The 72,089-nt window shown below is 40.2% G+C and overlaps 1 protein-coding gene across 1 annotated transcript; it reads right to left on the bottom strand.

The window, feature by feature from the left end:
* Window positions 1-22,423: 22,423 nt before the first annotated feature.
* Window positions 22,424-28,241, bottom strand: LOC148022659 (putative pentatricopeptide repeat-containing protein At1g68930). The gene is made up of 2 exons (XM_087695244.1): window positions 27,971-28,241; window positions 22,424-22,797 (listed from the first exon to the last, which is right to left on the bottom strand). The coding sequence occupies exons 1-2, from the start codon at window positions 28,239-28,241 to the stop codon at window positions 22,424-22,426; spliced, it is 645 nt and encodes a 214-aa protein (XP_087551370.1).
* Between the last annotated feature and the right edge of the window lie 43,848 nt (window positions 28,242-72,089).

The following is a 72,089-nucleotide window of genomic DNA, read 5'->3' as shown; positions in this document are numbered from 1 at the left end:
TTATACAAAGGCAGAAGGGCTTAGATTTCTTATGAACAAGCTATAGCCACCTGATCATTTGGCAAAGTGGTTAATCACTTTGTAGGAGTTCGATTATGATATCAAGAGTAAGCCACCGAGGTTGCAGGGTATTGTGGAATGCCTTGTGGATTTCGGGGAGCCGAAAGAGATTTTGGTTGAAGGAAGTGATATTGAGGAAATGTTTAAAATTGATACAGCTTCTATCCCATCTTGGTATGCTGCTATTACACACTATCTATCAATAGGAGAGATGGGAGCTAGTTTGTCAAAGTTTGAAAAGAGGAAAATCAAACAACAGGCATTGAAGTTTTCCTTGATCGTAGCGACACTATATCGGCAAGGTGTTGATGATATCTATCGCCGATGTGTGATTCCTGATGAGGTTTCTTTTATCTTAGAAGAGTGCCATGACTCTGCATGTGGGGGGCAGTTTGCGGGATGGTTGATAGCACAAAAAGCTTTACGAGCTAGATATTGGTGGCCGTCCATCTTCCAAGATTCCTTTGAGTATGTTAAGAGATGTGACATCTTTCAAAGACATGACAGTAGAGAGAATAGGAAACGCCCACTTACGCCTATCATGGCTATCCTTCCATTTGAGAAGTTGGGCATTGACTTTGTGGGTCCTATCACCCCGTCGTCTACTACTCAAAAGAGGTATATTATAGTAGAAACTGATTATTTTACCAAATGGTCAGAAGCGCGGGTGACGAGGCAGGACAATGCAAAAGAGACTGCTAGTTTCTTGTTAGAGTAGATTATCTGCCATTTCGGTCCACAGAAGGAACTACCCACCTCCTAAGTGTTGACACTAAGATTAACTACCGATGGCACTACAGGCTTTTGGGTGGCTGTGGTGCCCTTGCTAGTAGGCTTGTTTTCTGAAAATGCAACCCAATAGTGATTCCTTGCCAACACTTTGTTTGTTAGATAGTACATAAAAGATTATGGATAGGTGACAACAATCCTCCCACGAATAGAAACAACCACAAAACTAGAGTAGAAGCATGAAAAATATATGCACATGGCTAAGCCATTAATCTCAAAACAAGAAAGAATCACAAATCTTGCACTAAACAATGAATAGAATTATCATCTTCATCTTTTTCTTCATCCTCCATAACTTCAGTTGTACAAGAGAAAAGAGGAAAGGGAAAAGAGAAACTTCTGCACAAAAGATAGAGGAGCGAGAAGAGAGAAAGATTGACACCATTGAAAAGGAGAATGTGTGTATCTTGGAAGAAAGGAGAGAAAGAGGCACATAATCAGACGTGCACTCCACCCCACCTTTTCCCCAAAAGACACAAAACAATTCACATTTTTATTATTTCTTTGGTTTTTTTGATACATTTGTATTTGTAAGGCTTTAACCTTCACATTTCAATTATTTCTAACATTTTACATATGCATGCACATACAGTTTTGTGTGTACCATTTATTAATGATGGATGTGGATGTGGCTATGGCCCCCTAATGTGTAAGGGTCTCTTTTAAGTGATTTTAGAACAAACTGAATATTATTCACTTCATAAAAATTAGAAATGTGATACATGCACGAACATTTTTGTGCACTATTTTTGTGCTTCTTTTGGTGGCATCATTTCCTCCCATACTAAAATGTGAAGCGTTCTCGCAAACCTAGTCAAAGAACAACCACTGTCTAACACAAAACTTCCAAATTTGTTTGTGAAACAACTTCGATCACAAGGCCTGGCCATGGTAGGGTATGGGACTCCCAATCCATGACCACCAGACTAAGGGAACTCCTACCTCCATCACTATCACACTAAAAAGTTTGAATAGTCTCCAAAGGATAGAGTCCAGTGTTCAACAAGGGATCATGAGAATAACTTCTCCATTCCAATAGGGGAAATAAGGATGACTCCCTTCATCATGTAGCTCAAAGGACACGTGAAGGAATTGGGTTTGATTATAGATACACCATTATGTATCCCTTTCTATTGTTGTACCTTGATAAAGGATTTTTTGATTTTAGCGATGTAATGTCCAAGTTTATGAAACATTAAGCTATGTGTTTAAGTTTTTTTTTTCTAAAATGGGTTTTAAGGATATGTTGCTTTAGTTAAGGCATGATCTCCATACTTCTCATCTTTAAATTTTTTCTTTAATATCAATTTTTTTTCAATGTTTAGTATATTAAAGAAATGTTCTTTTAATTTCTTTTTTTCAAAAGAAAATCTTATCTCTCATGTGTGGTGTCCATTGCCACATGAGATGAGATGAAGGGAGGGGAATGGGCTTGGTAGAGGAGGATGAGATTAGGGGGAACTTAGAGGGAAGGAGGTGCAATAAACGGGAAAATGGTGGAGGGACAAATAATGGAAAGAATTTTTTTAGCATTAAAGGATATAATTGCTCTAAGTTCTTAAACTGAAGCTGTTTTTTTAGGGCTTTTGCATACATTTGAGGGGGAGATAGAAAGGGTGGATTGAGGGCGAGATTTGGAGAGGAAAGGAAGATGCCATGGAGAAGGAGATGAGGGTGCAAGATGGAATGCAAGAAGGGATGAAGAGGAAGGAATAAGTCAGGGCTAAGGAAACACCCTGATGCACTGCTACTTCATCTTTGCTTGTAGCCACATTCTTCTCCCGTCTCCCATGTGTGTCTAAATAGTGGGAATAGAAGGATTGATGAGGCTTGTCCTTTTGCTCTTGAGTGTCTTCTTCTTCTTATTTCCATTCTTCTTCTTCTTGTTCTTCTTATTCTTCTTCATGGTCTTCTTTATCTTTGATAGTTGGAAGGTAGGTCTTTTGTGATCTTTTTCTAGCATGATTTTTTTTTTCAATGTGCCTAGTTCCTTTGCACAAGTCACAAACAATATATCTCTTCCCTTTGTACTTATTGTTGACAGAGATAAGCTTTCTTCCTTTTTGAAGTGCTTTCTTCTTCTTTAACTTTGAGTTTATTCTCTTCTTCAAGGAGTGGTGTTTTTATGTCTACCAGCTTTGGATTTGGCATATTAATTAGTGTGGTGGAGACACTACCAAGTTCAAGAGGAAGACTCTTGAGCAAGAATCCAATGTATATGTCTTATTCCATTTTTGAGTTAGTTCCTACAAGTTGAGTTAGCAGAATTTCCATATAGTTAAAATGCATTAAAAATGATGTATTAGCCCTCATATCCAACCTAAAAAACTCAATCAATAATCCATATTTTGAAGATTTAGATTGGGCACCAAATAGTGTGTCCAACTATTTCCAAGTGCGATGAGATGTATCACATGTGTCTCCATGGTGGATATATTTGTTATCAAGCTCAAGCTTAATAATTGGTCAGGCTTTGTCATCACTCTTTTTCCATAGTGCTACATGAGTAGCATCCGTAGGTTTCTTTTTCTATCAACTGGTTAATGACCATAGACCTTTCTTTAGGTGGATTGGTTTTAGCCTTGTGTCTGCAATGTGTGGAAGCTTGTTCCTTTATGATTGAAGCTTAATATTGTTGTTGCTTGATGTTGTTATTGATTTCTCTCCTCCTTTCTGATTTGAAGTGTAAATCCTTCTAGATACTAAGTGATGCAATGAATAAGAGTGGCAGTGACTTGGTTGAGTAAAGGGAAGTAAGAAAATGAAGGGATTTATAAGCTTGAAGAAAAATGGCTTATTGATGATAAACTCCGCTTCAAATAGAGCATTTACTAGGTTAATATGCAAGCCCCTACTATTAAACTTCTATGGCTACCACACAGTTCATGTTTTGATACAGGCTTGGTTTTCTCCTTCCAACAACTTGGGGAGTGCACCATTGGGATTAATTTTTGGTGAAGAGAGAGCTTAGATAACAAGCTCCTAATTCCCTATATCCGCACAATAGATCACAACCTATTCGTGGTATTTGAGCTATACGACTAGATGCAGGCATAATCTAGGAAGCGAGCAATGATTTCTTCAATGCTACGGTGGGAGGTCATCAATGTCAGGGATTGGGGTGCAAGACTAAAGCTCTCTGAGTCATGGAAATTTTTCAAAAGGAAAGCTTGTTGAGATATGGCAGCCTAGTTGAAGAGATCCAAGAGCTCCAATAGAGTAGGGTCCTGGTTGGCTATGGTAGTCAAGAGAGGTAGAGTTAAAGTGGAGTGAGAGATGAAGCCATATTTTATAGTTGAGCTAAGTAGAGGTTGTGGGAAGCGAGAGGAGTGAGGTGAGTTGAACCATGCTCACCGTGGCTCTAATACCATGTTGATAACTTGTTGATAAAAACGGATCCTTGAGTAAGGTTTAGCTATGGTGATTGGAAAATATGGACAAGCAATATGATGGCTTAGACTAGTAAGGTTTAGCTATGGTGATTGGAAAATAAGGACAAGTAGCATGATGACTTAGAGTATTACTCAAGTGAATCAGGTTCCAAGATAGATTAACTTGGACTCATAAACACAATCTTGAGTAGATAGGGATATGATTGAAAGTACAAAGTACAAGCCATTCTCATCAAATGATTGTCAAGTACATTGCTTTATAGTTGCAAGATTGTTCCACTTTTCCTCACTATGCCTATGGGATGCAAGGCAATTCTTCTAGACTGTTGCATGTCCCTTGCCTTATTGCTCCATTCAAAGCGACTATCATAGGAGTGTGATTGCATAATCCTCCACATTTGGCACCACACACTAAATGTTGAGACTTTTCATACCCTCTTATTGATTCAAGAGGTTCAACCACTACATTGAGGATTTCCTCTCACAAAGTCTATGTGAGAGAGCATGGATGCGCACTCCTTAGGCTCTCAAACTGTCTACATCCTTCATCATGCAAGATGAGAGAATGAATAAGGTATGTGAGAGTACATGAGAAGAGATGGAGGCTTCACTCTTAGTCCCTCATCCCACACACTATCACTCACTTTTCCTCACTCCCAACCTCACTCCTTACTCTCTCTCCCACAAGCCAAGAGCAAGAATGCAACAACCAAAAGTTAGCATACACAAGAATAACTTCTTCCATTCTTTCTCATCCTTTCTATATCAATTTAATGATTAGGGCTTCCTTGTCCCTCTTAGACATTCTAGCCCTCTTTTTGGCCAAATGACCAATCACTTCTCCTTGCATGTACCTAGAGATATTGATCTACATATAGTTAACTCAAGTGCTACTTATTTCTCAATACAATTTACATGAGAGGTAGCCCAAATGTCTTTAAAAAATTGTGGCCCTTCTAAGCTCTTTTATTTCTTCATAACTTTATATTTTTAGCACTTTACCCCCCTAGTTGAGTGCTAGTCCCATGGAACTTGTGTCATAGTAACACAATCTAGATGGGGAGGATGGCTTGGTCAATTGATGAAGATATCTTGGAGGAAAAGGAATCTTTGATGTTGTAAGGGAAAGTAGTGTTGATGGTGTTTTTTCGGTTGTGATAAAGAGGAGGAGGATTGTCACCATGAGTTGGAGAAGGTTGTAGGGAGAAAAAGGTACAAGCTATCGATCTTGATCGTTTAAGATGCACGTAGTGTACCTTTCATGTAGCAACGCTCTCCCTAAGGGGTGTGTCTATATGTCATGTGTAGTGTGGGGTACATATGCTGTGCATCAAGGAGTTGGGCTGAGTTCCAAGTAGACTTGGAACATTGTCCTACATTTGAGGACCCAGTTGGTAGAGGATTAGTGTGGTACTATGCCTAAGGTGACAAGTTTATCAAGAGTGCTTAAGTTGACTTGCCCTTGATGTGCCTTGATATTGTGGTATGAAGACATGAGCTAGGGGATGAAACCCTAGGTGCAGTGAGTGTGTCATTGTACTTCTCTTTTTCCTTATCTTTTTTCTTTTTCTCTTTTTTTGAAAAATTTTGATAGGCATCTACAACATCCTCCTATTAAATTTGAACATTTGGGCATTGCATAACTCTTGAGTTGAAGCTATGAAACCTCTACATCGTATTATCATGTCAACCATATGGACTAGGTTTGGGATGTGCTTGGATTCTTTGAAAAGATTGTGGTTCCGAAGGACCTTGCCACCATCAGTAGAATGAGAAATGGAGTAAACTGTTTAGTTAAAACAAATTGTAATTCTAGTACCACTAGCTCTTGTTGGCACAATGACCATTATACCAACAATGAGGGATTTGACATGGAAGCATATAGTGGTTTAAGTATACATGCAATGTGGTACAATGATAAGGCAAAAGGAACAAGGTGTGATATGAAACTTCCATTAAGTAGAAAGTTTACACTTAGAATTAAGTTGCATTGAAAGTTTTCCCATTAGAAGCTCACTTAAGTTATAAATTAGGCCTTGAGCTTAAGTTTGCTCCCATGGTAGGTTACTTATGATTAAGGGCCTAAGCATTACTTAGCCCTTCAACACTATATTAGGGAGTTTGGAAATTTTCATATACTTTGGAAATTTATAGGATGGTCAATATTTGGTCACATGGTTAAATTGTTACCCTCTTCCTTGAAGGTTAAACGTTTTCTAGATACTATATAGATGATAGTACCAAGTTCCATCTTCAAAAAAGGGATTAAGATTTAGCCACATGGTCAAATATTTATTTCTAATTTGAGAGTGGAACTTGGGAGATTCTTTTATTCTCTAGTAAAATGTTCTTCATTAAAAAAGAGGTTTGATTATGGAGTAGCTGGTTTCTCATTTGGAAAGGTGATCTTGGCTTTTGGGGTCTTTTATATCTCATCTAAAGAATCAAGTATGGAGACAACCATATATCTTTGATGTATAAATCACAATTTTTAGCCATGGAATACGAGTTGGCAGCATTATTAGAGAGAGAAACACATAATGTTCTTCTATCAACATGGAAAATCCATTAGAAACCTTTGTAACTCCACGTATAGTAAGATATGCTCCATTTTGAATTGCATTAGGACTATGCATGATAGTTGTCAAAGGAAAAGCTAAATACATAGAGGATTAGTCAATCCCTACACTCAACCCAACGCATGAGTGAGGGCATTGGGTTAGGTTGATGATGAAAGGTAGCACTAGAAGATGGAGAAGTGTCCTTGTATATTGAAGTGTGCTAAAACTTGTAAAGAAGAATGACCAACAAACTAAGCAATATTTCCATGATAGCAAGAAATGCCCAAATTTGGTTGACTTGGCCAAATTGGACGCAAAAATGTTGGCAAACTTGAATAATATAATTTAAAAAATGCTGTATGACCATTTGGATCATCTACTAGTTGGCTCATTCTAGCTAATGTGAACATAGCCCATATCCACTAGAAAGGAACCCTTCTTGTTACCCTCTCTTCTTGAACCTAGAGTAAAAGCTTGAGCCATAGCTTGGCATGGTTTTAGTATAACCTTCCAATAGATTAGATATGGCATCTATGTCAAGCATGAGGTCTTCCATCTATGCATCTCAATCCTAATTCTCTTTGTCTGATGCCATCCATGGCTAAATGAGCAAGATATCATAATCAATGATCCCTTAATGACAAAGAAGTTTATTGAGAGTTGGATACATGAGATCTTGATTGGCTAGTTATTCAATAACTTAGAAGTCTTGACTTTTTTTTCATAAGACAATGTAATGTTAAAGTGCACCATTTCTATAGGTAGCTTATCCCAGCCTACAAAACTATGTGGCTATAAGGACACTAACTCATGCCCTTGTGTCAATGATTCATTTTTTGGTTGTGTTTCCCAATGCAACAATTAGAAGAACTATATGCATCTCCATTTCTTGTCAATAGGCATTCACTTGTAAGGTTCTTCATATAGGCTTTAGGTTTAGGCTTATTATATGTATATCATCATTGTCTCCTTATATGACTCCAATTTTTGGTTCTATTGGTCCCTCTATCGAGTTCGTTAGTTTAATCCATAGAACATGGCTTTGTTTTAGTAATTAGTTGAGAAATAGGGAGACTTGATTGAGGTTTTAGCATGGCAAGAAAGGTGGTACTTGTCTTTCTATGAGCTTTCTATGCCAATGCCCTTAGACACTCTATCTCCCATTCTCATTGCTTGAATAGTGCTCAATTACAATGCCACTTGGTTCTTGATGAGGCACCTTGGGCACTTGATTTTCTCTTGATCCAATGTAGGTGGGGGTCAATAAATGTGTCACTTTTTAATATGTTTAGGCTTGGATGACTCATATCACACAAGATAACTAGAACTTGAATGTATTTAGATCCACCCAAAGTTCTCATTAAGTCATTGGAACTTAATATTGGATACTCATTGAGTTATTTTAGAGACCAAGTTTATTCCTAGAACACCTTATAAAGACTTCATGCCATGTTCGAATATTGCTTATCGCTTCATGAAGATAACTCAAATACTATCACATATGCATATAGTTGAATTCTTTTTGTAAATGGTCATTTGTATGATTTTTCTTATGGAACCTATAGCCACATGCAGACATTGCCCCCCATGGATCCCCCCACACATGTCCTATTGAGACACTGTTGGGACACACACACTCTCCACTTGATCTCATATCACCATGTGAAGACATGCTTGATGTAATTCACTACTGAGAAAATTTCAGCAATAATGCAATAGTCCCAAGTTGCAATCAAGTACCACACACCCACCAATTCGAAGGATTTGATGGTATCATGGCAATGGAACCATGAAACCAATCTTCCTTCCGTGTATGGGTGGTAATCCATGATTACAACTTAATTACATCAACAAACAATAAATGCAAATCTGAAAATACAAATTTACCTACTGATCTTGGACAATGCACACCTAATTGGCCCCAAAATTGGTACCCTTTCGGTATTTATTTAGCTTCATTATATATAAGAAATCATATATATAAAAAGTATTAACTATAATGCATATGAATGCATAAGATATATATTATTATTATTATATGTAATACTTACATTATTATTATTATTGGATAATTAATGTATATTAATAATTATATATAATTTATATATTAATTATTAATTATTATGATAATTATAAATTATACAAACTAATATTAATATAAATATTTTTAATTATTATCATCAAGTAGTATCTACATACAAATGTTATTATGGATACAAACTATGATATATTATATTTTATGCATCATATATGATATATTGCATTGTTTATTATTTATATAATATATTTTAATAAAACTAACTCAATTATTAATATGAGAATTAGTAAGTATAAAAAATTATTTACTAGTAATATCTATAATAAATATGAACTATTAACTACATTAAAAACATTACTATGTTGAAATTGTAGTTACTTTATGAATTATTTATTATTAGCATGTTTATACATACATTAGCTTAGTGTGTGCTTGTTAATGATTATCAATGAGTTATTTATCACCAATTTATACCTTAATTTATAATACTAATACTAATAATAATAATAATAACTTTATTTATAAATGAATTACTTTTATTTATCTATTAAATATAATTTAAGTTATTTATTGATGTGTCACACACACACACATTTTATGTACATATTTAGTTATATGTAAATTAATTATATATTTTTTATATTTATACGTATACATATTTATAATTTGAATATATATTTATGTACCTTTATATATGTAGTTTCTATTTACATATATATAGTATTAATTATTAATAATTAATTTTCCAAACATGATAATGAGAGAAAGATGAGAGGGAAAAAAAGGGAGAGGGAGAAACAAGAGAGAGAAAAGGAAACATAGAGAGAGAGAGAAAGAAGAGAGAGAACGAAAATACAATAGCTTTATATGTTCCCTTTTGCCACATGAATCATGCCCTAGGATGTGAACCACCCTCATTGTCACTAACATTAGTGCAAAGTATCAACCTAAAATTGATGTCGAGCACCAACCATTCTCCCATGGTCAATAGCTTGAGAAAACATGAATTCAAATAGCTATTGACCATAGGTTGATACTTTGCACCAACAAAAATTCAGTAAGATTGAGAAAACATGAAAAATATAACTTGAATTTAAGATTCTTCATTTCTTTCATATGCACATTTCACCAGTATTTTGTTCAAAAAGTATCTACTACACTACAATGAGGGAAAAAGTATCTACTAGAGTACAATGATCCCAGTAGTAAAATATGAAATTCTAGTTCACTTGTATAAGTTATACTTAGCTTGGAAAAAAGGGAAAGATACAAATTCCTTAGCACATAGGGTGGACTTTTGGTGTTTGGATTTTAAATCTTGGGTGAGGGATATTTATCATTGCATATCGACATTTGTCTTTTGAATCTTAATCTCCTACATAAGAAAGAAAGACTATATAATATGCATACTAGGGGTTGTCACATGAAAATAAAAGTATATTCTTTCCCTATCACTTATTTATTTTGGGCCATAGAAAATATAGAATATATATGAAATGGACTTGTGCAAGATTATTGTGAGGACACAATTGACATATTGTTTCACTAAAAGATCTATTTCAAATTAGCTCAAGAAGAGAGATACATATAGTGCAAGAAATTGGAAGTTAGTCTAATGAATTTTACAAGAGATATAATAAATATTCGTTTCTTCTTCTCTTCTATGTATGGCATTGAGCATGTAAGAAAGAATATTGGTATAGGGATATTTCAAACCTGTGTGACTACAAATAGTAGTAGGCAAATTGTAATTAACTATAATAACTACAAAGACATACCATAAGATAATACAATGAATCCTCTTTCTTAATAAACTTATAGGTTTTCTCAACAAATGCCATAAAAATCACCCCTTCATAAGTGTAACCTTGTAAATCTATCCAAGTTTTATAAAAAAGGAAAAAACCCCATTAGTGAACTCATATGACACTAAAAATCTTAGAGGTGCATGTGCATGAGCTTTTACATAGAGTTCACTTGTATAATCTCTTAGCAAGCAACTCATAGGTGGAAAACAGAAGATCTTACTCGTTTTGACAAGCTCTAACCAAGCTTAACTCATTTTCCTTCATAAAAGATAAGTAATTAAATTGACAACTCTCTTATGAAATATATTTGTGATTAATGAGTGATGGACTTTTTCCAAAAAGAAGTTGGAAATGTTTCTTAATATTCAAGCATACATGTTCACCTTGGTGATGGACTCCCTAGATTTTGATTAGAGATATCAATTTATGTATCTCTTAGATCAATTTTATAACCAATCTCTATTATACAATGAAAGGTGTTAGATGCAAGATAGCACGTATTGTTTCATCAATGCTAATTGCCATGCTCACATCTGAATCAACCTGAAGTGGATCTAGTGGATGGAAAATCTTCAATATATTTGTTTATTTATTGTTTATAAATCTAGATTAAGTCCTATCCTTCACTTAATGAGATAGGGAACTCATCAGAATTGCTCCATTTATGAATAAGCGATTCAAGTAAACTCAAGCTAAGAGGGACACTATTTTAAGATGTTCTCGCTATCATAACTATTGTAAAGATGGTTATTTAGACCCTAGACATTTCTGTTTAGCCTCTAGTTTACAAAACTATTGATGTCACCAAATATCATGGAACGGCTTTTGTAAAAGAGTACCTATCATGAGATAATGCATCTTTGGCTTATCAAAAATTTAAAATACTCCCTAATTGTGCAAAGATTTGATATTTCTTTAAGACTTACATTTCAATGTGGAAATGTTTATAGAAATGTTGATAACTTGTATTAAACTAGTTCCTTGAAATGTAAATCAAGGTGTCACACTTGTTACTAGTACCACCAAAAATCAAGAGAAGGAATTCCTTCTTAAACAAGTAAAGCCATTTGAACTTGACGGTAACAGTAAAGATGTTGAAATGGATGCCAAGGTGTGGATTAAAACCATAGAGGAATATTTTCTCATAGCAAAGACTAGCATCCCTAATCAAGGCATGATAAGCAAGATCTAATTGATAGAAGGAGCACCTCTATAATGAAAATAGTGGTATTGAGACAATGGAATCTTAGAATTGATCATCACATCGAATTAAATGAAAGAAGCTATGCATGAAGATATCTCCCATGGTCTTACTACACCTTAAATAGGAATAAATTATTTTCCCTTTGCAAGTTAGAAACTTATTACTCCCTATTTGTGACAGTTAAGGAGTATGCCCTACCCATGGATACCACCTTGTTTTATTGGACATCTAGTTGACCCTTGGATCTTTAGGATCCCGCAAAATTTTCTAGGCATCTTTTCCAAACCTACTAGCCGGAGATATTGGGGGCAAAGTTCTCCAAACAAATGTTTAATATATTCTCCACACAACAATAGAATAAGTAAAACATTTTAAATATCTATGAGTTTATCTTTGAGTGTGATAAAGTCTCTAACACAATAAAATAAATTGTTAACTATTACAAACATTCTAAAGTCTGAAAATTTTTAACATTATAGAATGATAACACTTCAGCTTGATTTACAATTTCCTATTTTATATTTAAAAATTATTTAAAAACTATAAAATACCTTATTTTTAACTCTTATCAAGAAACATCTAAAGTATCCAAAAATCTCTTAACTTAATTTATATTTATTAGACTATTTACATATTTTAATTGATAATATAAGTACCTATTGTAACTAATGTAATCATCTAAGCTTTTGTTAAGTGTGAAATGCTTTCTAACACAAAAGTGAAAAAAAAAATCCATTTTGAATTTTTCAATTTCAATGAACCTTGTACACTTTAGGTCAATTCAAGCTAGAAGCTTGAAAAAAGTGCTTGCAAAGCTTGTGACATCACAAGAATTTCTTGAGTATGTAAACATATTTTTTCATAAAAAAGCTTTTCATCTAAAATGTTTTCAATTGAAAAAAGTTTGACCAAAATGTAAGTAGTATTTGGCCATTTCTTTAAATTCTAATGAAACTTGTGATGACAAATTGTTCATTGATATGAAGCCGAGTAGCAAAGACAATGAGGTCATTGTAAGAAAAGAGAAGAAGGTGGAAAGTGACTGATGGAGAGAGCTTTGAGAAGGACGAGGAGCTCAATGCTCAAACTTTATAGCCTCGGCGAGGAGCTCAATGCTCTAACTCAAGCGACTCTCATAAAATTTTGATGATGAATACTTCGAAGAGGTGAGGAGCTTAAAGCTTGAACTCAAGAGCCTCTCTCCTAGAACTTGTTGCAAGATCTTTGAAGAGGGCGAGGAGCACAAAGCTCGAAATCAAGGCACCCTCACATGAGACTTGATGGCGAAAGCTTGAATGTAGGCAAGGGGCTCAATGCACAACCTCAATCCACTCTCTTCAAATTTGATGGCCTCCCTCTATGAGAGCACCACTAGTGTCTCTCTTATATAGTTTCTCAAGATATTCATGTTTTCCAAAAGTCATAAAGCTTTTGAGTTTTATCTTTTCTCTAGGCTAAAAAAGTCTAAGTCGTTAAGGCCAAAACATAAAAGCCTTTAGGCTTTAATAGCTTTAAAGCTATTAAACTTATCATTTTGAAAATTTCTTGATTTCATCACCCTTTATTTTTCTTTGCCATCATGTTTAGTCCGTAATCAACGGCAACCATATCATCATTTGAATCATCACCTACTCTAATGCCATCAGCATTCAATAATTGTCATTAATCTTGCCATATCATCAACAATATCGGTCATCTTCTTTTCATCAATGATAGCTATCATTATACTTGTGTTTAGACTGAGCCATTTTTCCTACATTCCCGTGGAATACACGCTCTCAGAGTGTTTGGGGTCAAAATTCTACTGCGGGGGTACAAGACAGCAGGGTGAAGGGAGATTCAAGGAGAGGAGTAGATGGAAGAGAAGGGGTTGAAAGAAATAGAAGATGTAAAAGAATACTCACAGAGTTGAAGCCTTTCAGTTTATTTGTGCATTATAACAAGACAAATCTCTTGCAAACAAAAACGTACATAAAACAATACCTTTCTCTATGCTGCTCAAACTGCCAATCTGATCCCTCCATTGGCTCCAAAAATGGGGTAAAGTATTAGGACACCTATTCAGAATTATGCTAGATCGGAGTGTTGTTCACTACCTGAAAACAATGATTGCGCATTACAGGATTTTTTCAATCCTTCTTTTTACATAAAATCCTCTCAAAATGGCTAAAAGCTACCTACTTTCTTTTACATGTCATCCCATTCTAGAAGTTATCTACAGTTCTTGGATTTTTACAAGAGACAATATCTAAAATTTAAAAAATCGGCTAAACTTATCCAAAAATCTAATATTTTTGAAACATTCACACTACTACCGATGCTGACACTAATGTCTAAAATGGCATTGGCTCTCTAGATTAATAAGAAAGCTGCACTCTAGAGTTTTTCACATGGTGTGCACATAGCAGCATGACATCCACCCCCTCCTAACCTGCACATCCTCTGGCATGTGCCAAAGTCTTACAGATCTATAGTATTAGAAGAAGTATCTTCTACCATGTCAATGTCTTCATCATCTACCTCTTCTTCTTCCATATTCTCATGTTCATGCCCAATATCCAACTCCTTCAACTCATATGCTGAAGACTCCCTATGTTTAAAGATATTGATATGTTTTCCGACAAGCACATCAAAACTATGCACGATGCTATGAGCCAATTGCTTTGACTCTGTGTATGAAGTAGACTGTAACAACAACTCCCACATAGTTACAAGTAATTAATGCATGGAGTAAGATTCCATACACTCCACGAAGCACTATATCTCCTTATTGTGTAGTATTAAGCCATGTTGGTAGGTGTAGTAACTACTTATGACAAACCAAAAAATTAGTATGTAGTGTTCTTTCTCACTTTCTCCCTCTCCCTCTTCATCTTTGTCTCTCTCCTTCTCTCTTTCTCATAATGAGCTTCCCCTCTCCTCTCATCACTAATAGATAAGATATATCACTCAACAAATTGAAGCTTGCAGAACTGTCTCACATAATTCACCTCATTATATTTAAATGTACATATTATCTTAAGTATATAGATTGCTTGGAATTCTATCACATAAAAGGTCAGACTCTAAAGATCATCCTTCACTTCATATTGGCATATATCATGAAAATTATCTATATCTATATGCACCTCTCCTCTAGGAGACCAACTCCTCATTGAGGTGCTCATCCTCCTCTATGTAAAAAAGTGATTTCTCATCATTGACTTGATGACAATAAACTCTTGCTTGAGTTCATTGGCAACTTCTACCTCTTCATCAATATCAAAAGTCTGATCTAACCATCCAAGTGGAATCATTTTTGTCTTTCATTACGTTAGACTCTTTATACAACCTATGAAAGCGTGGATTAATTTGCATCACCTATGATCACTACTCATCCAATGGATTAGGATAAAGATAACAAGAATATATAGTCCATATGATGTTGTGTAAAGTGAGTATGGATAAAACAAGTGGATGGAAATGAGGTCTACAAACCTACTCACAATGCTAAGGAATTATAAAGGCTTCATGTAGGCCTATTCAAAATTTCATGGAGTTGATCTCTATGAAATTTGAAGGTTCCTTTTTAGTAGTTTCACATGGGCCTTCCATGACCACTTTGTACCACTAAACATGGACCAAGAAAAAGATGTTGAAGTCATGATAATTGACTCCCAAAATCTCTTCAATATTCTCATAGTAATCCATTTCACCTACCACAATCTTTACATCCGTGCTTCCATGACGACTCTCTTACCCAAACTCTAACATTACACCACAATCAAAGTTATATCATCTTTGTTGTATGCACTCTACTCAAAAGATTGCAATTACAAATGAAATCCAAAATGTGACTTAAAATAAAAAGAAGAGCAAGGATGGACCCTAAGAGAATGTTTGATTATCAAGTAAGCATGATTAGCAAGGCAAGATACCCCAACAATTTCTTTGCTTATATGCAAATCCCTTAGAAAAATCCAAATCTCCAGGTTTATATTAATCCTCTCGTACATAGTTTCTTCTTAGCTATTTATACAACCATTTAGTGGTCATAAAAATGGGTAGTGCCTCAAAGTACTTTAAACAGTACATGTGCCATGTCCTATGAGATGCCTTGAAGGCCTTGCATGCTAGCTTTTGTTGCTCCTTTTAAGCCTTATATAAATTCAACCACTACTCCATGACTCGATGATGCAAACACACAAAACTTGTTCAATTTTTCTACACAATCCTTTTTACCTACCCGTAGCCTTGGATCACATCTCCAATAATTCAATGATTCTATTGTAAATGCCATAGGGATTGCATATGACCATGTTGATCCCCTAAAAATTTTACAATATAGACTAACGATGTAATATTCCGATTCGCTAATAGAAGCACGCGCGTGAACTGCCTCAAAGGAATATGAAAATTGGATAAACATTTTTTTAAAAAATTTCCCCCTTATCCCTCCACCTGACTGACGAGCTGGAGGGGGAGGGAAATAGAAGGAGCCATTAAGCTCCTTGGTGGAGCTCGGGATGAGGGGGGGAACATGCGTGATGACACGCAGGGGAGGGAAGATCCCCCTCCCCTCCCCTATTTAAATCAGGGAGGCTGTCAGTCTACGAAAAAGGGAGAGAAAAGGGGATACTCTGACGCTGGCCAGCCGTGAAGTAGAGTGGGAGGCTGTTAGCCGTGAGGGAGAGAGGAAGGAGGGTCATGTGAGGAAGGGAAGAAGCCGTCCCTCTGCTGCGTCGAGTCATTGCTATGGAGAAGAGGGTGAGCGTGAAGCCACCTCCCATTTAGCCGTCAAGACGGACGGCCATAACCCCCCCCAAGCTTCTGGAAGCTTGGAAGCTTCCAAAGGGGGGGCCTCTTTAACCCCCCTTCCTATACCCTACTACCCCCTAAGCCCCCTTTTTCCCCCCCCCCGCGTTTCAAAAATCCCCTTAGCCCCTTCCCATGGTTTTTGGAACCACACACCCGCCCTAGGATTTTAAAATCCCTTTTCTGCTTAAGCCCCTCCCTTGACTTTGGGAACCTACCTCCCCCCCCCCCCCCCCCCCCCCCCCTACGTGTTTTATTGCCCTAAGCCTTTTCACCCCCTTATAACCCTTTTTAACCCTTTTTCAACCCCCCCCTCATAACTCTTTTCTTTTTTCCCACAACTCCTTAAGCTTTCCTCTTAATCCCCTGTGTCCCCCTTATTATCCCCCCCCCGAACCTAAGAATCCAAATCATCATCATGGCCTCGGATGATATCCCGTAAGGGAAAAGTAGCTGTGAGATAAAAGATAGGGAGGGAAAGTAGGGGGAGTGAAAAGAGGGAGTGAAGGAGGAAGAGTGGGAAAAGATAAAAGATAGGGAGGGAAAGTAGAGGGAGTGAAAAGAAGTAGAGGGAGGGAAAAGTAGCTGTGAGATAAAAGATAGGGAGGGAAAGTAGAGGGAGGGAAAGTAGCTGTGAGATAAAAGATAGGGAGGGAAAGTAGGGGGAGTGAAAAGAGGGAGTGAAGGAGGAAGAGTGGGAAAAGATAAAAGATAGGGAGGGAAAGTAGAGGAAGAGTGAAGGAGGAAGAGTGGGAAAAAGATAAAAGAAAGGGAAGGAAGGAGAATAAGTGCTTTCTATTCCTTCTACCCCAAGTCAAAATCCTCCAAGGGTTCCGTGGTTGCAAAACCACACTCACCCATAAACTTTTTTTGATCCAAAGAGACGGTGGAATTCCAGAAGAAAGAGGAAAAGGCTATCTCACATTCGAACTACGATGCTGCCGAAGAAAGTCCAAGGTGTAGCTGCGGGAGGGTCATCTCCCGGTATCCATGTGGATATCTCACCCCAAAACCAGGTTTTTCTTCTTGGCTTTAATTTGGTTTTAAGTCGATCATGCAAATAAAAATTGTTAAGGATAGGTTATAATTGTTCGAGTTATTTGTAACGAAGGAGTTTAGCTTATAAATGACAATGTATAGACCTTAGCTTTCTTCAATTTGCATCAAGCATTATAAATTACGAGCAAGATTATCCATTTACTATAGTAGTATATTTTAGTTAATTCCTAAAGGTGTAGAAATTATATTTTGCACCATTAGTCTTATTCCTTTCGCAACGAATCATTGTAAATGGTTAAATTCATGAAAGGTTTCTTTCGATGCTCAAATTACTAGAAAGTTATCTTTGCTAATTGCACATCTTAGCCAGGCAAATGTTGTTATTTGGCATGAGCTCATCTGTAAGGAAAACGGAAGTTAGAATTAAACCGTATTGACTGGAAAGTAAATTATCACAAGGATAGCAAAACCGTGACAAGACGATTAATATTACCTCCCAAAAATTATCCAAACCAATCTAAACATAGAAATATTCATACCCTAAGCACTTGACTACTTTCCTTATTGTAGGGACAATAAATTCGTAAAGATAAGAAACTAGGGTTTGTCCCTAAGGCTCTTAAAAGAAGAAACCCTAGGCCTGACATATGCCAACTTAAAGAATCTAAACAGATTATTCCATCGCAGGATTTGCGCAACAAGTATGAAATCATTTAGTCTTGTGATTGATTCACAAGGAGAAAGGGTAAAAACCCTCATCAAGGATGGTAGATCCCTATGCAAGTTATCTTGCAAAAAAAACGTATTTTTGGATATCCTTCTAGATAAGGAAAGTTGTAAACCGGAAGCTAGCATATCTAAGGAACTTTAGGGTTAACCAAGTTGGGTATGTCCTACACCGGAATGTAAAAGATCTTGCCAAGTTACAAGACACCTTGGGAACGAGTGCTGATACACTCAAAAAGGAAATAACACTTCCTTAGCAGGTTGCCAAACAACTGGGTTGATTAATGGAAATGTTTGTGTTTGCTAGAGATTTTAGGGCTCTGTTTGAATTATGAATTACAAATTAAATGAGTACCTATACTTTAGGTTGAAGGCCTGAAGGAAGAGGCAGTTTCAGTTACCCCCGACTACCTGCCTAACCCTAACCAAGGGGGTTGTTCACCGCGCCGGGAACGTGGACCAAACCCACCACGAGAGGTCTCTCCGTTGAGCTCTACTTGGAGTAGGAGGACGCTTGGGTGCCAAGGGGGGACTCTGGCCGTAAATCCCTCGCCTTCCGGGTCCTGCACAAGAGGCTAACGTGACTCGGGATTGGATCTCGAGGCCTGCATACTAGTTGACGGGCGGAAGCTTGGAATAGTGATCCCTGGGGATTACTGGATAGCCTCCGGGCAGATTATGGACAAGCCTACGGACGGAACTCCTTGTATTTTAAAGATAAAATGATGAAATGTTAAAAGAACTTGCTTGATATTGTTTTTCTATGTCAAGTGATAAGATTACGTGAAGGAACCAGTGCTTAACATGGTTAATTAAAGAAGCTGATTGTTATATGTCAAATTAATGTGTTAGATAATTACATAACTAAAAAAAACCGAGGAAAGTGCGGAGGATGGGCCATGGGTCTGTCCTACGGTTGGGTGGTCCCGGTTAGCTGGGAACTTTTCTCAAAAATCTCGAAGAACAGTGGGATGAGCATCATCATCAAAACGAATAACAAGAAGAATGACCTAGAGATACGTCTTACCCGATTTACGCTGTTTTAGGGGAACGGAATGGGACTATGCCTTATGGCAGAGAGGTTGAGCCTTGCATCCCTCTCGTTTCCCATTCTCCTTGAACCAAGTGCAGTGTGAATCCGCTTCGGACCTGGCGTTTCTGCGTAAAGTAGTTCGCTCGGGTCTGACGCTAGATGCTGTTAGCTAATGACCAAACATGAAAACCCTAATTCCGGTCGATCCTAAGTGGGAAAAGGCTAGGATACTTCCGCTACATGGCAGACGTGGGAAGACTAGATCGCAAAACCTGTAACATTCCATGGGAGTGCCGGGCGGAGTTTTCTAGACATTCTTTCCGACGGACTGCTAAGACGTGTCCTGGATGATACTAGGGGACACGTTACAGTTGGTATCAGAGCCGACCAACAACGGAATTGTTTTTATGATATCTCAATAAAATTAAATAAAGAAATTGCTGCTATCCAAACGTTTTCTTACCTTCAATGCTGTCTTGCAGAGTTATAAAGCGTGGAACAAGTTTTTGGTATTTCGGGTCATGTTTATGATTGCAATGCATTCTCCGCTTTTTAGACAAAGAATTGGGATGATGAACATCCTGGAGAAGATTTATAATCCATCACCTTTGTACATAGAACGAAGATGGACGGGGTCTTCAGGAATCTACTATATAGTCGCCCACCGGTTTGCTTATCTACAGACCAACCTAAAAAGGATCAAGTGGTTGGAAGACTTGAAAGTCGTGAAGTTGTTCATTTTTGTGGAAGCTCACGTAAATTTGACTTTACATATTCAAGGTGGGAGGGTTGAAATGAACTCATATGTATATGAGAAAGTAACCCGTGTAATCCCAGCCGACAGGATTAAAGTGTTGGGCCGCCATGAGAAGTATGGATTCCAACGGAAAGGGTATCTTGAACTTCCAATGAACTATCGATTCCTAAAGATCCATGACCCAAAACCCTACTATTACACAGTTCCTGTAGATAAATGCAATACAACGTTGTTCTCCCCAAAGTGAATGTAATGATTGGATTATCATCACACGAAACGTTGTATAAGGCTATGCCCATGTAAATACAAATAAATACTTCTTTTATCAATATCTGGCTGTGCATAAGAGTTGTTAAAAAGTTAAGTAGCTACATTGTTTACGAGATAGTTGAACTAAAAATGAAAGATAAGCTAACGTTGATTATCATATAATAACGTTAAGAAAACTTTTAACCAGGCACAACCCCAAGTACAGGCTCCAAATTCGCCTCCTACATCAAGTACTGTTGTGACCCAAGAGAAGAAGTTCCTCCTCAAGCAGATAAAGCCACCCGAGTTTGACGAGAGAGGCAGATTCGTCCAGGCTAATGCTGAAATTTGGATTGAATCCAAAGAGGATTACTTTGAAGCAGCTGGTACTGCACCTACCAATCAGGCCATGCTCGTCAAGTTAAAACTCACCGACGAAGCCAGACTTTGGTGGAAGCAATGGTGCAGGGATCAAGGGATTTCAGAGGGGTCCGTTACCTGGGAGAAGTTGAAAAAATCCGTGCAGGGAAGATATTTACCACCTGCATATCATACTCAGAAAATGAATGAGTTCTACGAGCTAAAACAGCTAGGACTCACCCTTGACGCATACTACTCTAAATTCGTCTCACTCTTAAAGTATGCGCCACAGATGGACATGACGCAGCAGGTGTCCAAATTTTGTGCGGGATTAAATCCACCCGTAAATACCCGTCTCGAATCTATGCGTCCATCAGATCTTCAGGATGCACTTATTCGAGTGGTGTCGAAGGGTTTGTGAAAGCAATGTCGCAACCACAGAGGTTCTTGTGAAATTCCAAGATGAAAGATCAAGCGAAACAAATAATCAAGACGAATATGATGCCAGGGTTTAAGTGTATTACAATTTTTGGTTCAAGTACAAGTAACAAGACGGAGCAACCAAAAGCCTCGCAAGAAAACCACTTTATGTTATAAATCAGAATACAAGAGCATCAGATATATCATCCAGTCGTCAAGAGAATATCTTCAAAATAGATTCTTCTTCAACTGATAAATCAGCTAGTTTGTGTCTTTAGTGTAGCACTAAAGTCAATGTCACTGGATTGAGGGAGAGCACATTGGGGTAAAAGAAGCTCACTCAAAGGAACAAGATGGGCCAAAGTAGTGATGACATCCATAAGGTAATAAAGAATCATATTCTTTATCAATTCATGAAGTAGTTTCTTCTCATATCCCTTGCAATCGATGTAAAGGTAGCTCCATAATGTTTGAATAAAGAAGAGTTCAAGATCGTCTGAATATGCCACGAGTTCCACCAATTACGAATGCAATCTGTCCCTGTTTTGCAGCCAGCGGCTCCAGTTTATCCTCGAGAACCTTCCTTTGGCTCTCTATTGAAAGGAAAATCAAATTCGCGACATGTAACTTTGACGAACAAATGGATATTAGCTCTGCATATGCTGCCGCTCTTCACTGCCTCCAAAAGACATGGGAATGCCCCCTCTGAGTAGCACCATCACATACTGCTTTGACTTGCCAATAGTTTTAGTCACGGTTTTTGCTGCAATCTTTGAGGATGTCAGAGGTGGAGACTCCGTCTAGCGGAACGTCGGAGCTTTTCTTCAGCATCGGCATCTGCGTTGTCATCTTCCTCCCAATTCGACCCTTCCGTCGTCATCATCCCTGACGACACCACGATCTCGTCCCCTTCAGTCTGGACTACTTCTTTCCCTCCCCTCTCCACCATCTATAAACAGGATTCCTAGTATTCCCTCTGCTTTTCCCCCTCGTCACCTTTGGCTTCACCTCCTTCACAGCAACGTTTTCCTCCTTTTTCCCCCCCCGTCGTCTATTTTTCTCCTTTCTCCAAAAATAGGCTCCTCCCTGTGCTATTCTTGACGTCCAAATTGCCACCCCAGCGCTCCGTCAAGCATCAGTTAGAATTGTGGGCCATGGAACTAGAAAAGATATTCCATTTTCAGCTCCTCAGCTTTTATGTCTATCATTAAACTTCTGCACACCCTTACTATACTATTGCACACCCTGATGAGCAAAGATGTTGGACATTAAAAAGTAAACCGAAGACTTTCGTTCATTAGCATCAACTGCCAACTCAAATGCCTTCTTACCGAGGTCTAGGCTGCCCAATTCTCTGCATGCAGTTAGCACAGTATTCCAGGAGGCTTGATCAGGTTGGAGATGCATCTTATTCAACATAGTGAGAGCTGCATTGAATTGTCCCAAACGGCCAAAGAGGTCAACCATGCGATTATAGTGCTTAATAGTTGGACAAATACCATACTCCTTGTCCATAGATTCGAAATACAATAGGCCTTTATCTATAAGACCTGCATGACTACAGACAGCGAGAACACTAGCAAAAGTGATACTGTCTGGCTGAATACCTTCAAATTCCATCAGTTGAAAAAGATTCAGAGCATCCTCACAAAGCCCAGATTCAGCATAGATTGAATACGCAGAGCATAAATGTAATCACAAAAACTAAGTGTGCATAAAGTATGAAATCGCACACACTACTTTCGGGTGGTTTTCACATCTCGAATGCGCAGCAATACGACATCCACCCCCTCTAATCCTGCGCATCCTCCGGATGGGCCAACTTACCCATGATCATTATCATCAAGATCCACAAACAAATCAATCTCTTCGTTTTGCATTTCCGGTAGATCAACAAGATTTTCAGTCATATCATCTGTCCCTTCCAATTCTGTTAGCTCATATGTTGCATTATCAAAGACATGTCTGACTATGTACGGCCCAAACAATCTTTTCATCATCTTCCAAAAAATCTGCAATAACTTCCTCATTTTCCGCATGGTTCTAGTGTGGCTCTCATCCCAAAATAGTTTCTGCCCCTTTCGAAACAGCTGATAAAAACAATCTGCTATGTGTGCAAAATGAGGTATCCAAATCATATAAAACACACAAGCTCCAATGAATCTCTGTATCTCTGAAGTGGTAGAACAATACTCCATAATCTTGCCTATAAAATCCACCTTCTTATCCACAGTCTTGTATTTCGTGTCAACCCTGGCTTCATTATGCTCTTCTGCATTACATAAACCTTGCTGTAAATCAGCAATTCTGCACTCCAATGGCTGAATATTCTCAGCCCTCTGCTCTATGGACTGCATAGGAACAGCCCCAAACTCTGAATGCTGAAATATTTCAGCAGTAAACTCTGTTGGCTGAAAATTTTCAGCCCTCAGTCGCTCTGAAAGCTGATCATAACCAGCTGGAAACTCTGTTTGCTGAATTTCTTCAGCACTCAACACTCTTTGCTGAGTTACCTCAGCCTCTGACTCAATCTGTGACACAAAATCTGCAATTTCATGAAACATGTCCAGGGACTGCACTAATACATTACCATGACAATTCAGCATATCAGTTTTCAGCATATCTCCCATCTCTGACATCGTATCTGCACAAATCACACTGTCATACATACCATCTATGTGCTCATCATCCTCCAAAATTCCTGCATTTTTCAAATTTTTCTCCTTCCTGCATATATACTGCCTGGCAGCTCTAGACAATCTAGAAGTCTTCTGATAGCTCATTGAACTGTTTGCTGAAATCCCAACATAACCGGAGGAGAAAACACTGCTGCCAGGAGGCGAGAACTCCAATCTCCTCTCCTCTGTACCACCGTCGTCTCGCGAAACGGCGGTACCTAATGAAAACCCGAATCCCTCACAGTGGGTAAGGGTGCATCTCTGAGAGTATCCCTGTTTCTAACATGGTTCACACATACAGTCATAAACTGAACTGCTTTCATACCATCTTTACTGCGAATCCGTGCATAAGCAGATCCATCATCCATGACCTTTGTCTCCATGCGCATCTCTGTAATGAATGGCTGTCCAAGAATTATGGGATACGAGCATGAATCCTGCACAAAGAAATGAAAATCCTCCTCTACATCACCAATAGAAACCCTGACACTAGGGCAAGCAGCATATAAATCACCTGCAGTGTTATTGGCGGCTCTCATACGCCACCCATGCTCTACATCCATAGGCCATCTGTTACTCTCATAAACTCCACGTACAATGAGATTAATCTCTGAACCATGATCAACCAATGCAACATAAGGCACCTGTTTCTCTCCAACCTTTACCATCGTCTCTGTAGTTGCCCTAGCCCAATGGCTCCGCGAAAAGTGACTACGCGGTATCAAAACAGGCTCATCAATTTCAGCATAATGCATAGGCTGAACCCTCTTCTCTACTTGCGGCAAAACAGAAGCATTATCAACCATAACCTCATCATCATCATCATCCAACTCTCCAATCAAAACTCCCTGTGCATCAGTGGTAACCAATGCATGTCTTTTCCTCTTCAGGACCTCCTGAAACTGATCCTGAAACTCTCTTTTTTAGATGCCCAAAATCTCAGAAATAGTGAAAGTCACCTCACTGCCAAGTATCTTATCATTAAAGATTTTCTTCATATCTGTTGATGTCTCAATGTCGGACATCAATCTGAATCCTGGCTGCTTTTTCTCTCTAGGCTCTTGCCTCTTTTCTCTCTTTTGAGCATCCTCCATCTGTCGATCTGGCCCTGGTCTTGAAGACGGTCCTGCAGTAGGTGGAGTAACAAACTCACCCTCTCTAGTCTTCTTAGCTGCACTTGGATTGTCTTCATCCCTCTTACGCTTCTCCTCAACAAATACATCTGCACCATGAGATTTAGCCAAATAAGCATAAATATAATACCTGTCAACAGGCGAGTCCCAACCTGTCTCTGATCTGATGCTAGAGCCTGCGCTAGTCAAAACAGTTTGCTGAATTTTTCCCTTGTTTGCAGTCTCCATAGCATAAGTCCATAGTGCGGACTGAGTCTCCGATCCCTTCTCAATCTGTACTCCATATGCAGAAGCATCACCTCTAGCCGTCACATAAGAAGTATGCGCAGCCATGTCCTCCACTAACTTCTTCATTCCACCTTTACCAAAGTTAGTAGCAAGTGGAGCTCCTGTCTCAGTCAACCAAATCTTACCATCTTGCCCCCAATATACCAAATTTTGTCTCCTTGCATCCTGGAAAGAGTCACAATCCCTGCAACGCTGATGCTCCGTACTATCACACCAAATACATCTCCGATCTCTCCTAGGAGCACTAGGAGCACTCCTAGGTGCAGTAGGAACACTGGAAGAAGTAGTAGGCACAGTCGAAGCAAACTGCTCCTTCAACTTACCCACCAACTCCGCTTTGACTGACTCAAGTGTCAAATCTGTGATACCTTTGATTATGTCATCAATAGAAGTAGGCACCGATGGAACAGATGGGTTTGGAGCAGAAGGTGTAGGCATCGGTCGTGGAATAGGAGGAATAGGTGGAGTAGAAACAGTAGGCACTGGCATAGGCCAAGAAACTGGCTGAGGAGGAGAAGAAATAACAAGGATAGAAGTAGGCATAGGAGCAGATGATGGTGTAGGTGTCATGGAACCATTCTGTAGGCGAGTCTTCCATATCCTCCTCTTAGTCAATGTCGAGACTGCATCCTGAGCATCCTGCCAATCAGTTTTAAGACCCATAGGCTTCGTGCGATCTTCAAGAAGCTCACCCAATTCTTCTTGAAGAGCAGGATCTGCAGCTTGCAAGAAAAGCTCAACTTTTTCAACATCCAATGCTCTTTGTTCAATGGCATCAAGCTGACTATACCTTTCTTCAAATTCTCGAATCAACTCCGAAGCATCAAGACCCTTGTTTGGCATGTAGACCCACTCTCGGAATGACCGTCGAGTAGCCATACCAAAGTCCTCAAGAAAATATTCTTCTTTAAGAGCCTTCTTAAAATCTTGCCAATGTGTATTTTGAATAAACAAATCAGTCACTTTTGTTCTCAAAGTAGGTGTGACAAGACGAAGGAAGTACTTACTCATAAGTCCAGCAGGAACTCCAAAAAATCCCATCTTGATCTCATATGTCTTCAAATACGCTGAAACATTACGCCCGTCAAATAGCTTCTTCTCACTCTCAACTGCTTCAATAGCCTTAGTCGCACTGTTTGCATTCTCCTGCTCCGAATAGAGTTGCCTTTGCTGAGACAACTGCTGTTGATGCAATTGTTGTTGCTGCTGCATATACATTTGTGTTTGCTGATTTTGGAGCTGCATATACATGGACATATTCTGCAAAATCTGTTTTAGATCCTCCGTTGAAGTACTTGACGCAGCAGTCATAGATGGAGCTGAAGTAGAGGCAGCTGGAGTTGTAGAGGAAGCTGAAATAGAGGCTGAAGTGTCTCCCATCCTGAAATTTCTGCGACGCTTTCACGTCGGGTTCACCAAAGATGTCGAAGGGTTTGTGAAAGCAATGTCGCAACCACAGAGGTTCTTGTGAAATTCCAAGATGAAAGATCAAGCGAAACAAATAATCAAGACGAATATGATGCCAGGGTTTAAGTGTATTACAATTTTTGGTTCAAGTACAAGTAACAAGACGGAGCAACCAAAAGCCTCGCAAGAAAACCACTTTATGTTATAAATCAGAATACAAGAGCATCAGATATATCATCCAGTCGTCAAGAGAATATCTTCAAAATAGATTCTTCTTCAACTGATAAATCAGCTAGTTTGTGTCTTTAGTGTAGCACTAAAGTCAATGTCACTGGATTGAGGGAGAGCACATTGGGGTAAAAGAAGCTCACTCAAAGGAACAAGATGGGCCAAAGTAGTGATGACATCCATAAGGTAATAAAGAATCATATTCTTTATCAATTCATGAAGTAGTTTCTTCTCATATCCCTTGCAATCGATGTAAAGGTAGCTCCATAATGTTTGAATAAAGAAGAGTTCAAGATCGTCTGAATATGCCACGAGTTCCACCAATTACGAATGCAATCTGTCCCTGTTTTGCAGCCAGCGGCTCCAGTTTATCCTCGAGAACCTTCCTTTGGCTCTCTATTGAAAGGAAAATCAAATTCGCGACATGTAACTTTGACGAACAAATGGATATTAGCTCTGCTTATGCTGCCGCTCTTCACTGCCTCCAAAAGACATGGGAATGCCCCCTCTGAGTAGCACCATCACATACTGCTTTGACTTGCCAATAGTTTTAGTCACGGTTTTTGCTGCAATCTTTGAGGATGTCAGAGGTGGAGACTCCGTCTAGCGGAACGTCGGAGCTTTTCTTCAGCATCGGCATCTGCGTTGTCATCTTCCTCCCAATTCGACCCTTCCGTCGTCGTCATCCCTGACGACACCACGATCTCGTCCCCTTCAGTCTGGACTACTTCTTTCCCTCCCCTCTCCACCATCTATAAACAGGATTCCTAGTATTCCCTCTGCTTTTCCCCCTCGTCACCTTTGGCTTCACCTCCTTCACAGCAACGTTTTCCTCCTTTTCCCCCCCCGTCGTCTATTTTTCTCCTTTCTCCAAAAATAGGCTCCTCCCTGTGCTATTCTTGACGTCCAAATTGCCACCCCAGCGCTCCGTCAAGCATCAGTTAGAATTGTGGGCCATGGAACTAGAAAAGATATTCCATTTTCAGCTCCTCATCTTTTATGTCTATCATTAAACTTCTGCACACCCTTACTATACTATTGCACACCCTGATGAGCAAAGATGTTGGACATTAAAAAGTAAACCGAAGACTTTCGTTCATTAGCATCAACTGCCAACTCAAATGCCTTCTTACCGAGGTCTAGGCTGCCCAATTCTCTGCATGCAGTTAGCACAGTATTCCAGGAGGCTTGATCAAGTTGGAGATGCATCTTATTCAACATAGTGAGAGCTGCATTGAATTGTCCCAAACGGCCAAAGAGGTCAACCATGCGATTATAGTGCTTAATAGTTGGACAAATACCATACTCCTTGTCCATAGATTCGAAATACAATAGGCCTTTATCTATAAGACCTGCATGACTACAGACAGCGAGAACACTAGCAAAAGTGATACTGTCTGGCTGAATACCTTCAAATTCCATCAGTTGAAAAAGATTCAGAGCATCTTCACAAAGCCCAGATTCAGCATAGATTGAATACGCAGAGCATAAATGTAATCACAAAAACTAAGTGTGCATAAAGTATGAAATCGCACACACTACTTTCGGGTGGTTTTCACATCTCGAATGCGCAGCAATACGACAGCGGTGCCTATAATTCAGGAGGTGCAAGCTAAACCAAGGGGTAACAAAACTTGGTCCTATAGTGACCCGAACAGAGGAGCATTCAGACCTCAAATGAAGAGAGTTCAAGGTCACAATCAGGGACAAAGGAAGAAAGTAAGGACGAATAGCGTGAACAACTTTGTTCCTGCTCAAAGTAATGGCCAAAACCTCTGTTGTTTCCACTGCAATGAACCCGGTCACTTCAAGAGGCAATGTCCCAAGCTCAGCGGAGGACATCGTCAAATGCCTTTCCAAGGTGCAGGCCGCGATCAAGGAGCCACCACCCGTGGAAGAGGAAGAACTGCCTGCATTGCCAATAGTCAAAGATGCGAAGAAGAAGAGGAAGATCCGACTATGGAAGCAGAATTCGAAAGAGCAATAGTCCATGCCGCTTTACACAAGAAAGGGCCAAATCGCCAGTTCTCGGGGATTCAGACACCGTCGGACTATCAAGGTAAAGGTTCAAAACCTTGATTGATTGTGGCAGTACACATTCCTTTATCTCACCAGCATGTGCAAAAAGATTAGGAATAGCCACAGTAGAAGCACCTACCCTGCTTGTAGAATTGGCAAACGGTCGTGAGGTAACTTGTATCAGGCAAACTGCTAAGGTGGAATTCTTTCTGGGAGGAAAGAAGACCTCAGTCAAATTCAGAGTCATGAATTTAGGTATCCACGAGTGTCTACTTGGAATGGATTGGCTTAAGCCCAACGACGCCCACATTCACTGTGGAAAGGGTCAAGTTTCCTTTCGAAACTCTGGAAGGGAATTTGTCACAACTCAAGGTGAGGCAGGAGTGCCAAGAATCCAATTGGCCAAAGTATCTCAGATCATAAAAGGAGTCAGAAAAGGATTACCCGTTTACCTGATCAAACTCAACAAGTTAGATCGAAAGCAAGAGTCTCATGAAGGACCTTCTTGGCTAAAGGAATACGCTGACGTATTCCCTGAGGAATTGACTAAACTTCCGCCTCAAAGAGAAGTAGATCATGAGATTAGGCTAGTGCCTGGAGCTGCACCAATCGCAAAGAGACCTTATAGAATGTCCATACCGGAAGCAATTGAGTTGAAGGAACAACTCAAGCAATTGTTGGATCAGGGTTACATCCAGCCTAGCAACTCACTGTGGGGAGCTCCAGTACTATTCCTGAAAAAGAAAGGTGGGACACTTCGACTATGTATTGATTACCGAGGGTTGAATCAATCAACAGTCAAGAACAAGTATCCTATTCCTAGAATAGATGAGCTTCTTGATCGTCTTCAAGGTGCAAAGATCTTCTCCAAGATTGATCTCAGGTCAGGTTACTATCAGATAAGGATCAAGTAAGAAGATATTCCAAAGACGGCCTTCAATACAAGATATGGGCACTTTGAGTTCCTGGTTATGTCATTCGGGCTTACAAATGCACCTGCCACCTTCAATAGATTAATGCATGATATTTTTAGACCATATCTTGATGATTTCGTGCTTGTCTTCTTCGATGACACTTTAGTCTATTCTAAACAGGAAGAAGATCATGAACCTCAACTTCGGATTGTCCTTGAGACAATGAGGTCTCATAAGCTGTATGCAAAAATGAAGAAGTGTGCATTCTTCAAGCGTCAGATTGAATATCTGGGATTCATAGTATCATCAGAAGGAATATCAGTAGACCCAGCCAAGGTCAGAGATGTGCTTGAATGGCCAATACCAATATCCGTCAAAGAGATACGTAGCTTTCTTGGATTGACAGGATGGTATAGGGTCTTCATCAAAAACTATGCTTTGATTGCAGCACCTCTTATAGACTTACTAAAGAAGCAGACTTCCATTACATGGTCAACTTCCGAACAAAATAGCTTCGACAAATTGAAGCAAAGTTTGGTATCAGCACCTATTCTAAAACTTCCTGACCTCAATAAGGAGTTCGAGGTGGTAAACTGATGCTAGCATTCTTGCCTTGGGGTGTGTGCTTATGCAGGAAGGTCATCCAGTAGCATACTCTTCAAGAAAATTGAAGAGTCATGAAAAGAATTATGCCATGCATGATCTGGAATTACTAGCTGTCATCCATGCTCTGAAGCTTTGGAGACACTACCTGTTGGGTAACAAGTTTACTCTAGTAACTGATCATAAGAGTCTCAAATGGATTTTTACCCAAAACGAGCTCAACATGAGGCAATGTCGGTGGATTGAAGTATTGGAGGAATATGATTTTGAAATCAAGTACTGACCAGGGAAGGAGAATGTAGTTGCTGATGCACTCAGTCGCAAGGCATTCCTAAATTCCCTAATCTTGCAAAATCCATCAATGGCCAGATCTCTGGCTAGAAAAGTATCTATGCCAAACAACCCTATACTTGAACTAGCTAGAGAGGAAGCATGCCATGATTTGGCCTACCAAACAATGATAAAGGAAATATCTACCAAGGAGCAGAATCAGAAGTTGCAAGCTAAGTATCAGGAATTTTCCATTGATAATGGACTTGTCTACTACAGAACAAGGCTGTGTATACCAGCAAGCCAGTCACTTAAGTAGAAGATATTATGGGAAGCTCATGATTCTCCTTTCGCAGGACATCCTGGCTATGCTAAAACTCTTAATGCAGTTAGGAAGAGCTACCATTGGGAGAGGCTTAAAGGTGACGTTCTCAAGTATGTCACTGAGTGTTTGTCTTGCCAACGTATCAAAGCCGAACATGTCATGATGCCAGGGAAACTACAACCGCTTGACATTCCCCAAATGAAATGGGAATTCATCAGTATGGATTTTGTTGTGGGCTTACCCCAAGTCCAAGGAGGATACAATTCCATTATGGTTATGGTTGACATGCTTACCAAGGTTGCACACCTGATTCCAGTAAAGACAAACTATAAAGCCTCCGACATTTCAAGATTGTTTATCAAGGAGATATTCAAGCTACATGGGTTACCTAGAAGAATCATTAGTGATCGAGATTCTCTCTTCACATCACACTTTTAGAGAGCTATCTTTGAAGCTATTGAGACTCAACTCTGTTTTAGCACCGCCTACCATCCCCAAACGGATGGCCAAACAGAGCGAGTAAATCAAGTCATCAAGGATATGCTTAGGACATATTGCTGTCGAGAGCCGAAGAGGTGGATTCAATTCTTGCCTTTGGTTGAATTTGCCTACAATGCTTCTTACCAGCAGAGCATTCAAATGATCCCTTTCCAGGCATTGTATGGTCATGATTGTCGAAGTCCCCTAAACTTTTCTGATACAACCCTAAGAGTTGAAGCTTCAAGACAAATGTTGGAGGACATGGATGATCAAATAAGGTCAATAAGACAAGACATACAAGTGGCCAAGGATAGACAAAAGGCATACGCAGATTTGAAACGTCAAGATAGAGTCTTCGAAGAAGGAGACATGGTCTTCATTCGTGTACGCCCCAAAAAGAGTTCTCTATCCTTAGGAGAATGCAAGAAGCTAAGTCCAAGGTATTGTGGGCCGTACAAAATCCTCAAATGCCTAGGACCCAATGCTTATAAATTGCAACTCCTTGAGAACCTAAAAGTTCACAATGTATTCCATATCAGCCTCTTGAAAAAATATGTACCCAACCCTAATCATGTACTTGATGACCAACAAATTGTAATGCCTAGTCAAGGAGTCCTTGAGCTACGACCAGATAGGATCTTAGATGTTAGGGAAAGACAGTTAAGATCTAGAACCCTGAGAGAATGCCTCGTCCAGTGGAAAGATTATCCCAAAGAGGATGCCACTTGGATAGATGAAAGCTCTCTCAACCATCAATATCCCCAGTTTATCTCGAGATGAGGACATCTCGATTCCTCCAAGGCGGAGAGAATGTAATATTCTGATTCGCTAATAGAAGCACGTGCGTGAACTGCCTCAAAGGAATATGAAAATTGGATAAATAATTTTTTTTTAATTTCCCCCTTATCCCTCCACCCGACTAACGAGCTAGAGGGGGAGGGAAATAGAAGGAGCCATTAAGCTCCTTGGTGGAGCTCGGGATGAGGGGGGGAACATGCGTGATGACACGTAGGGGAGGGAAGATCCCCCTCCCCTCCCCTATTTAAATCAGGGAGGCCGTCAGTCTGCGAAAAAGGGAGACAAGAGGGGATACTCTAACGCTGGGCAGCCGTGAAGTAGAGTGGGAGGTTGTTAGCTGTGAGGGAGAGAGGAAGGAGGGTCGTGTGAGGAAGGGAAGAAGCCGTCCCTCTGTTGCGTCGAGTCGCTGCTAAGGAGAAGAGGGTGAGCGTGAAGCCACCTCCCATTTAGCCGTCAAGACGGACGGCCATAACCACCCCCCCCCCCCCCCAAAGCTTTTGGAAGCTTCCAAAGGGGGGGCCTCTTTAACCCCCCTTCCTATACCCTACTACCCCCTAAGCCCCCTTTTTCCCCCCTCGGGTTTCAAAAATCCCCTTAGCCCCTTCCCATGGTTTTTGGAACCACACACCCCCCCTAGGATTTTAAAATCCCTTTTCCCCTTAAGCCCCTCCCTTGACTTTGGGAACCTACCTCTCCCCCCTCCCCCCCCCCCCCCCCCCCATGTTTTATTCCCCTAAGCCTTTTCACCCCCTTATAACCCTTTTTAACCCTTTTTCAACCCCCCCTCATAACTCTTTTCTTTTTTCCCACAACTCCCTAAGCTTTCCTCTTAATCCCCCGTATCCCCCTTATTATTTTTCCCCCCCCCTGAACCTAAGAATCCAAATCATCATCATGGCCTCAGATGATATCCCGTAAGGAAAAAGTAGCTGTGAGATAAAAGATAGGGAGGGAAAGTAGGGGGAGTGAAAAGAGGGAGTGAAGGAGGAAGAGTGGGAAAAGATAAAAGATAGGGAGGGAAAGTAGAGGAAGAGTGAAGGAGGAAGAGTGGGAAAAAGATAAAAGAAAGGGAAGGAAGGAGAATAAGTGCTTTCTATTCCTTCTACCCCAAGTCAAAATCCTCCAAGGGTTCCGTGGTTGCAAAACCACACTCACCCATAAACTTTTTTTGATCCAAAGAGACGGTGGAATTCCAGAAGAAAGAGGAAAAGGCTATCTCACATTCGAACTACGATGCCGCCGAAGAAAGTCCAAGGTGTAGCTGCGGGAGGGTCATCTCCCGGTATCCATGTGGATATCTCACCCCAAAACCAGATTTTTCTTCTTGGCTTTAATTCGGTTTTAAGTCGATCATGCAAAGAAAAATTGTTAAGGATAGGTTATAATTATTCGAGTTATTTGTAACGAAGGAGTTTAGATTATAAATGACAATGTATAGACCTTAGCTTTCTTCAATTTGCATCAAGCATTATAAATTACGAGCAAGATTATCCATTTACTATAGTAGTATATTTTAGCTAATTCCTAAAGGTGTAGAAATTATATTTTGCACCATTAGTCTTATTCCTTTCGTAATGAATCATTGTAAATGGTTAAATTCATGAAAGGTTTCTTTCGATGCTCAAATTACTAGAAGGTTATCTTTGCTAATTGCACATCTTAGCCAGGAAAATGTTGTTATTTGGCATGAGCTCATCTGTAAGGAAAACGGAAGTTAGAATTAAACCGTATTGACTGGAAAGTACATTGTCACAAGGATAGAAAAACCATGACAAGACGATTAATATTACCTCCCAAAAATTATCCAAACCAATCTAAACATAGAAATATTCATACCCTAAGCACTTGACTACTTTCCTTACTGTAAGGACAATAAATTCGTAAAGATAAGAAACTAGGGTTTGTCCCTAAGGCTCTTAAAAGAAGAAACCCTAGGCCTAACATACGTCAGCTTAAAGAATCTAAACAGATTATTCCATCGCAGGATTTGCGCAACAAGTATGAAATCATTTAGTCTTGTGATTGATTCACAAGGAGAAAGGGTAAAAACCCTCATCAAGGATGGCAGACCCCTACGCAAGTTATCTTGCAAAAAGACGTATTTTTGGATATCCTTCTAAATAAGGAAAGTTGTAAACTGGAAACTAGCATATCTAAGGAACTTTAGGGTTAACCAAGTTGGGTATGTCCTACACCGGAATGTAAAAGATCTTGCCAAGTTACAAGAAACCTTGGGAACGAGTGCTGATACACTCAAAAAGGAAAGAACACTTCCTTAGCAGGTTGCCAAACAACTGGGTTGATTAATGGAAATGTTTGTGTTTGCTAGAGATTTTAGGGCTCTGTTTGAATTATGAATTACAAATTAAATGAGTACCTATACTTCAGGTTGAAGGCCTGAAGGAAGAGGTAGTTTCAGTTACCCCCGACTACCTGCCTAACCCTAACCAAGGGGGTTGTTCACCGCGCCGAGAACGTGGACCGAACCCGCCAGGAGAGGTCTCTCTGTTGAGCTCTACTTGGAGTAGGAGGACGCTTGGGTGCCAGGGGGGCTCTGGCCGTAAAGCCCTCGCCTTCTGAGTCCTGCACAAGAGGCTAATGTGACTCGGGATTGGATCTCGAGGCTCGCATACTAGTTGACGGGCGGAAGCTTGGAATAGTGATCCCTGGGGATTACTGGATAGCCTCCGGGCGGATTATGGACAAGCCTACAGACGGAACTCCTTGTATTTCAAAGATAAAATGATGAAATGTTAAAAGAACTTGCTTGATATTTTTTTTCTATGTCACGTGATAAGATTACGTGAAGGAACCAGTGCTTAACAGGGTTAATTAAAAAAGCTAATTGTTATATGTCAAATTAATGTGTTAGATAATTACATAACTAAAAGAAACCGAGGAAAGTGCGGAGGATGGGCCATGGGTCCGTCCTACGGTTGGGTGGTCCTGGTTAGCTGGGAACTTTTCTCAAAAATCTCGAAGAACAGCGGGATGAGCATCATCATCAAAACGAATAACGAGAACAATGACCTAGAGATACGTCTTACCCAATTTACGCTGTTTTAGGGGAACGGAATGGGACTATGCCTTATGGCAAAGAGGTTGAGCCTTGTATCCCTCTCGTTTCCCATTCTCCTTGAACCAAGTGCAGCGTGAATCCGCTTTGGACTTGGCATTTCTGCGTAAAGTAGTTCTCTCGGGTCTGACGCTAGATGTTGTTAGCTAATGACCAAACATGAAAACCCTAATTCCGGTCAATCCTAAGTGGGAAACGGCCAGGATACTTCCGCTACATGGCAGACGCGGGAAGACTAGATCGCAAAACCCGTAACATTCCATGGGAGTGCCGGGCAGAGTTTTCTAGACATCCTTTCCGACGGACTGCTAAGACGTGTCCTGGATGATACTAGGGGACGGGTTGATCCCCTAAACATTTCACAATATAGAACACCCTTCATTCATGGAGCCCTTGGGCCTTACCTTTTATTGCACAAAGCCTATTGATGCATTTATCAAACATTTAGGGAAAAGCATCGACCTATTGTGTACCATGCCTAGTACAATACATGACTCATCCACAAGGTATATTAGCAAATGCACTTGATTGGTGAGGATGGATGTAGGAAAGTAATTCTCTACTAATAGCACAAGTATTTTAGTTCTTTACATAATTTGCGAAGGCTAAGATTTTTTTTCTAAGATATCCATTTTACAAGTTTGCCAAGGATGTATATAGCATCAAGTGGGCCTCTAGGATTAGTGGCCTTACAAGTTAACATTTTCCACAAGTTAGTGTAGTTAGGAGAAATCAAACATTCCATAATGTTCTATGTGCTAGAAGGTGATGTGACATGGTCATCTAATAGCTATATTGCATTGGGTAAATACAGAATGTATCCTCTTTTTCATCCATCTCTCATTCATAAGATTGTGTTAAGAGCCTTGTCCAAACATAACAAAGATATCTACCTATCTAAGTCAAAGTACAAAATGCTTCCTATAATACCCATTAGCTCAAATATTTAAGTTTATCATGTCATTAAGGTCTCACTCAAGATTACTCTATCTCACTCTCATTTTCTCATTCTCTCATGACTTTGTGACCCTTCACACAAGTAACTTTCCTTTACTAATTGATGTCCCCAACTAGAAATAATAAGGTTAATAGGAGTATAATAAGGTTGAACCAATCTTTTAAACCTAAAACCATTCACTATAGGTTTCAATATATTTTCCTTCAAGTCCTTCAACAAAAATGTGCATTGTCTAAGATCCTTCTAGATAATGAATGGTTTTTCATACCTAAGTTTCAATTTTTGGGGAAACTTTCCAAGTCTTGAATTTTACACCATAACCCAGTCCCCGTCTTCAAATACGTTCCTCTTTATATGCCAATTCACCCATGCTTGCCTTCTTGATTGTTTGACCCTTAATACATAGGTAGCTAATATCCAATCCTCCTCTAATTTTTGGAGCAATTCCAACCTATGCTACACTATCTTTCACAATCTACTTTGTGTCTATGGCAATTCTCAAGATCGGAAGTACGAACTCCATGCTCCCAAAACCTATAAACAGTACACCAACCTTAAGGGTGTAAGTCTTGTTGTAACCTTATATGTAGTCCTAAAAGCCCATAATGTAGAATCTAGCTTTGCATCCAATTATGTCCTTCAAAATACAAAAAATTGGAATATTATTAGAGATGTCTACTTTTCGATCAGTGTGTGGATGATAGGGAGTGAACTTTTTATGTAAAATCATGTTCTTGGTTGTTAACATTTGAATGGTCTGATTCAAAAAGTGCTTGCCCCTATTAGTATTTAGCTTTATAGGGCATCCAAACCTCGTCATGATATTCGAATATAAGTACATGGCTACACTTTTTGTAGCTGATTTAATGGGTGCAGAAAAATCTTTTCCTCATTTTTGAAATGACTCAAGCAAAATTACAAGATGATTCTGCATACTATCTCTATCAAGAGGCTAATTCTTCTTCAAACATTGCAAGCACTACAAGGATATTGGGGAATAGCAACGACCATTTGCAACAAAAATTAGCGGCGTTGCTACTTGTGTCACAAATGGCCATTGCTATTTACTCGGCTATTTGCAACACAAATAGAGATAGTACTCATACAGAAAAAAGCGCGGGCCGAAACCCGAGCACGACATTTTGTGTAAAAGAGCAAAAAAGAGAGTAAATTATATCGTGCATTTGGGAGGGAGAGGGAGAGAAAGAGAGAAAGAGGGAGAAGGAGAGCTTCTCACCGCCAATGTCTGCCGCCATTCGCGAAGAAGAGGAGGAAGTGCACGAAGGGCAAAGAGGAGTCGTCGTTGCGAAGAGGAGCCACTAAATCCATCCTTGGACCTTTGCATTGAGTGCATTGCTCTCTCTTGGCTTGTTCTTGTTTTTTCTCCTTTTCTTTAGTTTTTTTCCTTAAGAATGATATGTATTGAAGGAGAAAGAGAGGAAATGAGGGAGGAAGAGAGAAAGAGAGGGAGAGGGAGGGAGAGAGGAGAAGGAATGGATGAAAAACAAAGAGAGGGTAAGATCTTGTTCTTTAATTTCTTCTTTTCTTATTTGTAGTAGTAGTAGTGGTGGTGGTGGTGGTGGTGGTGATGGTGGTGGTGATGGTGGTGGTAGAAAGAGAGAGAGAGACAGAGAGAGAGAAAGGTTTTGTTAAAGGTGCACCTTGGGTGTGTTCAATGATTCGAGAAGGCCCGTAGTAGTAGTAGTAGTAGTAGTAGTAGTAGTAGTAGTAGTAGTAGTAGTAGTAGTAGTAGTAGTAGTAGTAGTAGTAGTAGTAGTAGTAGTAGTAGTAGTAGTAGTAGTAGTAGTAGTAGTAGTAGTAGTAGTAGTAGTAGTAGTAGTAGTAGTAGTAGTAGTAGTAGTAGTAGTAGTAGTAGTAGTAGTAGTAGTAGTAGTAGTAGTAGTAGTAGTAGTAGTAGTAGTAGTAGTAGTAGTAGTAGTAGTAGTAGTAGTAGTAGTAGTAGTAGTAGTAGTAGTAGTAGTAGTAGTAGTAGTAGTAGAGAGAGAGAGAGAGAGAGAGAGGTTTTGTTAAAGTTGCACCTTGGGTGTGTTTGATGCTTATATATATATATATATATATATAGAGTTAAGGATGTACCTTAGGTGTGTTCGATGCTTTGGGAAGACGCAGAAAGCCTATGCCTCTAGGCCCGGTAAAGCGAAAGAGAGATTTGACTTGGAGATGAATGGATGGTTTTATTGGCATGCTTTGTGGTACCTCCTCATATCATTTGCATATCGGGTCATACATAAAGGAAAAAAGGTAGCAAGGTCCACTACAATACCATAGGACGCGGGGAACACTCTGACCTAGGGTAGCTAGTCCCTCGCCCCCATGCATAGCATATTAGACTTTACATACTATAGGCCCGGGTGGGTGGAGACTTTACATACATTGATTTTGTTGAGTTACAAGAGAAGAAATCCCTTCTCAAATAATTTAAGAAAGAAAAAAAGAATGATAGCAAAAACAAATTGCTTGTCGTAACGTAGACCAAATGGAAAACGATGAAGGCAGTGATGTTCAAGATCGCAAGGTTTATCTTAATGAGTGGGTCCCATGTCCTTGTTGTCAATGTAAGCTGGCAATTAGACGAAAATGTCGATTGTCTATAGAACACATACGATGCTTCAGCGAGTTTCAATCAGAGATCATTGATCAGGCGATCTCAGATTTTGAGCAAATGATAAGAAAAGCGTATATCAATCATGCATTTTATTCGCAAATTAGTTGAATATCATATACAAAACATTGAATGTGGCCGTAAAATTTATTATAGGGAGGTGACATCTCATCCCAAGGAGGATTGCACCTTTTATGCCCACTTAGAAGAGTTTGTGGGGCATGCGATGGATGGAGTGCCTAAGTCAATCCATCACTTGGAAGGCACTACCCAATCTATACTGTCAATACCAAAGGAGATAGGCAATCTTTCAGACTTTCCTACAACCTTGGAGCCTGAGATGGAGGCAATGATCGATGCATTGATACCCATGGATGTTGAGACATTTGATCCGCTTAGAGAGGAAGCAACCATACTATTATATGATGGGTGTTGAGTGTCTTTCTTGAAGGCACTGCTTGCATTCCTAAGTGTGCAATCAAAATACAGGTGGAGTGATGTAAGTGTAACAAAGTTGTTCAGGTACCTTCTTTGTACTCTTCGTTGATTTCTTTTTGGCACCATTATAAAAAACAATTGTGCTTTTTCAAGGTGTTTTATGATTTTTTTCAAGTTAAGTATCATATATTACCACTTGCAAATACCATGTGTGAGTCTCGTAATGATGCGCGACATGTTTTAGGAAATCTTGGCATGGACTACAATAGCATCCATACATGTGTCAACAATTGGGTACTGTTTTGAGAAGAGTACGAGACTATGGAGACATTTCTAAAGTATGGTACTCACAGGTATCGATAGGACTTGCAAGGGTAAATCATTCCTCAAAACGTTCTTAGACACTTTCAGCTTATCCCCTGTATACATCACATATTTTATACCTCTAGCATGGCGAGCTTGACAATGTGGCATGCGCAGAATAGATTCGCAGATGGAGTCCAACAAATATCAATAGATTCATGTGCATGAAGCCACATTGACTCTACCTTTCCAAGCTTTGCCCAAGAGCCAAGTAATCTTTGGCTCAATCTTGCTATGGATGGCATGAACCCATTCAGTCTACGCTCAACTTCTTATAGTATGTGGCTTGTAGTCCTTGTTAACTACAATATCCCTCCATGGCTTTCTACAAAGAAAGGACACCTCATCCTAATCTTGCTCAATCGTGGCTACTACAAAGTCAAGAATATGAACATGTATCTTCGTCCATTAGTCGATGAGCTTAAGTTTTTGTGGGAGGAGGGCGTCGCTATGGAAGATATGAGCAAGTGTGATGGTGAAAGGTCTGCAAATATATGAGCCATTCTCATGCAGACCATGCTTGACTTTCTTGGATTCAAGGAGTGCTCAGGTAAGTAGGCTTCCATTCTCATCAGTAATATCTATCATAGCTCATTCAAGTTTTTATTCATTGGATAGAGGCATTGGGACAGGTCTGGTTACCTCAAGTTATCATGTGTGTCCATTGTGTGGGCCATAGTTAGAATCTTGAAGGTCACAAACCATGAGGAAGATAGTATATCAAGGACACACCACTCTCTTACCAGAGGGTCATGAACTAAGGCAAGGTTTTCTTGGACGACCTCCAAAACAAATGAATGCCCAAAGCTAGTACAAGCTGAAAATCGTCCACACAGAGTCACATCCAAACAAATGCGAGGATTCTCAATTTTCTACGAGTTGTCGTATTTTACCCACTTATAGATCAACCATTATATTGGATCCCATGCATATTTTCAAGAATGTGGGCAACTTACTATTGGACCACATCACAAGAAAGAGAGACACTGCAGGGGCACGAATGGATTTTGAGGAGGTATGCAAGATAAAGGTGCTTTGGCCACAGCCGAGTGTTGACGGTCACTTGCAACTACCTCACGTTCCTTGGGTTTTGTCCATTAAAAAGGAGCTCATTATGAAGCAAATTATCAAGTCTATCTGCACTCCGACGGGTATGATGCATTTTCTCAGGTTCACATTTTCTAAAGACGACCAATTATCCAAGCTAAAATCCCATGATTAGCATAATATATGTCAAGTTTGTAATACGATTGGATTGTAAGTGGCCTGCTTATTTTGCTTTTTGGAGTGTAGTCATTGTTCGTAATGCTTCTTCATTTGTGGCACTTTGTATTACCGATCGTGATCACGAGATACCTTACTCCAAAAATATGCAAGCCGATTTACAAGTTGTCAAATTTAGTGCAATGGATCTCACAAAAGGAGATCAAGACATCCTCTATTGAATCTACAAGGTGGGGAGTAGTGGAGACTGTCTGTCTCTTTGAGAAGCACTTGCCCACCAGCATGCTCATCATACAAATGCACCTCTTGGTGCATCTTGTAGAGGGGGAAGTAGACATTGCAAGACCTATCCATACGCGATGGATGTTTTTCTTGGAGCACTTCATGAAAGCCCTAAAAGGCTTTGTGTGACAATGAGCTTGACTAGAAGGTAGCATGACTGAAGGTTGGTTGGTGTCTGAGGCGTAAGTGCGTATTTCAAAGTGGCTACCAACAGTGGATTCAAACAATATTATGCTATAGTCACTAAAGGGCGATCATAGATTGATCGAAGATGTGGTGGCTCAAAATGGGGCAGAAAAAAAGATGGATGTTGCAATGGAGGAGAAAGTGAATCGTTTTTGTATGTTGCACCATTCCTCCATGGAGATGTGGCTTGCTAGGCATGAGAAAGCTAGGAAAGATCGAGAAGAAGCGTGATCTAAATTTCGACATAGTACATGCCATCAATTGATTTGATATCTTGAGAGCATGGAGGAGATGACGTGCTTTATGTCAACGCGATGGTTGCATGGAGCTTTGACAGCAACATCTCGTGAAGGGACAAAGGTCTCAATTGAGGAGTAGGAATTCTCTAGGGGATGTAGTCCAAAGGTGATGACGTGCTTAGGGTTTCTAGATTTTATATGTGACAACTAATTATCTGTTTCAATGTACATTAAAAAATATAGAATGTAACGTGGTCACACGGATGACATTTCCACATGGAGCATCTACTTCAATCACACTTGTGGGAATGTCTACTCCAGTCACTCTAACTGTTGCTTAGCTATTCGCAGGTGGCACCCCTATGGGTGCTAATCTGAGAGATACCACCCCTGTATGTACACTAGATGTACAAGGGTCTCCTGCATATGCCCAGGAGCATAGTCATACGTGTGAGAGGACACATCTTAGACATAGCCCAAAGGGGTATGGATACCTTGTAGATGATAGGACAGGAGCCGTTATTATTGATGATGAGGGGAGGAGGGTGATGGCTCGTATGAGAGAGTTGTGCTAACAATTTTTTTCGACACAATGTCTTGGATCATTAGAAGAACATACCAGAGGGGAGCAAGGACTACATAGTAGCATTCTTGCATGAGGAGTTTCCAGTACCCACTACAGTAGATAGTTTTTCATAGGCTGGATGATGGAGTGCATGTATGCATACATGTCGCACAGATGATCGGACACATGCAAGAACTTAAGAGTGGGGCCTCAAAGCCCGAGTGGCTAGACGCAGATGATTGGCGCCGACTCTAGGAGATTCTCCGGGAGGTTGGAGACAATAGCATGAGGCAGTGAGGGCACTACTGGAGACAAGAGTGGTCCATCATCTTGGGAGTGGCAGCCACAAGACTTATTTGGAGGACTTTGTAAGTTTTTCTTTTGTTATTCTCTCTTATTTTTATGCAATATCCATTGTAATGATAGTCATGTTTCTAATAGCTGTATTTTGTTTTCTTTGCAGCACTCCATTACAAACTACAATCCCACTGACCTAGAGACTCCATATGTAGAGAGACACGGTCTCACTGCATTGATTAACTAATTGTATGCACGCGATGGCCCAGTAAGTCACTCATCTTTCTTGTCCATAGTTACTAATTTTAATTAAAATGCATTATTGTATGGTGGATTGATGTGTAGTTGTTTCTTTTTTTGTAGAGTTTGTTTGATGCTCCTTTGTGGTGCGACGAGATTTTGAATGGAGAGGATCTATAGCTTGCCCTTGGATCTGTAGAACACACATCCTCTTCTTTCACGATCATGTGATTTATGTCTGCATTTTCTATGCACTATGTTATTATCATCCTTTGTATTTTTCCATGATTCTACCGTCACTTTCATTATCCGATGCTGTCCTGCCACAATTTTTTTTCTCTGTAACCATCGCTATTAGCATCGCAAATTTAGTGCACACGTCGCAAAGCGTCGCTATTTGTATAGCTCCTATCAATGTTGCAAATAGCGACGTAAATAGCGATACATATAGTGAGAGTTCTATGGTGTCATTAATATTGATGTTTTTAGCAAGGATGGGGGCAAATTTTTTAATGAACATTTTCGTCACTTTGAACATCGATATGAGGCATGTATTTTGTAGTGAAGAATTTCTTGGCATATTTATGTGTATCCCTCAAGATAGTAGGCCCTCTCAAACCAACTTGCAAATTTTCTTGCTTTTATTCGCCCCAAAAAAGTGACCACTTGATAATCAAGGTTGGGCTTCATGGAGAACTACTAACTATTCATACTTAAGCACACACCTTCTTAGTACATTGTCAACTCCTTGTCTAGACAATGTATTCATGATAACTTGAAATTATCTAGTCTTAGATGCCAACTTCCTTCTTTGATAACTTAAGCATACACCTTCTTAAGCACACAATGTATTCATGATAACCTGAAATTATCTACTCTTAGATTCTAACTTCCTTCTTTGATCACTTATAAGATGTGCTAGCATTACTCCTTCCTACAAGAAATGTAGTAGCTAATCATAATAAGAATGTGGATCTACAACCTAAACTTCAAAGAGTTTGGCATTCTGTAGTTGACCAAGAGCTCCTACTTCTACATCATTATTTCCCAATCTGCTAATACAGTCAGTCACTATATGTTCTTTTCTTGGAGTGTGAATGACCTTGAAGTGAATATCTTGTAACAACAACATCCATCTAGTCCATTTTCCTATTAATTGAGGTTTATTTATTAGGAGCAATAGAGCGTGGTGGTCCACATGGAAGATCACTTGATTACCTACTAGCAAGTAATGCCTAAATTTTTGAACCAAATAAACCATTTCAAGGGCTTCTCTCTCCATCACAAAGTAGTTCTTTCTGAAAGCACTTAATCTTCTACTTGCATAATATATCAGTCTAAACCAGCCAGTGTCGCATGGAAAATACACGGGAGTTCGTAAAAGTTTCTCACCAAAATGACGCTTTGTGAGATGGGAGAAAAGAATGATGAAGAGTAATCAACATAAGATAACTACCTAGAAGAAGAAGTTTAGATACAAGGCGAATGTGAAAACATACTCCTTGATTAAAGGTATGGTCAAGATACATGTTCAAAAGACTCTTGGTCAAGGGAAGTTAAAGGATATGTTCAAAAGACATATGAAGAGCTTGAGATAAATCTTGTGATGACAAATTTTTCATTGATATGATGCCACTCACCAAAATGATTCCTCCTCTTCCCTATGAATTCTCTCTCAACTTCTACCATCAACAAGACATGGGTAGCAAGGACAACGAGGCCGTTGAAGAGACATTTTCCATATCTCTTTAAAGCAAGCAAAGGATCACTGGCTAATCAAAAGTCAAGGTAGTAATCTTGATCTGAGAGAGAAGAGAAGAAGGTGGAATGTGAGGACTTGATGGATAGATCTTCGAGGAGGGCAAGGAGCTCAAAACTCATACTCAATAGCCACCCCCATAGATTTGATGGTAAGATCTTCAAGGAGGGCGAGGAGCTCAAAGCTCATACTCAATAGCCAACCCCCATGAACACCATATTAGGGAATATGGGAATTTCCCATAAGTTTGGGACACATGGTCAAATCTTTGGATTTTTCATAACTTGAAAACTATAACTCTAAATCGGGCTCTCTATAACTCAATAGATTCCATTTTTTCAAGTGCATTCCAATGATAGGTCACATCGTATGGTTTTGAGAAACTTATGGCCATGTTATCCAAGTGCCAAATTTTTAGTATTCAAAAAATGGTAATTGGGAGATTCCCAAACTAATATTGTGTTCATGTGAGGACTCCACTCTTCCTCCTTTATATATGAAATTTTCTCATATTTTCACATGTTTGTTCTTTTTGACTTTTCAAAAACTAAGGGGTTTTAAGCCTTTTTCATTTCTATAAATGTTCAAAGCCTAAGTCGTCAAGGCCAAAACATAAAAGTGTTTAAGGATTTTTACTAAGCATTTAGAAATGCCTTTCTACTTTCTTTTAATTGTAAGTCTTGCAATAATTGCCATCACATGCGTTCCAAAATTGTTGTTTTTCTTCCTCGAATCATGCCACAGCGGCCGCCAAACGAGGCCGCCATTATCTTCCAATAATTTATGTTGCCACCCAACCCTTCAAAAAAACTTGAAGACTCTTCAAAAAAAACAACATATTGCATCCATTATGAGTTGCGTCCCCCCCCCCCCCCCCCCCCAAAAAAAAGAAGATCGCCTCATCGATACTTCCTATGATTAATCCTTTTGTCAGATACTTCCAATCAGCTTCTGCTATTGTCATCTGTCAAATAGCCAAGCTGGAGGTCTTCAATAGCTCTTGAAATCCTACATGCCTATTGCAGGGTAAATCAAAACTTAGTCAACTATAGAGTTCGTCTAAATACAATATCGTATGTAATAAAAATTATGCTCTATAATCAGATTATGAGGTCGTTGTCACCCCCTCTCAGTAACACAGGTCTTTTCCTCTACTAGGGCCTCAAACACTTGGGCCTCAGACAACAGACCCTAGAGCTAATGGATGGTAAGCTTGAGGTCAAGATGGAGCCTCACAATAAATGGGATAAAAGACTAATCTTCTCTCAGCAAACCCATGTGCCTAATTACACTGCTATCGTGATGATGATCATGATCCATGGCCTGATAATGTGCAGAATTGTATTCTCTAAACAAATCCATCATTCCAATTATAGTATTGCTATTCTGATGATGATGAGGACAATACTCTTTCACATCACACGCTCCTCATCATTGTGAAAGAATCCTCAAAGTCTGCCATGCATGAAAACTTTGGCTCCAGAATTTAATGCATTTATAATCATCTTCTGCTCCATAAGACTTGTAATTTCCACTCTTCAATCTACAACAACAGTTGCTGTCTTGACACACACCCAGTGACTATCACGAATGAGCCTAATTGCTAGATTGAATGAAGGGACTTCTCCTTCATCATACTTGGCCTACTACTCTTTTTTGCATGAGAGGATGTATGTTACACACCCATGCACAAGTACACCTGCAGGAAGCTCCAGACTTCTCTTCAAAGGTTAGAATCACTACCTCCTCAAGCCCCTACTCTATATAATGCACAATCAATGCATTCCATACAACTATAGCTTGAAGTGGCAAAGTGCCAAATGCCTTGGTTGCCTCTAGCATCCCTTGGTTGCCTCTACTAGCAAGCCACATTTTGTATACATAATAACTAGTCCTTTGTGTAAGCGAGGCTCTTTTTCCATGATTTCCCTTCTCATTTTTTCACTATGTGTGAACTCACCTAATTCAAAAGCTCCCATTTTGCTAGTAATCTTTCAAGATGAAAGCATACATAAGTGCATCCAATAATGATATCTTCCAGTTGCATTTCTTTGAAAACCGTGAGCACCTCATCATTAAGACCATGTTCAGCATATGGTATGTTTAATGCATTCCACAAACTTTCAATTTTCATATAAATCCTATCAAACACTTTCCATGCTTCCACACGCAATCTGCATTTACCATACATGTCCACAAGTGTTTTGACCATAAAAAGTTCTCTTTCCAAACCCCATTTGATTCTTTCGGCATGTAAAAGATGGCTTGACACCAACATCTTTTAAGCACAAAAGAAATGTGATAGAATCAAGATACTCCAAAGTCGCTTTGCCATGGTGGACGTGCAGTGTCATGACACTAGGTATCTAATCATCCTACATAAGTGCAACTCCCACAACTAGACTAGAAGCATACACAAATACATGGAAGGGCAGGTCCCATGCAAGAGGCTATAGTATTGAAGCAACCACTAGCATTTTCCTAAGAATATTGAAAGCTTTTTCACGATCTTCCCTCCAAGCATACTACATACCTTTCTTGGTTATATGTGACAAGTACCTTAAGTTTCTTCTATGCCACTTTACCTAGCTAACAAATATCACAACTTCTTGCACATTAATCAGAGCTTTAGGCTTTTGAATAGCTATTGCTATCTTTCTTAGATCTATAGCCATGCTTTATTTAGATATAATATGGCTAAGAGCACACCCCTCTTTGCTGCAAAAAGTGACTTGAAAGTATTAAGGGACATCTTGAATCTCCTACATCTCTCAAAGCATAGCCTAAGATGTTTCAAGTGCTCTCTCCTACTATGAAAGATAAAAAATCATCAATCAATACTCAATCCAAAGTTCATCACCGTGTTGAAATAGGCTTCCCACTTCATAGTAATGAAAGGAGTCTTATCCATAACTTATGGATGCATCCTAAATTTATTATAGCTTGAAAATCCACCCAACAAAATTAACTATATATTTCATGTCATGCTACATCATTAAACAAATAATTAGTAAAAGGAATCTAGAAGGAATCCGTATAATAGTAGCTACTTTCAATTTCCTATAATCCATACACACTGATCTTCCTATTTTTTCTTAGGTACCACTACTATAAGAGATAACCATGTCACTTCATCGACTCGATTGATAGCACCAGCTCTCAACAATTTGTTAATTTGTTCCTTAATCTTTTTGGGTTCATTTTGTATCTCTTTTGAACGATTGGCTCATCATCATTCTTCAAGTTGATCCTACGATGGCACATTCTTAGATCAAACCCCTTCATATTAGTATCATCCCAAGAAAAAATATCCTAAAATTCTTGGCACGACTTTATAAGATCCTTCTTGAAAGTCTCCTCAACATAGATGCTCATTTTGATAGGTTTGCCCTCTACTTTCTCATTGAGGTTGACCTACTATACTTCATCTTCCACCACTCTTGCATATCTTCTCATGGTATACTCATACCTCTTCTTATCTTGAATAATGGCTTTTTGTCCTTCCTCATCTAGCAAAATAAAGTTATCCATACAGTAGTCCACTTCAGTTTGTTTATTTTTAGGTTTTCCTTGCTTCCCAAACTCAAGATAATTGATTCTGAGGATCCTGAACCACCTTAAATTCCTCACTTCTTGACCTATCTCAAAACTCTAACGACTCCTAACCTATAAAAGAACCTTTAGGATAGTGTATTCTTGATTATCTTTGATTAGTATATTGAATAGTTTGTTATTCAAGAAGTGAAATTTCCAACAATTTTGGGGTACTCATGATATTCCTAAATAATGCTATCAACATCTATTCCAAAGACTGGAACCATAAAAGGATTTACTTGAAGGAATAGCTCCTCCTTATCATCTTCCACTTCATCACAAGGTTGATGGTTTGAAATACCAAAGGTCTAGATTTACTCTTCAACATTACCTTGTTAATTATTGATAATCTGATCTCCTTGAGTCCTCTAGGGATGCATATATAATCATTGCCCCAATTGTGCCTCAAGTTAGAAAATTTAAACCATAGTTTGCCTAAGAGCATATTGTAAGAGTCCTCAATCTCTAACATCCTTAGCACAATAAAACTTACTCACCATCTTTATCTACCAATTCTCAAGGATACCCAGTGGTTGTAATCTGCTCTCATCTGCCATAATAACCTAAAATGGGGCTATTAGCAATTCTTCCTTCTTGTTTGCAAATTTTTTTTGTTCAAGAAGTATGTTGACTCATGAACCCTCATCAAGCAAGACATCATCATGCTTCTTTCCTACATACTTACCTTGAATAGTGGGAACCTCATAATTTACAACCTCCTTTTGTGTGACTATTACTATTTGAAATTCAGGGATTGTCTGATATTGAAATGATCTACCTTCAAGAACCTCCTATTTTCTTTATCAAATCTTTAGGAGAAAGTTTTATTTGAACCCTGGTATGAAGTCTATGAACTATCCAAGGTTAACTACAAAGAGCATCTTACTAGTGCCTGAAATAACTCTTTTGAACCTCCTTCCTAAAACTATTTTGAATTCCTATCTTTAGGATGTTGATCCTCTTGATCAGGATTAAGGGTACCTTGTACCTCTTGATCTTTAAACTCCTCACATATTGATTTTTGTGCCATTTTTTTGTAGCTTTCTAACTTGCCTAGTTGCCTTTTTCCTAGCTTTCTATTATTCTTGCTAATCAAGTCTCAAACTTTCTTAGCTTTTAGTAATGGCTATAAACCATAGCTTTGTTAGGATAATCCTCTACTTTTATGCAATTAGAATAGTCACATTGAACATGCTCACTTATAGCATTTATGTTACTTGACACCTCCTCTACCCTTTCTTGATCTTTCTCTTGATGAGTATTCCCATAACAATAGTCTCTACACCTTGACGAAATTTCCCTTCCTCATCTTAGTTAGGTATCTCTATGAAAAATGTTGTTGATGAGGTGCTCTTGTAGATCTTTTGACATTCGAGGTCCTTGCTATTGGCATTCCTCTCTTAGTCCTATGCCTTGCCCATAGTTCATAATTTGGCCCTACAAACTATCCTTGACCTCCACTATAACGAGATGCTCCTGTTTTAGCAATTTACTACTGTGCGTGAAAATTTTCCCATGGCTATTGTACTAGCATTCTTCTAGGTCCCCTAAAGGGTATCTTAGGTATTGTGTCAATAATCATCTAGTTAACTATAGTTGGCTGCATAACTCTTATCCTTGTTGCATCACTAGCACCTGCTATGCCATCCTAACACTAGGATTGTAGCAACAAGTTATGGTTTCATTACTATTCCTTTGGCACATTTCACACTACTTTTCATTCCTCTTGGTTTTAGAAATACCTAAATCTTTCAACTTCTCCATAATCTTATTATAATCTACTTTTTCTTCTTCTTGGTTTTATCCTTTGTCTTCTTCTTCTTGATCTTTCCTAAACTTGATTTTCTCTTTATCTTTGTGTGCTTTTTCTTACTGGACTCTTCATCATCCGAATCATTGGGTTCATCTTCTAATCCTTAACTAACTCTGATGGGACCTAAAATGGGTCGGCACTGGCTCATGCACTAGCTTGACCTCTATCATGCGCTCAACAACCCCACGGCCTCGCAGCCAGGAGCGTGGATGACACATACATCATCTTCCTAAACATCTTGCATTTGTATCACGTCTCGTAGTCCAACTCTAACCCAATTAACACTCCTCAGAGGGAGTCCCAACACATTGCTAAATAGCACAAAGCACAAACATAGGAGGTCCTCCAACGGACTGAATGCTGCTACCTCACTGCGACTCTCCTACACCTTGGGGATTGGCCCCTCGATGCATCGCTAAACATATATAACATACGAATAAATACTCCTCTCTTTTATGATTCGCATATTTCCAGGAAATATACCATGCTTCCTCACTTTCCTTTCCCCTAAGACCCAATGGCTAGCCTGCAACTTGGGCAACCTTACTCACTCAACGTTTGTCATATCTCTAGAAAGCAATTGCCATGCATCCAGGAGCTATTGTTTGACACCTTTTAAATTTCATGCTTCATGCAAATTGTGAATGTCCATGTGCTCAAACAATTAAGAAAATCAGCATTGGTGCACATGTGGAAACCATTTCTTTCAATGGATTTAACTATCGCTCGTATGCGGCGTTGCATGAACCTAGCACCGAGAAACCCTCGTGCTACTAGGTTCTTAATCTTTTAATTATCGATCGATCTATATGGTATGCATAAAAACCAGCAAGCTTTTCATCATTTCATTCAGCATTTAAACAATTTTCATACACTCTACCCCCCTCACCCGTTTAGATTGTGCATGGTGCATAGGTTTAGGGTTCATTTTCCACATTTTTATTGTATAAAAAGCCATAAAAACTCACTAAAACATAGAGGTAGGGCTGAACTGAGGCTGAACCTCATACTTCAGACCCCCCATACATCACAAACACGAATCTTATTTTTCCTTAATTTTCGGCACTCAAAATCCATTTTTTCCCTATTTTTAGTGGTTTTTCCCTATTTTCTTGTATTTTTTGCAATATTTAACGACTGAAAATTCAAAATGAGTTATAGGCTATGGCCCTTAGGTCCATTTGCAGCAAAAATACCAGTTTAGTTGGTGTATCTTATTATCTTTTCCATTGATATCTCAAAAACACCCAATTTCCCCACATTTTGCATAATTACGGGTTTTTCACTAATAATTTCATCCACAACACTTATGATTTTCTGATTTTCTGATCATAAACAGTTGAAAGAAATTGCAAACAACATTATAATGCATAATCATCTCATGGGAGCAAGTATTCATGAAGCAAATTGCATAAAAACACCATTTTCCTTTGTAAAAATGAGATTACCGTGCTTTGCGGGTTGCGGGTTTTTATTTGCCATATCTCGGGACTGATTTCCAGCCACCATTAATGCTCATGATAGTCCACAATTAGCAATCTTCAATCTTCTTACACCATGGAGCAATCCGGTCTTCATTGGACAAGCATCCATCATCCATTCTTCTTCCTCTTCTTCACCACATAAATCTGCCTCTAGGGGAGAGAGAAGGAGGAGAGAGAAAGACTAGATTTTCATATTGGCATTCAGGCCACCAATGGAGGAGCAAAGATAGGCGATAGTGTCCACAGACAGAGGGGAATGAAGCCCCATAATCCATTAGGCAAGGTATGTGTAAGCTGCATGTGCCCTCCCTCCATTCATGGTGCAAAAATCGGTGCTGTTTGTTGGCCATGCTTTCTTCTCTATCCCACAATTTGTTTGATTCAAAAATGCATGCCTTTTGGTTGGGGGGTTAAAATTTTCCCAAAGGGCACCCCCCCTTTGGTCCATGTTGTGGCCACCCTTTCAAATCTTGACCAATTCTTGGCCATTTCCCTGTCCGGACTCGGAATTGAGCTCTGAAAAATCCTGGGCATCTAGCTTGGCATCCCGCATTGACCGGTAACTCTTGTCAACCCGCACAACTGTCTGAAAAATTATGAAAAATCAATAAGTGTCACTTGGGTGCCTTTAAAGCACTTTGGCGCTTAAAATCGTCCTAGATCGAGCCGCTGCCTTCGACGTTGAATATTTTTCCCTTGATATTCATAATTCTTAGCTATTTTTAAGCACTTCTCGGCACCAAAATTCTGCTCTCATTGGCGACCACGGGATAGGGCGACTTAGCCCGTCGAACCCCACCATAGATCTACACATAAACAACCAAAGGAAGCATCAAGCTGATACAAAATAAATAGATACTAAACACAGCACAACGCTCACCCTACCCCCTGACAGAACCAAGGCATGACATCCACAAGGAGTAGGCCTAGCATAATCTGTTAGAAGATCCGAAGCTAGTCACTAACCGACTGCTCCAACACGGCCAAACTAAAAAGGACTGTCAAAGAGGTTGCCCTAAGTGGTGGTCTGAACTACCTACCTAACTAAGGACAACACAACTAGGAACTCCTACTAGGCGAGGACTCCTATAGCGTGATCAAGAAGTATTTTCTTATAACACATCTCGTCTTTTAGGGTTTTTATTTTTCATACTCAGGCATGTAAAAAGGAGGGAGCTGAGCGAAGTGACCCAAGGAGAACAGGGCATCGGCCTGAGGACCTATCTCGGTACCCAAGAACCTACCAAGCCCTCACAAGGCGACACTTAATCCTTTTTTAATGCTCACTTTTATTTTCGCTCCAACCTTCCTTATTTTTTCTCTTTTCTAGCAAGAAGCCACCCCTAGGAAGATAAGGCATTGGCCCTGGGTCTGACTCGTCCCTAGGAACCTACCAGGCCTTCGCTAGGCAATGATCAACTGCTTCTAAGATTTTTCTTTCTTTTCTTCTTTGGTAGGGGTTAGAACCCCCTTTTACACACCTTCGTATATATGGATTTCCTTTAAGATATTCAAGGTTTCTTTTCTCTTTATCATTATCGTTTTTCTTCTGGCAGGCTTCTCTAACAGCCTCACAACTAACAAGAGCGTCTAGAATGGCTGCCTAGCAGGCTAGCAGAACAGGGTCACTAGAACTCCCTTCTAAAACAGGTCTTTTGATGCTTAGCAATGTCTTTACAGGAGGCAACGACTACTCAGACCTCCCGCAAACATACTAAACCGAAACCTTGGGACTTCATGCCTTGGACGCCAGTCCCCAACAAGAAACGAAAAACCCCTTAACAAGTACACAACCACATATATCATAAAAACCACAGTACTCATAAAGGATAGGTATCACATGGATAGGGCCACGAGAAGCGTCAATGCCGTGACAAAGGCTCCCTCCACCTCCACGAAATCTGTCAAGCACAGGACTCAAACAAGAAACCTTTAACCGCACCTGCACTAAACAGATAACGGACCCTCTTGGCCTAATGAAATAAAACACTTCACTGCAAAACTTAATCGGCCCTCTTGGCCTAAAGAAATAAAGCATTCAAAACCTTGCAAAACTGGCCCTCTTGGCCTAACGAGATCAAACAAAGTAACACCTACACATCCTTCCCTGGAAGAATCCAGATATACAATAAGAGGCTCCCCCCCAAGGAGGAAAGACAGGCTCGTAGCCCTAAACTAAGTGCATAAGGTTATAACCCATCCCTCCTGCATAAATAGCAAGAGGTGTATGCATAATATGTTGTCTAACCAACCTATGGGTCCGAGATAATAACAATAGATTGGTCTCGGCTACTCTCTGCATCACCCATATCAACCATCATCTACCATATATTGCATGTTCTGATAGCATACCCCACAAGCGATCAGGTCGTGTTCCATCATTGATCACAATATCCAAACTAGGACCACAATTAAAGAAGAGGCCTTCCTCATAAGCAAGATTTGCTAATGAATCTGCAAACTGATTCCAGTAATGTGGAATCAGCTGAAAAGACACACTCTCAAACTCCTCTAGTAGGGTCATTGCAGTACGATGATACATAGAAAGAATGGGATTCCGCACTGTGTATATCCCATCTAGCTGATTTAGGATCAACTGGGAATCCCCTTTTACTAACAATCGACGAATACCACCTTGCTTGGCAATATACAGTCCCATAATCAAGGCTTTATACTCTGCCATATTGTTAGTGAATCCTACCTCGAGATAAGCAGCTAACTTCATCGTAACTCTTCGTTGGGGGTCTCGGATTACTACTCCCACACTTCCTTTTCTATTACGGCCCCTGGATGCGCCATCAAGATATAGTGTATACGTCCACAATGGGTTTACACCGCGGCCATCGCGAACCCCTCTATTCTTAATTATGGTAATCAAAGTTTAACATATTGAGAGGATGAACTGACGGCTCCATCCCACCTTCTTCATTGAACTCAACACGGATACTCGTCAACAATCGTAAACAGTGATGGCAAAAGACTTTGATCTCCCACACAAAGGTTCCGTCTTCTTGCTCAATCACTTTATATCCTTTGCTCCATCAGATAAGTCTCCCCTGATGGTATCTTTGCTCCAGATATGGGTGCTCCAAATAAGGGATTAACCAACCCATCAACCGTCTTTTAAGCTCTCTTCCGCAGGTCTCAGATCATTCCTAGTATGGACCTGCAATGCATTTCCTTTGTATTAGCAGACTCAGAAATAGTAAGGTTTAATCTTATTAAGATTAACCTTATTCTTAAACTCTACTCCCTGTAGATTAGCTAATAGGGCCGTAGACCTATTCTTCCCTAACCTGACAATTTTGTAGGGCCTATCCCATTTAGGCTCCAATTTTCCTGGGAACAGCTCTCTACGTGTATCATAATATAAAACCAGTTGTCCTTTCTTAAAGGTGTACTTCTTCGCTTTTAGGTCATGCAACTGTTTCATGTGACGCTTAGCAACCTCTTGATGTAATAGACTTTGCAACTTAAGTTCATCTAGGTGCGCTAAAGTCGTGAATCGCTCTAATAAGGCGTATTCACTACCCAAAGAATGGTTTATTGCAAATATAATGGTCGGCAACTCGATTTCTAAGGGTAAAACGCACTCTTCACCGTAAACTAGTTTGAACGGCGTGTGGCCAGTGGCTCGCTTGAACGTGGTATTATATGCCCATACTGCCACATACAGCTTCTTATCCCAGTCACGTTTCTTTTTATATACGACTTTCGATAGGATACCCATAAGCTGCTTGTTGGTACTTTCAACCTGCCCATTTGCCTGTGGATTATAAGGTGTCGTTTTATTATGCTTGATCTGCCAAGCCTCTGTCAAGCTTTGAATCACTTTGTTCAGGAAATGGGTTCCACGATCCGATACTAATTCTTTCCGTGGACCAAAATGGCATATTATCTGCTCTAAAAGGAAACTAGCAGTTTCTTTAGTATCATCTTTCCTTGTTGCACGTGCTTCTGACCACTTTGTGAAGTAGTCAGTTGCAACAATAATATACCTCTTTTGCGTAGTTGACGACGGAGTAATAGGACCCACAAAGTCTATTCCCCACTTCTCAAATGGAAGTATCGCCATAATGGGGGTGAGTGGTCTTTTCCTATTCTCTCGACTATCATGTCATTGACAAATATCGCATCTCTTAACATACGCAAACACATCCTGGAAGATGGCAGGCCACCAGTATCCTGCTATTAAAGCCTTTTGTGCTGTAAGTCGTCCAGCAAAATGACCTCCGTAAGCAGAATCATGGCACTCTTCCAAAATGAATGGCATCTCGTCAAGCATCACACATCGGCGATAGATGTCATCAACCCCTTGTCGATATAGTGTACCTGCGATCAAGGCAAACTTTAATGCCTACTGCTTAATTTTCCTTCTCTCAGCTTTAGATAATTCGGATCCAGCCTCTCCTGTCGATAAATAATGCGTTATTGCAGCATACCAGGAGGGAATAGACGTCGTATCTATTTTAAATAACAACTCCATGTCACTACCTTCAGCCACCACAGATTCTTTCAGCTCCCCAAAGTCCACAAGACATTCCACGATGCCTTGAAACCTTGGTGGCTTACTCCTGATTTCATAATCAAACTCCTGCAAAGTGATTAACCACTTTGCTAGACGATCAGGCGGCTCTAGCTTATTCGTCAATAATCGAAGCCCCTCCACCTTCGTATAAAGCACAAATTTCTTATAGAGAATATAATGCCTGAATTTCTTGGTCCCAAAGACCATCGCCAGACACAACTTCTCCATGTAGGTATAATTGATCTCTGATACCCCCAGCTTCCGACTAGCAAAAGCAATTAGGTGATACCACTTTTCTTCCCAAATTTGGGCTAAACAGCTGATATATGCATGGTGGGCTGCTGAAAATATATAGAACACCTCACCTCTTTTAGGTGCTTTCAAAACAGGTGCTTTTACTAGCTCTTGCTTCACATCCTCAAATGCTATCTTACAAGGGTCACCCCATACAAACAAACAGCTAAAGGACAATAGATTTGTAAGCGGCAACGTTCTTTCTGCCAAGGTGTTTATAAATCTACGGTAATAACCAACCAAAGATAGAAAGCTATGAACTTCTTTCGGAGTGCGTGGTGGACCCATGGCAACTATGACTTTCACCTTCTCGGGATCTGTCGCAATTCCTACCGAACTGACAACATGGCCCAGAAATAGCCCATAAGGTATACCAAAAACACACTTCTGTGGGTTTAGAGCGATACAAAATTGTCTGCATCGCTCAAAGCATTTTCTTAAAATGATCAATTGCCTTTCTCTCACGGTGGCGGCCCCTAAGTCATCAATAAACACCTTCAACTCTTCAGGGGATATGTCACCGAATGTCTTATCTGCTATTCGTTGCCACGAACCAAGTGCATTGCATAAACCAAAGGCCATCACATGGTACGCAAAAGTACCAAAGACAGTAATGAAAGTTGTTTTCAACTTGTCCTCTTCTGCAATTGCCATCTATTTATATCCTACAAAGCAATCCATAAATGAATATATCTCCCTACCCGCTAATTGATCCAAAATCTGGTCAATGAATGGCAATGGATAGTAATCCTTAACTGTCTGCTTATTCAGCTCTCTAAAATCTACACATAATCTGATTTGATTATTTTTCTTCTTCCTGATAACAACTGGTGAATACCATTCCATGTGTTGCACAGGAAAAATCAAACCCACTTTCCTTAGCTTCTGTAATTCTTCATACAGCCCGTCCCTGAGTTCAAAAGGCATACGCCTTACTTTCTGACGCACAGGGCGGCTTCCTTCCTTCAACGGAATTGTATGAACGGCCAGGCTGGGAGGAATGCCTCTCAGCTCATCATAACTCCAGGCAAAGATATCGCGGAATTCTTGAATCAAGGACACATAGTCCTCCCTTTCTACTGAACTGAGCATGGAACCTAATTTAATTGGCCGTGCATCATTCGGCGTGCCAAGGTCCAACTCGATAACATCTGCATCTCTTATACGATCTTGGGCCTCTATCGGCTCGTTCAAAGTGATCTGATAGACGTCTTTCGTGGTGGATCCCTCTTTGGACTCATCACTCGATGATGTCTCACTGGTGGATAAATCCTCTAATGTCTCCAATTCTGTAGAAGATAGAGGAGCTCTCTCACTCTGTGGGGACCTAGGATAGGTATCAATCACCACGCGCTGAGTACCTCTGCCGAATATCAACCGACCAGCGGGTATATCCACTTGGCAATCCGCTTGCAAGATCCAAGGTCGTCCAAGTAATACTTGGTAACTTGGATGCCCTACAAAACGAATTACCCTAAAGTCCAGCAGGTATTCTACATTTGCAACAGTGACATGGACCTTAGTAATGCAGCCTTCCGGCTGTCTCAAACTATCATCTGCCATTCTAAGAATTGTGGAGGTATCTTTCTGGATCGCAAAACCCAACCTTTCCATAAGTTCAGAACTCATAATGTTAACAGATGGTCCCGTGTCGATAATGGCATAATCTACTAATATCCCATCGACATAGGCTGCAACCCTTGGGCAATGCTTCTCAGCATGCTCAAACCAGTCATCACCAACTCGCACAATACCCAAAGGTTCCACGATATACCCAGTACGCAGGATCTTTCTAAATTCCTTGCATACTCTGGGGGAAAGCTTAATAAGCAATAAAAGATTCACATCCGGCTTGACTTCGCAAAGAGAGCTCGCCAAATTGAATTCATGATAGTTCGATAGAGCTCGCTTTTCACGCCAAACCATCCACTCTTTAGGTCATTGAACCGGCTTTATTGCCTCTTTTTTAACTTTCACCTTCTTCCTTGGTGGTTCCTTATCCTTCTTAACATTGGCTTTACTCTCCACGGGCTTTAGAGATCCCCCTTCCATGGCAGGATTCAAAACTTGCATTTCTTTGTCACCCTGTTTAGGGTTTCCATTGACAGGCTTATTCTTGTCGGCCTCTCTACCCTTTTGACCTTTTGTAAGGATAGCTCGCCGATTAGATGTCTCAGCGTCATTAACGAGCACAACCTCAATCAAACTAACCCCACTACCACTAGGCAGCTCCTCTATTGTAGTCTTTGGTGGTCGTTGGAGTATTTGTTTAGGCCCGTCCTCTTGCTGGGAATCATTTCCTTGCGCACCATGATTAACACGCCCTGGTTGCCGACTACCTCTCTGCAGGGAACTAATCTTACTCGAGCAAGTGGCTGCTAAATGGCCGGATTTTCCACAAATGTCGCACTTGACATTTGGGCAATTTCTTGGATAATACTGCCCACCACACCATTTGTAGCTAAACCTCAAAGGTGCACCCTCATTTGGGTATCTACTTCCTATCAAATTTTGTTGTTTTTTAAGGAAGTTAACATCAACGGCTATTTGTCGATACTGCTCCGTAATCATGTCGGTATAATGATTCATCATGTCCTTAACCTCGCCAAGAACATTGGAAGCACTCGACTCGTAGCCTTGATCCACAATTTGATTAACTGCCTAACAATTTGATTAGGCACTGGTTGTTGAACCACAGGCATGGTATTAGGATTAACTGCCTGGCCTCCACCATTTGGAGCCATTTGACTGCTCCTAGGCATCAACATGCTAGGGAGAGCTTGAAAATAAAGGCACATTCTGCATCATGTTTCCTCTCCCACTAGGATTAGCCTTCGCTATCCCTTGGCTACTACTGCCATTGGTCGTCGCCATATTATTTCCCAATGCTAGATCCATATTCAAATTGCCTCGAGAGGCATAGGCTACTTGTACTCGGGATTCCACTTCTTGTGCTCATGTAATGGCAATATCTATATCCCCCAAAGGGACACTACTCAACTGCAACTAGATATTAAACTCCAAACCATGCAGAAAATATTGCAATTGGGCAGCTGCGGGGATAGGAATAGAGGTGTCCAACTTATGGAAAACCTCTTTTAGTTTCTTCACATAAGCACGAATATCCTCGTGTGGTTCTTGGCGGGTCATGTTGAGTACACGCAACCAATATTGCCCACCCCTTTCAGGGGCAAACTCCCTTCGAAAAGCTCCATAAAATGCATCAATATTCAATATGGTTCCGGCTTCTAAACCATGATACCATATGTCAGCTCTTCCTTTGAGAGTCATGTTGAAGAACATCATTAAATGTCCTTCTTCTTGGATACGACAGTTGAACATCAGCTTTTGAAGCTCCCTGATGTGGAGTTCCACATCTTCCTCAACTAGCCCATTAAAAATGGGTAGCGGGTAACCTAGAGCTGGCAAATCCGTCGTTCCTGCAGGAATTGCAATAGGCTGCGCCATGATAGAAATTGGATTTGCACTAGGAATAGGGGACGGTGGGGTTGCACCTCCCACACTTGATGTAGACTGGCTTATGGAAGAAAGGGGAGCACTGGAGCTTCCGCCCTCTCCTAACTTACTGCTTGTGGCACCAAGACCACTAGATCCACTCCCTCGTAAGGGTTCAGCACTGCTACGCTTAGGGGAGTATCTCCTAAGAATTTTAGTACATCGCCTAACTCTTTTGTCTCTCTCTTGCTTTTGGATTTCGGATAGACGATGCTTATCGATGAATAATGGATCAATCTCAGTATCCTTTGGCATAAACTACTAATTGGTTCCTAGACAACCAGGATTCGAGGACCGCCACATCTAAGCAACTCCCGGTAGACGCACCACTGATGGGACCTAAAACGGGCCGCCACTGGCTCATGCACTAGCCGGACCTCTATCATGCGCTCAACAACCCCACGGCCTCACGGCCAGGAGCGTGGAGGATACATACATCATCTTCCTAAACATCTTGCATTTGTATCACGTCTCGTAGTCCAACTCTAACCCAATTAACACTCCTCAGAGGGAGTCCCAACACATTGCCAAATAGCACGAAACACAAACATAAGAGGTCCTCCAATGACTGAATGCCGCTACCTCACTGTGACTCTCCTTCACCTTGGGGATTAGCCCCTCGATGCGTCGCTAAACATATATAATATACGAATACAAACTCCTCTCTTTTATGATTCGTGTATTTCCAGGAAATATACCATGCTTCCTCACCTTCCTTTCCCCTGAGACCCAACATCTAGCCGACAGCTTGGGCAACCTTACTCACTCAACGTTGGTCATATCTCTAGAAAGCAATTGCCATGCATCCAAGAGATATTGTTTGACGCCTTTTAAATTTCATGCTTCATGCAAATTGTGAATGTCCACGTGCTCAAACAATTAAGAAAATCAGCATTGGTGCACATGTGGAAACCATTTCTTTCAATGGATTTGACTATCGCTCGTATGCGGCATTGCATGAACCTAGCACCGAGAAACCCTCGTGCTACTAGGTTCTAAATCTTTTAATTATCGATCAATCTATATGGTATGCATAAAAACCAGCAAGCTTTTCATCATTTCATTTAGTATTTAAACACTTTTCATACACTCTACCTCCCTCACCCGTTTAGATTGTGCATGGTGCATAGGTTTAGGGTTCATTTTCCACATTTTTATTGTATAAAAAGCCATAAAAACTCACTAAAACATAGAGGTAGGGCTGAACTGAGGCTAAACCTCATACTTCAGACCCCCCATACATCCACAAACACAAATCTTATTTTTCCTTAATTATCGACACTCAAAATCCATTTTTTTCCTATTTTTAGTGGTTTTCCCTATTTTTCTTGTATTTTTTGCAATATTTAATGACTAAAATTTCAAAATGAGTTATGGGATGTGGCCCTTAGGTTCATTTGCAGCAAAAAGACCAGTTTAGTTGGTGTATCTTATTATATTTTCCATTGATATCTCAAAAACACCCAATTTCTCCACATTTTGCATAATTATGGGTTTTTGACTACTAATTTCATCCACAACACTTATGTATTTTTTGATTTTCTTATCATAAACAGTTGAAAGACATTGCAAACAACATTTTAATGCATAATCATCTCATGGGAACAAGTATTTATGAAGCAAATTGCATAAAAACACCATTTTCCTTTGTAAAAATGAGATTACGGTGCTTTGCGGGTTGCGGGTTTTTATTTGCCATATCTCGGGATTGATTTCCAGCCACCATTAATGCTCATGATAGTCCACAATTAGCAATCTTCAATCTTCTTACACCATGGAGCAATCCGGTCTTCATTGGACAAGCATCCATCATCCATTCTTCTTCCTCTTCTTCACCACATGAATATGCTTTTAGGGGAGAGAGAGGGAGGAGAGAGAAATACTAGATTTTCATCTCAGCATTCAAGCCACCAATGGAGGATCGAAGACAGGCAATAGAGTCCATAGACAGAGGGGAATGAAGCTCCATAATCCATTAGGCAAGGTATGTGTAAGCTGCATGATGCCCTCCCTCCATTCATGGCGCAAAAATCGGCGCTGTTGCTGGCCACGCTTTCTTCTCCATCCCACGATTTGTTTGATTCAAGAATGCATGCCTTTTGGTTGGGGGGTTAAAATTTCCCCAAAGGGCACCCCCCCTTTGGTCCCTGTTGTGGCCACCCTTTCAAATCTTGACCAATTCTTGGCCATTTCCCCGTCTGGACTCGGAATTGAGCTCTGAAAAATCTTGGGCGTCTGGCTTGGCATCCCCCATAGACCGGTAACTCTTGTCAACCCGCACGAATGTCTGAAAATTTATGAAAAATCAACAAGTGTCGCTCGGGCACCTTTAAAGCACTTTGGCGCTTAAAATCGTCCTAGATCGAGCCGCCGCCTTCGACGTTGAATAATTTTCCCTTGATATTCATAATTTTTAGCTATGTTTAAGCACTTCTGGGCACCAAAATTCCACTCTCAAACTCACTATGCACATACTTACTATCACTTTCTAACCGTGAATCTAAATCTTAGTCTCACTCAAAACTTGAGGACTCATTATGTTTATGGGTCTTTCACTCGTCTTTCATGTATCATTGTAACCAAGCTCAACATTGGCTATTCGGTTCCAAATTTGACCCCTCATACCCTTAATGAAACAAGTGATCTATGTCTCTATTGATGGTGCATCCATAGCATCTAGTCTATAAAGAAGGTTCTAAGACTTGTGAGCATAATCTTCAACTAACATATTCTTCTTCTTTCTTTTCTCGATATGTCTCCAAAAACTTAGAAGCTCTCATTTTTTTTTCCCCCCTAAAAACTTAGAAGCTCTCATATTTGGATTGATAACATGATTAGGATTCACTATAATTTGCTTTTGAGGCTTCTTTAATAGCGATAAGGGTTTAAAGTTCATAGACTTCTTTGCTAGAACTCTTGCACTTTGCATCAACCTTGTCCTCCCAAGCACTATATGCTGCAATCTTTCAAGTGCTTGTTTAGGAGGATCATCATGGTCTTTAGGAGATAGTATTGTTTCCTCACCATTTGATACACTTAATAGGCTTGAAGGAGCTAGAATAAGACATAAGCAACCATGTGTGGGTGTTTCCTTGAAGATTTTTGGACTTCCCATGACAAAAGATATGAAAGGATACAACTAAAATACACATGATAGCTTCCACCTTTTTAGATGAAGTTACATGATATCTCAAGGTCACTTTACACATGTTGATTCCAAGTGCTTACATGTATATGAGTACTAAGGTGAAAAATACTAAGGTGGATGATGCAATCCAAGCCCTAACACATATATCAAGAGGTTCTTCCACATGTTTACAAGGTATGGATATCCTTGCTATAAGTGTTATTCCCAAGATCTTCTAGTGATGGGAAAATGTGAAGGCTTGTGGTTGGGGTGGTCTCTTAGGAGCTAGATGACACATTGATGCATAACTATTATTTGCCCAACTAGCAAGGTATTCTTGACTTTTTGTTGTGATATGTATCATCATTTACCTATCGGTATAGACAATGAACAGGCCCACAAGTCATCATAGGTATTTGCAATGAGAATTTTAAAAAAAATAGATAATGACTTGTATATCCATGGAAAAATATTTTTAAAAAGATTATTAAATATGATTATGAGATTGTCATTTTAGGGCCCTCCCTCTCCCTACACCTAGATCCTCCCTCTTTGGGAAGGACCCCCAAAAGATAAGCTAAACTACCAATGCCCACCTCAAATTGTCTAATAAACAAATTCTGTAAACCTAAACCTAGCTGCATGTGTCAAAAGTGGCTCGTAAATTATGAACACATTCATTGATTTCTAAATGAAAATGTAGACATTAAACAAAGGAGAAAAAGTAAAGAGATTATTTCTTTTTAAATATATTACTTTTAAATTCAAATTTAACTTCTAGCTTGGACATTTTACTTCTTAAAATATATCTTTGCAATTTGTAAAATATCTATTTTATATTATCATTTTGTTTGCAAGTTCAATGGTCCCTAAGACACCATAATATTTCCAAATGTCGCTCCCAAACCTAACCTAATTTGAGATTATCCTCCGAAAAGGTAGTGTAATGTATTAAATTAAATATTTTTGTTAGGTAACTCTCTCTCTCTCTCTCTCTCCCCTTCTCTCTTTCCATCTTTCCATCCCTCAAAGTAGTCTAGATTGTTCTCTCTCTCTCTCTCCACCCTGTCTTCTAGCACTGCCACCTTGTTTTTACACTTCCACCCTATCTAGGAGAGAAAGAGAGACAAACACCTCACACTCCACCCTATCTTCTAGCATTCCCACATTTTTTTTGCCCTTCTACCCTATGTAGGAGAGAGAGAGACAAAGAGAGGATTGTCTCCAAACCTAAGAGGGATCTCTCTCAACAAAAACATGTACACATGAGATAGAGAGAGAGAGAGAGTATTGGAAAATAAAGAGATCATAATAAAATGAGAAAAGTAATATATATATACATATATATATATATACATATATATATACATATATATATATATACATATATATATATATATATATATATAAAATAAAGAGAGAGAATTTAAAAGTTTAGAGAGAGAAATTTTTTGGAGAAAAAGAAAACTTGGAGAGAGGAGAAACTTAGGGAGAAATTTAGATGGGATAGAGGGAAAAAGAGGTAGAAGAAAGAAACATTTTCAAGAGAGAGAGAGATCTAGAGAGATCAATTTGGAGACAGAAAGAAAATAGATGTGGAAATGTGCGGAATCTAGGGCATGGCAGATGTGGAAGCTATGGAGATTGGAGGAGAAAGAGTGAGTTCATGAAGACACTGATATGACTAACTGTTACACAAGTGAATTAGGTTCCAAGATGAAAGCTTGGACTCATAAACACAATCTTGTGTATCAATTGACAATGACACAGAGACTTTACTAAAGGACAAAAGTACTATGACATTGCATTAGAAAAAAGAGCAAGTACAATGCTTTATAGGAAACTGGATGATAGGACTTCTCCTATTGTGCACATGGGATTCTAGTCTTGAGCCCTCACTGCTCCTTAAAAAGAGACTGAAGTAGGTGTGATTGCAAACATCTCAACACCCCTCCTCAATCACAACCAAAAGTACAAAGCATATGTAGGCTTTAGTGAAAGCAACACCTGAAAAGTTTGGGCACACCATTAACATGGAAAAACAGGGGAGGCTGTCACTGAAAAGGCTAGGTGTGGGTACCAAAAACATGATGGGCATACGAAGGTTGTAAGAGGGGCCTCACAAAGTGTATAGAACCTATAGTACATGGCTACATGAGGAGTTTACAAGTTTATGTCCAAAACATTAGGGCTAGGCAATACACGGCTAAAAGAGTCTATCCAAATGGAAGGATTGATGAGAATTTTCCTTCTCCTAGTAGTCTTCTTCTTCTTCTTCTTTCTTTTGATCCATGTTCTTCTTCTTCTTCAACAACAACTAGATAGGCCTTTTGGACCTCTTTCTGGCATGTTAGAACTTCTCGGTGTGTCCCATCCTTTTGCAGAAGTGACATAAAAGATCATATGCTTCGTGATCGGAGAATGGCATGTCGATTGTAGCGAGAACGTGCATCCAATCCCGCTCTTCCTCTAGGCATGGGATATACATGGTGAGGGGCCCATAGGACTTCTTAACCTGGGTGTTACTCCTAAGCATAACAGGGATGGCATCTAAGGCGATTGGTGAGGTCTCCCAAGTGTCCATCTCTATTCTCACAGCATCCATTCTTTTGCCAAGGAAGATCAAGCCGTTACCCCAATCTTCGGTGACTCTAGCATTGCACATCCAAGTCGGTCTAATAGGACATCGTAGTCCACTCCCTTCATGAGTATAAAGTCCACAGAGAATTGGACAATTGCGATCTTCACTGGCCAACTCTTAAGCACCCCGAATGGCTTGACTCTCATACCATTTGCTAATGTGACATTAAACCTAGCAGTTTTGATAGGCAGATTTCCCCAAGTCTGAAACACCGCGTGGCTAAGCACACTAACCCTAGCTCCTGTGTCCACGATTCCCTTTCTCATTGTATTGCCTAGGGCTAAAACCGGTAAGACCGCATGCATCTGAGAACCTTCCCAAAAGGCATTGATGTGTAAGGATTTAGGCATAGAGTGCAGCGTCAAACTCGGTATTTGAGTCTCTGCATGATGGTCATGAGGATCTGCCATGACCTGCTCTCATGACCCTTCAACCCACTGCTTAAGATCTTGCCATAGGGTGGGGTGCTGCCTAAGAAGATCTCCCAGGCTAAGTGTTACCGGGATAGTCACCAATGTGGTCAGGAGATCGTTGGGTGCTCGTCTCTCTCCTAGCCTGGATCGTCCTGACCAGTGGACGTGATTGAACCACAGCTCTATAGCGCCAAGGCTTGGCCTTAGCGGCACTGCTTGTGGTGCAGTTGCTTCTCCCGACTTTGGTTAAGGAGGTGAGGTTGGCGTACTTATGCTGTAGAGGTCAACGATTTCGTCCTCTATGATGGGTTCAGCATCTTTTAGATGCTCTTGAGCCTCCTTCACCCATTCCTTCACTTTTTCTATGGCCTCCAACTGTCGCTTCGGATGCGGGTATTCCCCTACCTTAGCGCTTCCCTTTTCGGCCATCTTAGGGGCTGAAGTCTCTGCCTCTGCGTTAAAGACCTTCTTTCCAGCAAGCAGAGTTGTAGCACTCTCCGTTTTTAGTGTGATTTTAGCTTCCGACCTCTTCTTCTTCCACCTGCAACTTTTCTTTCCTATTGAAACTGCGTCGAGGTTGCTAGGTCCTGGCAGTGACATGCCGGCATGCCTTGTCTGGGCACGTGTCATGACCCATAACGGAATAGGTAACTAGCCGTGAGGCCATGGGGTTGTTGAACACATGATAGAGGTCCGGCTAGTGCATCAGCCACCAGTGCCGGCCCGTTTTATGTCCCATCAGTGGTGCGTCTGCCGGGAGCTGCTTAGAAGTGGCGGTCCTCGAATCCTGGTTGTCTAGGGACCAGTTAGCAGTTTATGCCAAAGGATACTGAGATTGACGCGTTATTCATCGATAAGCATTGTCTAGCCAAAATCCAAAAGCAAGAGAGAGACGAAAGAGCTAGGCGACGTGCTGAAATTTTTAGGAGGTATTCCCCTAAGCGTAGCGGTGCTGAACCCTTACGAGGGAGTGGATCTAGTGGTCTTGGAGCCACAAGCAGTAAGTTAGGAGAAGGTGGAAGCTCTAGTGCTCCCCTTTCTCCCATAAGTCAGTCTACATCAAGTGCGGGAGGTGTAACCCCACCGTCCCCTATTCCTAGTGCAAATCCAATATCCATCATGGCGTAGCCTATTGCAATTCCTGCAAGAACGACAGATTTGCTAGCTCTAGGTTACCCGCTGCCCATTTTTAATGGGCTAGTTGAGGAAGATGCGGAACTCCACATCAGGGACTTTCAAAAGCTGATGTTTAACTATCGCATCCAAGAAGAAGGACATTTAATGATGTTCTTCAATATGACTCTCAAAGGAAGAGCTACCATATGGTACCATGGTTTAGAAGCCAGAACCATATTGAATATTGATTCATTTTATGGAGCTTTTCGAAGGGAGTTTGCCCCTAAACGGGGTGGGCAATATTGGTTGTGTATACTCAATGTGACCCGCCAAGAACCACAGGAGGATATTCGTGCTTACGCGAAGAAAATAAAAGAGGTTTTCTGTAAGTTGGACACCTCTATCCCTATCCCCGAAGCTTCCCAATTGCAATATTTCCTACATGGTTTGGACTTTAATATTCAGTTATAGTTGAGTAGTGTCCCTTTGGGGGATATAGACACTGCCATTACAAGAGCACAAGAAGTGGAATCCCGACTACAAGCAGCCTATGCCTCTCGGGGCAATTTGAATATGGGTCTAGCATTGGGAAATAATATGGCGACGGCCAATGGCAGTGGTAGCCAAGGGATAGCGATGGCTAATCCTAATGGGAGAGGGAACATGATGCAGAATGTGCCTTTATTACCAGCTCTCCCTAGCATGTCAATGTCTACGGGCAGTCAAATGGCTCCAAATGGTGGAGGCCAGGCAGTTAATTCTAATACCATGCCTGTGGTTCAACAACCAATGCCTAATCGGATCGTGAGGCTGATGGAACGACAGGATAATGATCAAGGCTACGAGTCGAGCACTTCCAATGTTCTTGGCGAGGTTAAGGTCATGATGAAGCATTATACCGACGTGATTACAGAGCAATATCGACAAATAGCCGTTGATTTTAACTTCCTTAAAAAACAACAAAATTTGATAGGAAGTAGATACCCAGATGAGGGTGCACCTTCGAGGTTTAACTGCAAATGATGTGGTAGGCAACATTATCCACGAAATTGCCCAAATGTCAAGTGTGACATCTGTGGGAAATCTGGCCATTTAGCAGCCACTTGCTAGAGTAAGATTAGTTCTCTCCAGCGAGGTAGTCCGCAACCAGGGCCTGTTAATCATTGTGTGCAAGGAAATGATTCCCAGCGAAAAGACGGGCCTAAATAAATACTCCAACGACCAAAGACTATAGTGGAAGAACTGCCTAGTGGTAGTGGGGTTAGTTTGATTGCGGCTGTGCGCGTTAATGATGCTGAAACCTCTAATCTGTGAGCTGACCTTACAAGAGGTCAAAAGGGTAGAGAGGCCGACAAGGATAAGCCTGTCGACGGAAACCCTAAACAAGGCGATAAAGGAATGCAAGTTCTGGATCCTGCCATGGAAGGGGGACCTCTGAAGCCCGTGGAGAGTAAAGCCGATGCTAAGAAGGATAAGGAACCACCGAGGAAGAAGGTGAAAGTTAGAAAAGAGGCAATAAAGCATGTTTAGCGACCTAAAGAGCGGATGGTTTGGCGTCAAAAGCGAACTCTACTGAACTATCATGAATTCGATTTGGCGAGCTCTCTTTGTGAAGTCAAGCCGGATGTGAACCTTCTACAGCTTATTAAGCTTTCCCCAGGAGTACGCAAGGAATTTAGAAAGATCCTGCGTATCGGGTATATCATAGAATCTTTGGGTATTGCACAAGTTGTTGATTACTCGTTCGAGCATGCTGAGAAGCATTGCCCAAGGGTTGCAGCCTATGTCAATGGGATATTAGTAGATTATGCCATTATCGACACGGGATCATCTGTTAACATTATCAGTTCTGAACTGATGGAAAGGTTGGGTCTTGCGATCCAGAAAGATACCTCCACAATTCTTAGAATGGTAGATGATAGTTTGAGACAGCCGGAAGGCTCCATTACTAAGGTTTATGTCACTGTTGCAAATGTAGAATGTCTGCTGGACTTTAGGGTAATTCATTTTGCAGGGCGTCCAAGTTACCAAGTATTACTTGGAAAACCTTGGATCTTGCAAGCGGACTGCCAAGTGGATATACCCACCGGTCGTCTGATATTCGGCAGAGGTGCTCAGCGCGTGGTGATTGATGCTTATCCTGAGTCTCCACAAAGTGAGAGAGCTCCTCTATCTTCCATAGATTTGGAGACATTAGAGGATTTTTTCGCCAGTGAGACATCATCAAGTGATGAGTCCAAAGAGAGATCCACCACGGAAGACATCTATCAGATCACTTTGAATGAGCCGATAGAGGCCCAAGATCGTATAAGAGATGCAGATGTTATCAAGCTAGACCTTGGCATGCCAAATGATTCGCGGCCAATGAAATTAGGTTCTATGCTCAGTTCAGCAGAAAGGGAGGACTATGTGTCCCTAATTCAAGAATTCCGTGATATCTTTGCCTGGAGTTATGATGAGCTGAGAGGCATTCCTCCCAGCCTGGCTGTTCATACTATTCCTGTAAAAGTGGGCAATCGTCCTGTACGATAGAAAGTAAGGTGTATGCCTTTTGAACTGAGGGACGGGCTGTTTGAAGAGTTACAGAAGCTGAGAAAAGCTTGTTTAATCTTCCCTGTTCAAGACACAGAATGCTGTTTGCCAGTTGTGATCAGGAAGAAGAAAAATAATCAAATTCGATTATGTGCAGATTTTAGAGAGCTGAATAAGCAGACGGTTAAGGACTACTACATGTTGCCATTCATTGACCAGATTTTGGATCAATTAGTGGGTAGGGAGATATATTCGTTTATCGATTGCTTTGCAGGATATAACCAGATGGCCATTGCAAAAGAGGACAAGTTGAAAACAACCTTTATTACTGTCTTTGGTACTTTTGCATACCATGTGATAGCCTTTGATTTATGCAATGTGCCTGGTTCATGGCAACGAACAGTAGATAAGACATTCTGTGACATATCCCCTGAAAAGTTGAAGGTGTTTATTGATGACTTAGGGGCCACTACCATGAGAGAAAGGCAGTTGATCATTTTAAAAAAGTGCTTTGAGCGCTGCAGACAATTTTGTATCGCTCTTAACCCATGGAAGTGCGTTTTTGGCGTACCTTATGGGCTCTTGATGGGCCATGTGGTCAGTTTGGTAGGAATTGCGATAGATCCCGAGAAGGTCAAAGTCATAGTTGCCATGGGTCCACCACGCACTCCGAAAGAAGTTCATAGCTTTCTGTCTTCAGTTGGTTATTACCATAGATTCATAAATATCTTGGCAGAAAGAACATTGCCGCTTACAAATTTATTGTCATTTAGCTGTTTGTTTGTATGGGGTGACCCCTGTAAGGTAGCTTTCGAGGATGTGAAGCAGGAGCTAGTCAAAGCTCCCGTTTTAAAAGCACCTAAAAGAGGTGAGGTGTTCTATATATTTTCAGCACAGCCACCATGCGTAGTATCAGCTGCTGCTATTTAGCCCAAATTTGGGAAGAAAAGTGGTATCACCCGATTGCTTTTACTAGCCGGAAATTGGGCATTTCAGAGATCAATTATACCTACATGGAGAAGTTGTGCCTTGCGATGGTCTTTGGGACCAAGAAATTCAGGCATTATATTCTCTATGAGAAAGTTGTGCTTTATACGAAGGCGGAGGGGCTTCGATTATTGATGAATAAGCTGCAACCACCTGATTGTCTAGCGAAGTGGTTAATCACTTTGCAGGAGTTTGATTATGAAATCAAGAGTAAGCCACCAAGGTTGCAAGGCATCGTGGAATGTGTTGTGGACTTTGGGGAGCCAAAAGAATCTGTGGGGCTGAAGATAGTGACATGGAGTCGTTATTTAAGATAGATACGGCATCCATTCCCTCTTGGTATGTTGCAATAACACATTATTTATCGATAGGAGAGGCTGGATCTGAACTATCTAAAGTTGAGAGAAGGAAAATTAAGCAGCAGGCATTAAAGTTTGCCTTGATCGTAGGTACATAATATCGGCAAGGGCTTGATGACATCTATCGCCGATGTGTGATGCCTGACGAGGTGCCATTCATTTTGGAAGAGTGCCATGATTCCGCTTGCGGAGGACATTTTGTTGGATGGCTTACAGCACAAAAGGCTTTAAGAGTAGGTTACTGGTGGCCTGCCATCTTCCAGGATGTGTTCACGTATGTTAAAAGATGTGATATTTGTCAATGACATGATAGTCGAGAGAATAGGAAAAGACCACTCACCCCTATTATGGCGATACTTCCATTTGAGAAGTGGGGAATAAACTTTGTGGGTCCTATTACTCCGTCGTCGATTGTGCAAAAGAGGTATATCATTGTAGCGACTGACTACTTCACAAAGTGGTCAGAAGCATGTGCAACAAGGAAAAATACCATATCGGGGAATATGGGAATTTCCCATAAGTTTGGGACACATGGTCAAATCTTTGGATTTGTCATAACTTGAACACTATAACTCCAAATCGAGTGCTCTATAGCTCTATAGATTCCATTTTTCAAGCTCTTTCCAATGATAGGTCAAATCATATGGTTTTGAGAAACTTATGGGCATGTTATCCGGGTGCCACCTTTTTAATATTCAAAAAATGGGAATTGGGAGATTCCCAAACTCACTAATATTGTGTTGAAAGATGATACTAAAGAAACTGCTAGTTTCCTTTTGGAGCAGATAATATGCCACTTTAGTCCCCCTAAAGAATTAGTGTCGGACCGCGGAACCCATTTCCTGAATAAGGTAATCAAAAGCTTGACAGAGGCTTGGCAGATCAAGCACAACAAAACGGCTCCTTATAATCCGCAGGCAAATGGGCAGGTTGAAAGTACCAACAATCAGCTTGTGGGTATCCTATCGAAAGTAGTATATGAAAAGAAATGTGACTTGGACAAGAAGTTGTATGTGGCGGTATGGGCATATAATACCACGTTCAAGCAAGCCACTAGCCACACACCGTTCAAACTAGTTTATGGTGAAGAGTGCGTTTTTCC

This window comes from Lygodium microphyllum, chromosome 16 (genome assembly GCF_053477565.2).
Source record: "Lygodium microphyllum isolate KBCC chromosome 16, Lygodium_microphyllum_v1.1.10, whole genome shotgun sequence".
In the NCBI taxonomy this organism is placed as follows: Eukaryota; Viridiplantae; Streptophyta; class Polypodiopsida; order Schizaeales; family Lygodiaceae; genus Lygodium; species Lygodium microphyllum.
This window is presented reverse-complemented; position numbering and strand designations above follow the sequence as displayed.

Bases quoted from the DNA above. Each gene is read 5' to 3' on its own strand.
- LOC148022659 (XM_087695244.1), bottom strand. From the start codon at position 28,241: ATGGACAAGGAGTATGGTATTTGTCCAACTATTAAGCACTATAATCGC. The intron at 22,798-27,970 runs GTGTGCAATAGT...TGGAATTTGAAG, and splicing joins CAACATCTTTGCTCATCAGG to GTATTCAGCCAGACAGTATC.